This window comes from Choloepus didactylus, chromosome 7, assembly GCF_015220235.1.
Source record: "Choloepus didactylus isolate mChoDid1 chromosome 7, mChoDid1.pri, whole genome shotgun sequence".
NCBI lineage: Eukaryota > Metazoa > Chordata > Mammalia > Pilosa > Megalonychidae > Choloepus > Choloepus didactylus.
The window spans coordinates 6442484-6514572 of record NC_051313.1 but is presented as its reverse complement, the minus strand read 5'-3'; the positions used below and the strand labels follow the sequence as shown (position 1 = coordinate 6514572).

General features: G+C 37.5%; 1 protein-coding gene across 1 annotated transcript; it reads right to left on the bottom strand.

Annotated features, from left to right (window-relative positions):
- Positions 1 to 36899: 36899 nt before the first annotated feature.
- On the bottom strand, positions 36900 to 52424 carry LOC119539718 (serine/arginine-rich splicing factor 9-like). The gene is made up of 2 exons (XM_037843436.1): positions 52306 to 52424; positions 36900 to 38189 (listed from the first exon to the last, which is right to left on the bottom strand). Exons 1-2 carry the CDS (start codon positions 52422 to 52424, stop codon positions 37412 to 37414), a joined length of 897 nt encoding a protein of 298 aa, XP_037699364.1. The 3' UTR covers positions 36900 to 37411.
- Positions 52425 to 72089: the final 19665 nt, after the last annotated feature.

Sequence of the window (72089 nt, the reverse complement as noted above, 5' to 3'; positions counted from 1 at the left end):
GGTAGAAAGGGAATATTAAAATCTCCTTATTATAGTCCTACCTAATTCTATCCATTTTTACTTCATATTTTCAGTAGATATTTATTGGGCTCAGGATGATATATTGTTGGGCATGTCTTTGTATCTGCCCATTCTCCTTTCTTTCTCCCTGCCTCATTTTTACCTGGCCTTCTGCCCCTTCCAGTTAATCTACAAGCTTTTATAGGAAGCTTGCACCAACCCTGGCTCTAGAAATTGGGCACAAATCACATCTCTCAGCCATAGTAGTTGGTTGATACACAGATACGTTGTCAAATTGGCCATGCAATGCAAAGAGTATGGAGTGTGATAGATTGAACTATGTATCCCAGGGTGGGGGAAAACTGTTCTTAATCTTAATCTCATTTCCATGGGTGTGGACCTTGGCACACAGCAGTCTACATGACTTGGGCAGCTGTTTGACCTATTGTCTTTGTAAGCCAGTAAAGAGAAAAAGGGTAAATTAGTTGATCTTAAAATATATCTTTAAAATGTGAAATGGAAAGCAGGCAGGAGGTGACATGCTCTTGGTCTCACAAAAGAACAAAATGTAATTGTTCAAATGTTATTCTAGTCCTTCCTGCACCACCCCTCAGGTTACGGTGACCTCCCGTGTTTATGCTCCCCCTACCCTTAGGAATGTCTTTGTCTTAAACCCTTATAAATGGCTTGCTGTCCTCTTTGAATTGCATGGCTGACTTCCCTGTGAAAGTGGTACCCACCCAGCAAGAGAAAAGCCGTTTGAATTCTGCCTCTCTGTGAGTAAGCCCCAAATAAAGTTCATGTTTCAGAAAATGCTAGGTGCCTTCTTTGGTCTTCTGACCGGCAAAGCTCCCTCAGGCTGTGACAATTGGTGAGCCAGCCTGGAGACCAAAGGGGCCGCTACTTTGGCAGGCTTGAAACTGGGGAAGGGAGAGATCCTGGGGCAGGGGGTACCGGGTGGCCTGGGACTTCGATGTGGGGAGGAGTAGCTACCCTCCTGGATGAATGGGACCCACCGAGGGACTATGGAGCTGTGTGCACCTCCCCATTGGGACTATTAGATATCCTCCAGTAGGCCACAGGAGTCTTGGGAATCCAGAAAGAGAAAAAGGGCTTCCAGATTGCATCTGCAGTGGACTGGCCACTGTTAGAGGCTGTATGCACCACTGCTGAGGAAGCTCCAGTAGCAAAGGCAGCCATACGCTGCCTGAAGGATGAACTAAAACTGGAAAAGTATATGAGGCTGGTGCAAGCCGAGCTGAGGGATGCTTTGAATGAAAGATTAAAGTGAGTAGATGAAAATTTAGCCATGCTTGTGTGCCATTAAGCTAAAGTGAAAGGGCACAAGCTGCACAAAATGCAAGTCAGATGCATTCTATCCTCACCCGACTGGGATCCTAAGGTTTGGAACTCTGTGGATTTCTTTTCAGAAGAAGAGTCACAGTCAGAATGGGAGGTGGAAGAGGAGCATAAGCTTGTCCATCCTTTGGGGAAAAATCAAATCAGAATGGCTGGTAGGCTCTATAGAAGGAGGGGAAGGAGAGGCAGAACAGACCCCTGATGAGCCCAAGGTGCTTGTCACTTCATGGGAATTCTCCCCAGCAGAACTAAGGGATATTGGGGATCAATATCAGCAAAAGCCTAGACAGCCATTAGCAAACTGGTTGCTATGGCTATGGGATGATTGTGCAGACAGCACTCTGTTTCCACCCACCCCTCCCTATGCCAGTGCTTTTACTCACTTGGAACTAACGTAGAGACTCATTTGCTTTTTCAGTGGCTAGTCAAACAATGTAAAATTATGTGGCTGCAGGAAGGGGACTTACCCACACCCCACTACAGTGGAATAGCATAGAGGAGCTTCAGAATATACTTCGGGGATTAGGCATGAAACATCTGATTTATGCTAATGAAACTGGAGGACAAGATGATGTCACTTTCACTCAAGGTTTGTGTGGAATAATTCTGCACACAGCCCCTAATCAATGGTATGGATCTTTAATGTCCCTCCTTCAGCCCCTAATAGGAAAGCCTCTTGTGGAAACTACCCAAGAGATCGTGGAGTTGGGAGAAGTGGGCCATCTGTGGAAAACCAAGGCCAGGGTTAGAGCAAAGAAGTGAGTCCCCAGAGGGCATGACAGGCCAAATATAGTGTCACATAAGCAAATGTGGGCAGATCTCATAGCAGCCAGAACAGAAAGAGAGGAAATTGATGGGCAATCAAATGCTGTGCTAGTTGAACTGTGGAGTAAATTGTCCAAAGAGCAGAGGTTTACTAAGCAGGAAATTAAACCCTCAGGAAGAAAGCTGCACTAGGCTATCAGGCATGTGGTACATGAACAGAACTTTCTGTTCCACCAGCAGAGGAATTTGGGGAGACCCCATTTCCCCTGGATTAGGGGTGGGGCCAGGATCCCCAAATAAGAGCAATTTGTGGGAGCACTGGGGATCAGAGGCCGCATATTGAATGAACTACTTTTTGGTCTCCCACTAATGAGCATAGAGTTTTAGCCCTAGTTGGCACAGGGGTGGAAGGTACCCTAATATATGGGAGGAAACCATGAAGTTGAGGCCCAATACTAATCATTGCTGGTTATGGAGGCCAAGGGGTTAAAGCAACTCAAAAACAGGCTTTAATGCAAATTGGCTGGCTACCTCCCCAAACTTACACAGTATATATATATATCCCCTATTCCAGAATATATACTGGGGATTGATATTCTGCAGAATATCACCCTGCAGACCACCCTAGGGAAATTCCACCTCCAGGGTCAAGTTGTAAAAGCAGTCCTGAGAGGACACACCAAATGGTCACAGGTAAAGTTGCCTCCACCTAGGTGCACAGTTTGCTATTCGTCAGGACAAGTTACCTGGAGGGCACCAGGAAATTACAGCTACGATAAAGGAGTTAGAAAGGGTGGGTATTGTTATTCCCACCCATAGCCCCTTCAACAGTCTGGTCTGGCCAGTAAAGAAGTCTGATGGCTCTTGGAGAATGACTATTGATTATAGAGAGCTAAATAAGGTAACCACTCCTTTGTTTGCAGTGGTGCCAAGTATTACCACATTGCTCCAGGATATTGGTACAAAATTAGGCTTCGTTCATTTTTTGCTAGATCTCACAAATGCCTTATTTAGCATTCCTCTAGTTTCTTCCAGCCAACCTGTGTTCACCTTCACATGGGAAGAAAAACAGTGGACATTCAGAGTGTTTCCACAAGGGTATATTAGCCTCTCTATTTGCCACAGCCTAGTGGCTAGAGATTTAACAAAATAGATGCCTCCTGATGCTGTCACTATGTTCCATTCTATTGACGATATAATGCTAACTAGCAATTCTCTTCCAGACCTGGAAGAGGCTGCTAAAACAGTGGTGATCCAACTTGAGAGTGGAGGGTGGGTGATAAACTGAGAAAAAATGCAAGGACCTGGGTATTCTATCAAATTTTTGGGTGTTGTCTGGTTGGGTAAGATAGGAACTATTCCTTCTGCTGTTATTGATAAAGTGCAGAATTACCCTACCCCATGTACCCCCAAACAATTAATGATTATTGGAGGCCTTTTATACCTCATGTGGCACAAATTCTTAAAACTTTGTATTTGTTAGTTCAAAAGGGAAAAACATGAGAGTGGGACATTCCCTACAGGCTGCTTTTGAGACATCAAAGCATACCATGGCACAGGCACAAGCTTTTAGGAGGTTGGACCATGATTTGCCTTGCAAATTGGATGTGGCCAGTACAGATATTGGCTTTGGGTGGGGTGTGTGACAAAGGCAACAGGCTAAATGTGTACCTATTGGATTTTGGTTACACTTATGGAAAGGAGAAGAGTGTCAATATAGTCCTTTAGGGAAGCAATTGTGTGCTGCTTATCATGCCCTATTACAAGTAGAAGGGTTAACTCAAAAATGTCCAGTGACTTTATGAACAGCCATGCCTGTACTGGGGTGGATCTGTGACACCATAAGCAAGCTGCATTCTGGGATCACTCAGTTGAACACATTAACAAAGTGGAAAGCTTACCTCCTACAATGCAGTGTTTTCAAAAAAGCCTTTAAATGCAGAAATGCATGAAATCCTGGGACCAGTCTCCTATACAGAAGAACAGTTTACCCTGCTACCTACCAGCCTTCCTGAGATAATTCCTCCTCTTTTGCCCACCATTGATCGACAAGGAAGTCTACCTGACTCTGCTTGGTATACAAATGGGTCAGCACATGGGCAGCTGGCTAATTGGATAGCAGTGGCTGTCCACCAAGCACTGACACCATCTGGTGGGAAACAGGAACTCTGCAAAGCAGCCAATGGGCTGAGTTACAGGCAGTATGGATGGTGATTGTCCATGAGCTGGGGATGTTTTAACTATTTGTATAGATATTTGGGCTGCTTACTAGGCCTGACAGTATGGATGGCTATGTGGAAGCAAAAACAATGGACAGTGTTTAGTCACCTGTTTTGGGTGAAGGAAATGTGGGAAGACATCTGAACAGCCTGCCAAAGGTGTTAGGTAACTGTTTTCCATGTGTCAGCCCATAACGCTAACTCTTTGCCCAGCAACATCAAACAGATGCCCTGATGAAAATCCACAGCTTGGCACCAGCAACACATGAGGCAGCTGAATGGCTACATCAGAAAACTGGGCAGTGAGGGTACCTAACCCTGTGGAAATTGGCACAGCAGTTCCAATTGCCCATTACTTGGCAGGAACTAAAAAAGTAGTAGACACCTGTCCTTCCTGTTTGATGTAGAATGCTTCCTCACCAACTTGGACATATCAGCTGGGATCAACTTCCTGTTACCTGGTGATAAGTAGACTATATCAGGCCACTTCCCCTATCTGAAGGTGCAAGGTATGCTTTTACAGCCATAGACATGACTACAGGACTTTTATTAGCTTTCCCAGTAGGAAAAACCACTGAAATAGCTACCATACATAGGTTAGAAAAGTTAAGTGCCTTTTTTGGGGTCCCCATACATGTAGACAATGATGGGGGTCCCCCTTTACCAGGCAATTAACCCAATCTGGGCTACAGAACATGATGCCCTTTGGATGTTTCACTTACCCTATAACCCCACAGCAGCAGGGTTAATTGAAAGAACGGTCTTTTAAAGGAACACTTAAAGGATGATAAAAACTCCTTACAGCAATGGACTTGACTGCATCCAGCTCTGGTTAGCATTAACTCCAGACCCAGAGCGGCTGCTCCTGCTCCTGTGGAAATGGTAACCATGCGGCCCATGCAGGCCTTATGAATTCAAATAAGGGGCCAGCTGCTCTCAAGTCACAGTGAGGCCACAATAATAACATGCTCTTGCCTGTGCCACAAAAACTAGATAGAAATTGGGGAGAATAAGGTCGACTGGCCCTGGTCCTGGCCTATGCAGCCTAAGCCCATGGGGGGTTGGGGTTGCCCAAAATTTAAATATTCAAATGTGATTTATTCAAAAAATGCCTAAAGTGGTGTATACTTTTACTCCTGGCCCCCCATGCCCCAGGGAACTATATGTATTACTTTGTGGACTCTCATTATGCCCAGGTTAACTTCAGATCTAACCCTTGAAAGCCTTATACAACCTCAGAGGGAAAAGGTGTGGTATCTCAAACCCCCACACAATGCTCCTTTGCCTGGAACACTATTGTCTATGGACAGGAATGTAGCTTGTGTATTGTTAGATCACCAAGATTTACCCCTTATTGAACCCCATAAATATCTTTCTTTTCACCCATAGCACTGTAGGAAATAAATTTCTATGGTGGGCTTCTGCTGTAACCTCAGCCCACAGTAGGTACCAGTGATGGGTATGTGCTGAGTTGCCATCATCAGGTACGACCACCCTCCTGTGGACTATCACCCCAGCCAGCTGAACCACCTGGGATGCCATGCTAGGGGTGGCAGAATACCTACCAATGGCAGGGATGGAAGGATATTTTTCTCATTCTCCACACAAACCCAGTAATTGAGAAATGGGTAAAAGTAGATATTGAGTTAAGTAAACATCCTGGTAGTTTCCTCCCCCCTTACCTATTTTAGCCCCAGGCAGTACTTGTGCTCTAATTAATATTCAATGTTGTATGTATGTGCCTGGTAGTTCAAAACAATGTAACCCACACTCTTGCCATTACTACTATGTTGTTTATTGTATTGTTGTGAATTATGGATGTAAAGTCTGTCCTATGGTCAATGCAAACTGTTGAGCAGAGGTGGATTGTGGCAGCCCCTGGCCTGAATAAAACAGGCCTGTGGACCTTGGCACACAGCAGTCTGTGTGACCTGGGCAGCTAATGTATAACCTATTGTCTTTGTAAGCCAGTAAAGAGAAAAAGGGTAAATTGACCTTAAAATGTATCTTTAAAATGTGAAATGGAAAGCAGGCAGGAGGTGACAGTCTCTTGGTCCCACAAAAGAGCAAATGTAATTATTCAAATGTTATTCTAGTCCTTCCTGCACCACCACTCAGGTCACAGTGACCTGTTCCCACATTTATGCTTCCCCCACCCTTAGGAATGTCTTTGTCTTAAACCCTTATAAATGGCTTTCTGTCCTCTTTGAATCACATGGCCAACTTCCTTATGAAAGTGGTACCACCCTGATGAGAGAAAAGCCATTTGAATTCTGCCTTCCTGTGAGTAAGCCCCAAATAAAGTTCATGTTTCAGAAAATGCTGGGTATCTTCTTTGGTCTTTTGACTGGCAAAGCCCCCTTGGGCTGTGACAGTCATGATTTTTCTTACTGGAGGCTTTATAATAGGGAAAGCCAAAGCAAGGAGTTGAACACCAGAATCCAGGTAAGAGAAAGGAGAGGTCTTTGCAAGAGACAGCAATGCCAAGGAGCCCAAGGATTGCTGCCTGCCAGAGAGCTGTTTACCTGGGAGGAAATGAACCTTCTAGCCTCCAAACCTATGAGACAATAAATCCCCTTTGTAAGACTGGGCTTCTGGAAAGAAGCTTACTCTTTGGAGAGCCATTGCAAAGGGCATCTCTGTCCCTGGACGAAGGTGAAAAGGTATGCACTTCCAAGAATTATTGAGTCACCCTGCAAGCAGCTTGAAGATGAAATTGAAACAGCAGACACAGGAGCACGGACATGGTAAGGGGGATGGGTCCTTGGTAACATTGTTGAGCACAGATAAAGGAAGTCACTGTGAATTCCAGCTGACATCAAGTTGTGTGGGCCAGTAAGTTCCCTTGACAAAACAGGAAGTTGGAGGTTAGATTTCCAGCATCTTGCACATATTATACAAACAGAGAAACCTTCACTCCAGCCATGGGGTAAGAATCATCCATATTTTCACTGCCATTTTGACCACAGAGTTAAGCAAAGAGGGATCCATCAATGCACTCCAAATTTCTTAGTGCTTTGATTAGACATAATGGTCAAGGAAAGTCTTTTCCCAGAAAAATTTGAAAGGGATTTGGTAGGGGAGTGAATAAGATTTTCCTCTTTAATTTCACAGCATAAAGCACATGATCCTAGAGTTCTTGTTAGATATGGAGAAATATTCTTGGAGAGGATGAAGCCAACACTTGGGAAAAAGCAGAGACCGTTTGAAATAGAATGGGGATGGCATGAGAGAAACTTACCAAGAATCTTTGCCTTTCCTAAGGTTGATTTTGCAACTATCTTTTCATTTCTGTGAGTCAGATCCTTTGAATATTTGGGATATAAATTCATTGAAACTATTTTTTTCTTGCAAATGAAGAGGAAAGCACTCCATATAATTCTGCAAATTTTTTTTTTTTTTGCATTGCATGTGCATAAAGGTAATGTGTCTGATTTCAACTATAATCTCTTAGTAGACATTATGGTTTTGCCTCATTAAAAAAAAGGATTGTTCAAGTCTATTTTTAGTATTACCATAATTCTTATAATAAATATTTAGATGTTCCCAAATATTTGATATCAGATTCAGGATGTGTTGAATATTTTTGACTATAAATATGTCTATTTATTTCTGCATGTTACATTTGCAGTACTAATATTACAAGGTCAAAGGCTATTTAAAGACATTTATGGATACTACCAAGTTGCTTCAAAGATTTTTCCTAAATCAAAACAAATGAACAATTCATGAGAGGGCCAGTTTCTGAAAACCTTTAACAATACTGGATAGTATATATTTTCTTTCTTATGATATGTAATGTGTGAGCCAGTGTATCTCCCTTAAATTTGTAGAGATTTTGATATGCATATTGACCATTTCCAATTATTAGGAAATTGTCTTCTCTTTACCAATTCTAAATGGATTATTGAGTCTTCTGTATGTTCCAGAAATATTTAATGTTTTCTTCTGATTTTTCACATATTTTACATTAAGTCTTCTGCACTAGATAAATTTTACATATATACATAAGTATTTTGACATTGTCATTAATAGTTTCTGGTTTTCTCTTATCTTGGAATGATGTAAAACATCCCCGATTTATGTGTATATTCTACTGTATTTATTTCTGGATTTTTTTTTTTTTAAGAAAATCAGGCCAATACATTATTGGCTGGCCCCTTTTTCATTTGCTTCATTATTTTTTGATTTTTAAGTTTGCTTTTAAATTATTTACTTTTTAATTTAGATATATAAATTACTTGTGTTTCCAAAACAAAATATCAACAAGATATATTTAAAAATATAGCCATTCTCCCTGATGTCTCCATCTGATTGCCATCCCTTTATCATATATTTTCTGGTATAATATAAAATGTATAGGGTGGTATGTAATGTACACAGATCTCAAATATATTGCCTCACATAGACTTACATATGTAAACTTGTGTATCTGCAGCATGTACCAAGATATTCTTTCTAGTGGTTTTAAGTGTTTAAAAATATAATTTAAGAGGTACATTTAATGGGTTCAAAATATGAAATAAGCAATTTCTCTGAATATTTTATTGATAACATAAAATTAAATATTTAGATATTTAATGCATTTTAAATATGATAGGAAATAATTCTGTGACTATTTTCTTTCTAACAGCTAGTCAAATGTCCCCCACATTTTTAAACAATAATCTATTACTCTATCATTTGTTGTGAAATTCCCTTTTGGTAATTTGTTGAATATCAACATATTGTTGTATTTCTTCTAGGTTTTTTATATCTTCCTTTGGATTTATTTGCCCCCTGCTGTGTCAGAATAACTCATATCTTTTCTATTACAATACATTACTATTAAGTATTAATATGTTGTATGCAATTGTTATTTCTTCAAAATTGTTTTATGCATTTTTATCCATTGATAACCATGATTTCCTAAATAAGTATCTTAAAGGTATTATTCAATGAAATTTCTTTTAATACATAATCTTTAAAACGTTGAGAAATTTATAAAAAATAAACATCCACATTCATATCCCTTTAATTAATCAAAATGATAATGTTTTGGCACATTTTCTTTTGAATTTTTATTCAAATATAACAAATAATATTTCTGGTTAAATTCTCTTATGTCGTTTTCGTCATAAATAACCACTGTTCTGATTATGATTTGTTTCATTAGGATAAATATTTGTATAGCCTTATTTACTGATATAAATGCATGTATCCCTAAGCAAATATGATAATTTTGCATGTTTATAAACTTTAAACTTGCCTGTACAAATCATTCAGCAACTTGCTTTTTTTTTATGTTTACCTTTTTTTTTTAGTTCAGTTTTATTGAGATATAGTGACATACCATACAATCATCCATGGTGTACAATCAACTGTTCACAGTACAATCACACAGTTGTGCATTCATCACCTCAATCTATTTTGAACATTTTCCTTACACCACAAAAAATAAGAATAAGAATAAAAAATAAAAGTAAAAAAAGGACACTCAAATCATCCCCCCATCCCACCCTATTTTTCATTTAGTTTTTGTCCCCATTTTTCTACTCATCCATCCATATACTGGATAAAGGGTGTGTTATCCACAGGGTTTTCATGATCACACCATCACCCCTTTTAATCTATATTGCTATACAATCATCTTCTAGAGTCAAGGCTATTGGGTTAGAGTTTGGTAGTTTCAGGTATTTACTTCTAGCTATTTCAATACATTAAAACCTAAAAAGTGTTATCTATATAGTGCATGAGAATGTCCATCAGAGTGACCTCTTGATTCCATTTGAAATCCCTCAGCCACTGAAGCTTTATTTCATTTCATTTTGCATCTCCTTTTTGGTCAAGATGCTCTCAATCTCATGATGCTGAGTCCAGATTCATCCCCAGGAGTCATATCCTATGTTGCCAGGGAGATTTACACCCCTGGGAGTCAGGTCCCACATGGGGGGAGGGCAGTGAGATCACCTGCCAAGATGGCTTAGTTATCAAGAGAGAGGGCCACATCTGAGCAACAAAGAGGCACTCAGGGGGAGACACTTAGGCACAATGATAAGCAGGTGTAGCCTCTCTTTGCAAAAACAAGATTCATGGGGCAAGCCCCAAGACAGAGGGCTCAGCATATCAAGCCATCAGTCCCAATGTGAGAACATCAGCAACAATCCAGGTGAGGAAGTCCAACACCTCTGCATCCTCCCGCAGCTCCTCAGGGGGCACCAAATATATATTTTTATTCTCCACCCAAATTACTTTGGAATGTGTTGCTATTTCACTCTAACCTATACAGGCCTATCATATCTCATTTCCTATTCAAAGTTCCATGTCATTGTGGTGTTGGAACAAACTGACTAAGAAGTTACATTGTTTAGTGCGGTCGCGTCTACTGCTTCGGGGGGGGGGGGGCGACCGGTTGCTGAACCCTCGGCTCTTGGTGCTGCTCTGAGGGTACCGGCGGCGGGGGCTCTTTCCCGGAGGCGAGGGCGAGGCGGGGGACTTGGCCAGGTCCCCGGCGGTGGCGTGCAAGGTGTGGAGGGCGGCGAGAAGGGAAAGACAAGACACTCTTCCTCCAGTAGGGGTAGAACAAAAGAGGCCTTATTCAGGGGTGAGCACAGGTTATATAGGCTGGCATAGAGGGCGGGGGTTGTTACAAGCCAATGCTGAGGGGATAAAGGCTAGGATTGGTTCTGAGAGGGTGCGGAGGTTAGGATTGGTTCTAAGAGGGCGCGGAGGTTGTTTGAAAAGGGGCGGGAGTTGCTCTGGCAACGGTGTCTGGCAACAGTGTATGCGCACTGGTGGTGGCGGGAGTTGCTCTGGCAACGGGGGGTGTGCGGGCAAGATAAGGGGGTGGGGAAAAGGCGATTCCCTCCGGCAAGCCTCCCCTAACGGTGGTATTTTGGGTGAGGAAATGGGGCCTGCCTCCGGCCTCACTTTCTCAGGCCTGGGGGGCTGCGGAGGGCGCTGTCGCCCGTGCCCACCACCCTCCCCAGGGGCGGATCCGGTCCCCTGGCCCAGGCCCGCCAAGTTGAAGCACGTAATCAGTATCCCGCAGTTTAGAAAATATAGATCCTACACCAAATAAATATCTCTTCCCTTGGTCTCACATGAAGTTGAAGTTTTAACACACAGTTTCAACCATTACCCTTTGGCCCAATTTGCCCTAGTCTTAACAAGATCTGCTTCATTCATACCTCTAATTGAGGTCTGGACTCTTTTTTCACATCCTCTCCAGCAGTTGTAATTTCCTGTTTTTTGGATAGTGGCCATTCTGGGAGGTGTGAGATGACATCTCATTGTGGTTTCTACTTGCATTTCCCTAATAGCCAGTGAAGTTGAGCATTTTTTCATATTCTCTTGAGCCATTTGTATTTCCTCTTCAGAAAAGTGTCTGTTCATGTCTTTTGCCCATTTTTTAATTGGGTTGTTTGTCTTTCTGTTTCTGAGTTGAATGATTGCTTTATATTTTCAGGATATTCAACCCTTATCTGATATGTGGTTTCCAAATATTGTCTCCCATTGTGTAGGCTGCCTTTTTACTTTTTTAACAAAGTCCTTCCATGTAGAAACATGTTTGATTTTGAGGAGATCTCATTTGTCTATTTATTCTTTGGTTGCTTGCGCTTTGGTTGTAAGGTCTAGGAAACCACCTCCTATCTCAAGATCTTTAAAATATCACCCTACATTTTCTTCTAACAGTCTTATGGTCTTAGCGTTTATGTTTAGGTCTTTGATCAAACTGGAATTAATTTTTGTATAAGGTGTGAGGTAGGAGTCCTCTTTCATTCTTTTGGAAATGGATATCCAGTTCTCCAAACACCATTTATTGAAGAGGCTGCTCTGTCCCATTTGTTTTGGCTTGACTGCCTTATCAAAGATCAATTGTCAGTAGATGCGAGAGTCTATTTCTGAACACTCAATTCAAATCCATTGGTCAGTGTCTCTGTCCTTATGCCAGTACTATGCTGTTTTGAGCACTGTACCTTTGTAATAGTCTTCAAAGTCAGGTAGCATGAGGTGTCCCACTTCATTCCTCTTTCTCAAGATATTTTTGGCTATTTGGGGCACCTTGCCCTTTCAAATACATTTGGTTATTGGTTTTTCTATTTCTGCAATGAAGTTGTTGGGATTTTAATTGGTATTGCATTGAATCTATAAATCAGTTTAGATAGAGTTTACATCTTAATTATATCTAGTCTTGCAATCCATGAACATGGTATGTTCTTCCATTTTTTTAGGTCCTGTTTGATTTCTTTTAGCAGTTTCTTATAGTTTTATTTGTATTGGTCTTTTGCGGCCTTCATTAAGTTTATTCCTAAATATTTGATTCTTTTGGTTGCTATTGTAAACGGAATTTTTCTTTTTAATTTCTTCCTCTTGTTGCATATTACTTGTGTATAAGAACACTCCAGATTGTTGCATGTTGATCTTGTAGCCTGCCAATTTGCTGTATTCACTGATTATCTCTAATTCCTTTGCTGTAGATTTTTCTGGATGTTCTACATATAGAATCATGTTCTCTGCAAACAGTGAAAATTTTTCTTCCTCCTCTCCAATTTGGATGCCTTTTATTTCTTTTTCTTGCCTAATTGCTCTAACTATAACTTCCAGCACAATTTTGAATAACAGTGGTGACAGTGGGCATCTCTGTCTTGTTCCTGATCTTAGAGGGAAAGCTTTCAGTGTCTCCATATTGAGCATGATGTTAGCTGTGGGTTTTTCATATACTGCCTTTATCGTATTGAGAAAATTCCCTTCTATTCCTATCCTTTGAAGTGTTTTCATCAAGAAAGGATGTTGAATTTTGTTAAATGCTTCTACATCAACCAAGATGATGATGTGGTTCTTTCGCTTTGATTTATTGGTGTGGTGTATTATATTAATTGCTATTCTTGTGTTGAACCAGCCTTGCATACCTGGAATAAACCCCACTTGATCATGGTGTATAATTCTTTTAATGTACTGCTGGATTTGATTTGCAAGTATTTTGTTGAGGATTTTTGCATCTATGTTCATTAAAGAGATTGGTCTATAATTTTCTTTTTTTGTGGTATATTTGTCTGATTTTGGTATTAGGTTGATATTGTTTTCATAGAATGAGTTGGGTAGCTTTCCCTCCTTTCCAAATTTTTGAAGAGTTTGAGCAGGACTGGTGCTAATTCTTTCTTGAATGCTTGGTAGAATTCACATGAGAAGCCATCTGGTCCTGGATTTTTCTTTTTTGGGAGCTTTTTGATGACTGACTCAATGTCTTTGCTTGTGGTTGGTTTCTTGAAGTCCTCTATTTCTTTTCAGGTCAATATTTGTTGTTTATGCTTTTCTAGGAAGTTGTCCGTTTTGTGTAAGTTGTCCAGTTTATTAGCATATAGTTGCTCATAGTATCTTCTCATTACCTCCTTTATTTCTGCAGGGTCAGTAGTTATGTCTTCTTTCCCATTTCTGATAGCATTTATTTTCATCTGCTCTCTTTCTTTTGTTGTTAGCCTAGCTAGGGGCCCATCAATTTTGTTAATTTTCTAAAAGTACCAGCTTCTGGTTTTGTTGAGTCTGCCTATTATTTTCCTGTTCTCAGTTTCATTTATTTCTGCTCTGATCTTTGTTATTTCTTTCCTTCTGTTTGCTTCGGGGTTAATTTGCTGTTCTTTCTCTAGCTCCTCCAGATGGACAGTTAATTCCTCAATTTTTGCTCTCTCTTCTCTTTTAATATAGGCATTTAGGGCAAAAAATTCCATCTCAGCACCACCTTTGCTGAATCCCATAAGTTTTGATATGTTGTATTTTGATTGTCATTTACCTTGAGATATTTACTATTTTCTCTTGTAATTTCTTCCTTTACCTACTGGTTTTCAAGAATATGTTGTTTAGTCTCCACATATATGTGAATTTTACAATCTTCTTCCTGCTATTTATTTTCAACTTCATTCCATTATGATCTGATATACTCTTTTTTATAACACAATATTTTTAAATTTGTTGAGACTTGCTTTGTGACCCAGCATGTGGTCTACCCTAGAGAATATTCCATGAGCACTTGAGAAAAACATGTATCCTATTGTTGTGGGTGTAGTGTTCTGTAAATATCTGTCAAGTGTAGTTCATTTATCATACAATTCACTATCTCCATTTCCTTATTGATCCTCTGTCTAAATGTTCTATCCATTGATGAGAGTGTTGTATTGAAGTCTCCAACTATTATTGTGGAGATATCTTCTTATCCTTTCAGGGTTCTTGGTGTTTGCTTTATGAATTTTGGGGCACTCTATCTTTGTGCTTGTTTTCTTGATGAATTGACCCTTTTATTAATATATAGTGTCCTTCTTTGTATTTTTTAATTGTTTTACTTTTAAAGCCTACTTTGATATTAATACAGCTACTCCTGCTTTTTTCTGGTTGCTGTTTGCATGAAATATCTTTTTTCCAACCTTTCACTTTCAGCCTATATTTGTCCTTGTCTAAGGTGAGTTTCTTCTAGACAGCATATAGATGAGTCCTGTTTTTTAATCCATTCTGCCAGTCTGTGTCTGTTTATTGGGGAGTTTAATCCATTAACATTTAGTGTCATTACTGTAAGGGCATTACTTTCTTCTATCATTTTGTCTTTTGGATTTATATGCCATGTCTTATTTTTTTCCTCTCTTTTTACCCTTCTTGATAATCTTCATTTCTACACTCTTCTCCAAACCTCTTTCTCCTGTCTTTTCCTATCAGCCTGTAGCACTCCCTGTAGTATTTCTTGTAATGCCAGTCTTTTATTCACAAACTCTTTCAGTGTCTGCTTGAATATGTTTTAATCTCTCCCTCATTTTTTAAGGACATTTTTGCCAGATATATAATTCTTGCTTGGCAGTTCTTCTCTTTCAGTATCTTAAATATATCATACCACTGTCTTCTCATCTCCATGGTTTCTGTGGAGAAATCTGTACATAGTCTTATCAAGCTTCCCTTGTATGTGATAGATTGCTTTTCTCTTGCTGCTTTCAGAATTCTCTGTCTTTGACATTGGACAGTCTGATCAGTATCTTGGAGTACGTCTACTGGGGTCTATTCTGTTTGGGGTGCACTGTACTTCTTGAATCTCTAATTTTCTGTCTTTCATAAGAGTTGGGAAATTTTCAGTCAATATTTCTTCTACTATTCTTTCTGCCCTTTTCCCCCTCTCTTCTTCCTCTGGGACACCCATAACACATATATTTGCGTGTTTCATGTTGTCACTCAGCTCCCTAAAACCCTGCTCATATTTTTCCATTCTTTTCACCATCTGTTATTTCATGTGTGTGAACTCAGGTGTCTGGTCTTCCAGTTCACTGATCCTTTCTTCTGCCTGTTCAAATCTACTGTTGTATCCCTCCATTCTCTTTTTCATCTCCTCCATTATGTCCTTCATTCCTATAAGATCTGCCATTTGCTTTTTCAAGTTTATGAATTCTTTCTTATGGTCATTCAGTGTTCTCCTTTTTTTCTTCATCTCTTTTGCTGTGTCTTCCCTCAGTTCAATGACTTGATTTTTTAATTGATTTAGCTTGTTTGAACATCTCCAATTAGTTCTTCCTTCAGTTTGTTGAATTGATTTTGCAATAACTGCTTCAACCCCTGTGTCTCTAGTTTGTTCCTTTGGCTCATCCATATTTTTGTGTTTCTTAGTATGGCTCATTATCTTAAGCTGTCTAGGCATCTGACTTTCTTGATTAGTTTATTCTGGAGCTTGTTTTCACTCTTTAACTTAGGGTTTTCTTCTTGGTTGGCTTTGTTCTCTAAACTTTGGTGCTCAGTTCAGCCTATTCTAGACCTTTAACTTAGATTCTGTTTAGTTGATCAGAGTTTTTCACCTCTCATTTTTCTGTTTCTTGCCCTGCCTCTATGTAGCCTTTTTGTGTGAGAGCCTCCTCAGATATGGTCAACCCCTGTCAGGGTTTTGCAGTCCAAAGAGGCCCAGGTCTCATTAGGAGGGTATGGGGTTTCCTTGAGAATGAAACCTTCCTGTGAGGCCTTTAGACTCTGTGCTTCTCCTATGCTCTCCAGTAGGTGGTGCTTGCCAGACTGCAGTTCCCCCGCCAATGTAAGGAGTTGGGGAGCCTTTGGTTCTCCTGGTGACCCTGACCCTGTCAGGGGCATGGCTGACTGAAGCTGGTTTCTGAATTCTGGTCCCTGGGATCTAAGTCCCCAAAAGGAGGGCTACTACTGGAGCTGGGCCACACCCCCCTTTTCTTTGGAAGTTATGGTGTTTAGCAAATTTTCTCCACCACTAGACTTATTGCTTTGTCTCTTAGAGCTATCTTACTCCACTCTTGCCTGGGCCCAAATTGCAAGTCTTTGAGTCTTTCTGTAATGGGTTTCTTAGAATAATTTTGTTACAAAAAGAGAAAAAGATTTAAAAAAGAAAAGAAAAGAAAAAGAAAAAGAAGGGCTTATTATGGGCTATTTAGGCCTTGAAGCTCTAATGGGCTATTGAAATGCTAACAGACAAGGAGTTGAGAGCAATTAAGGAACAATCAAGCAAGCAGAGAAACCAGCTTTTCAGGCAAGGACCCTCACCCCCTGTATTTGCATATGTGCCTGATTCTATTCAAGCCTGGCCCTTCTCTGTATTATGTTGCTCGAACTCCAAAAAGTCTCTGTTTTTATGTTTTGTTTTTTTTCTGTTTTGGGAAGCCCTATCTCCTCTCCACTGGGCTGACTGCTCCCAGATTCTCTGGTGTCTGGTCTCAATTTATCTATGGTTGGAGTTTTTGTTCTCCCTCCTGATTCTCAGCACAGATGGTCACTCCTCCCACAGGATTGTGCCTGGCAGGGATGGGTATGGGTCCCCTGGCCCCAAGAACTTACAGATTTTGCTGATCTCAGCTGTTCCATTCATTCGTGAGTGTTGTATGAAGTATGTCCAACCTCAAGTTCTTCTTCAGTTTCTGGTTCATGGAGCTCCTGGCTTTCTACCAACTGCCCCGGAAGAGTAACTAAAACCCACAGCTCACCACTCCACCATTGTGCCCCACCTCAGCAACTTGCTTTTTAAAATATTTTTGATTTTTTTTCCATTTTGGTACATAAATCTCTTTTTGATTCATTTTAAACAGTACTTGAATTCATTTTAACCAGTAAATTGAATTTTTGATATTAAAATACCACAATTCATATGCCCATTTCTTGTTGATGAGCATTTAGTCTGCTTTTCTTTTTTAGGTTTTTTTTTTTTTTTCCTATTTTAAGCAATGTTAATTTAATAGGATGCATCAACTTTATTTTGTTCAGGGATTATTTCTCCAAATCTGTTTTACGATTTACATGACAAAGAGAAAGGAATTTCTTTTGTGTTTTCTATCCTTCTCAACACTTGATACTGATACTTAAAACTTTCTATTTTGCATTTTCCCAAGTATCAGTGAATATCAGTATAAACATATTTTCTTTACCATATTTTAACTTTCTCTCTGCATGAAAACCTGTTTCATATATATTGCCCATTTTTCAATTGGGTTGCTTGTCTTTTAGATTTGTTAGAGAAAATAGTTATTAAGTTGTTGCAGCTCTTTCTCACATAGATTTTCAGGAATTCTTTATAATTATTTCATGATAGTAATTCAATAGTTGTAATATCTTCTAATTGGTTTATCTTTGAACTTTATTTGTAGTGTCCTTTGTTGATAGAAATTATATTTATTTTATTATAATTTCTAAAGATAAAATACACAAAATAATCTCTTACTATGAAGTATGAAGGAATAAAACAAACTTAGCCTTTAAGATGCTTTCTAACAAAGACATTGTATAGAATTTGAAATTACAGGAATGGAATACAGTTCTTCATGACAAGTTAGAATAAATAAATTAAGGCTACTGCTGCAAAGAGAATAACTTTAAAACTTTATAAGTAGCACTTTTATAGTCAAATGATAGAAGTCAGTTTTATAATAATATATCAAAGAAAAATGTTAAAATAGAGACAGCAGTTATAAACCTGACATAAATTCTATTCTTGATATTAAATCTAGTATCTTCCAAAGGTTCTCAGTTTTAAATTACATCAAATAATCTATAAATGACAGAATATATCCGACTGCCTTGGAGACCCATCCCCTCTGCACACACAGACAGGTGTCAAATATTTATCCTCTTTGTTTTTTCCCAGTAACTGCTAATCACTCATTTCTCTCAAAATTTATCTGTAGTAGTCAACATTATCAAAATTGTTATGTTTTCTTTGTTCTTTGATGTCTTGTCAAAGAAATATTTTCCATACTTCAGTTCATAAATGAATTATCCTGATTGAGGAAAAATGTGAGAAATATGGATGCTGAATCTAAACTTTTTGTTTTTCCTATGACCAGCCAACTGCTCAAGCATCATGTACCCAGTACTTATGTGCTGTCGTCACTGATCTATAAGGCTATGCTTGTCATACACCGGATGCTCTACCAGTACTAGTTAACTTTGAGGAGAAATTGTCATGCTAAACATTTCTTCCAATCTCTGAATTTAGTCAGTCTCTACTAATTTAGATTTTATGTTGGTCAGTACTCTTTTTGTAATTGTCTTCATAAAATCATTGCACATCATTGGACTCCACTAGTTCTAACAGAATGCTTTTATATTCTCTTGGGTTTCCTAAATAGATGACTATGCAAGTAATTACCAAAAAAAATGGTTTTATTATTTCTTTCACCCCAATTTATCTTTGTACATTTTCCTGACTTGTCTAGGAATTGTTATAAAATGATGAATAATTATATGTATAGCATACACAATTCTCTTATCCTAAATTTTAATGGAATGCTTTCATCCTCATAATTAACATTGTATTTACTATAGAATTTGTTAGATGGCCTTTATAAGATTAAAAAGAAATCACTGTATTCCTTGTTTGTAAATTTAAAATTATGTATTTTAATCAAGAATGAAATTGTATCTTTTGAGATGATCATCAGATTCTTTTCCTTTACTTTCCCAGTATTGTGTATTTTTTCAAAGATGTTCTAATGTTGAACATCCACATATTACTGGGGGGAACTGTTCTTTTTCCTGATATATTGTGTTTATGCAGTATAGAATTTCATTTATTAATACTAATTTCAGATTTTTCACCTTTTTGTAAGTTTGACTGGCATATGACTTTATGTTCCCTCATCTAGTTTTAGTTACCAGGTTATGCTAACATTATAAAATAGATTATTTTTCTTATTTCCTAAAATTGGATTGGAAGAAAAACAGCATACTTGTTCCTGGAATTTTTAAGAAGGACGGTCTGAAGTTTTTATGCATGAAATTTTTGAGTACGGATTCAGTGATCGTAATATAATTGCCTAGTAAAGTTTCAAATTTTTAAGTTTGCTTTCATCTTTATCCAATGATTTATTTTGATAGGTATTTTTAAATTTCCAAACATATGTGGTTTTCATTGGTTATGTTTGTATTGTCACTTCTTACTTAATTTTGTTGTTGTCATGAAGCATATTGGTATGACAGTGACATTTTGAAATTTGTGTGTGTGTGACTTACTATTTGGTTCACATGCACTTCAAAAGAATGTGTACTTTCTCTGTACTGAAAGGAGAGTATTCTTATCTCTTTGATTTCTCTGTTTCTAGGAGACTGTGTTAAACTGCACTCTTATTTATTGGTATCCCTTGTTTTCAATCAGTTTATTTTTAGCTATAAATCTAAGAAACAGCATTGGGCTGATTTTTTAAAACCAGTATGATGTTCCAAGGATTTAATGCAAGAGTTTAGTCAGTTTATATCACTGACATATTTTGATACACTTATACCTTGCTATTTTGTGTTTAAATCCATTATCCTGTTTTCTTGCTTTTCTTCTTTCCCTACATTTCACAGGGTTGATTAAATATCCTTTTTCTTTTCTTCAAATACTTTGTAAACCAAGCTTTATTTCTACTCCTTTTATGTTACCTTTAATTATACACTTGATTCTAATTTAAAAAGTCAGCTGTTTGTAGGGAATTTCATATGCTTAAAAAGTGTGCTGGTTTGTATATATTATGTCCCCCAGAAAAAGCCATATTCCTTTGATCTTGTGTGGGCAGATGTATTAGTGTTGATTAGATTGTAATTCTTTGATTGTTTCCATGAAGATGTGTCCCACCCAACTGTAGGTGATAACTCTGATTAGATAATTTCCATGGAGATATAACCCCACCCATTCAGCATGGGCCTTGATTAGTTTTCTAGAGCACTATGTAAGCTCAGACAGGAGTGAGCTTGCTACAGCCAAGAGAGATGCTTTGAAGAATGCACAGGAGCTGAGAGAGGAACTGCAGTTTATAGAGACATTTTGGAGATGGCCTTTGAAAGCAGACTTTTCCTCCAGAGGATTTAAGAGAGGACAAAATCCTAAGAGCAACTGAGTGACATTTTTGAGGACTGAAGCCTAGGGAGGAACATCCTGGGAGAAAGCCATTTTGAAACCAGAACTCCAGAGCAGACACCAGCCACATGACTTCCCAGCTAACAGGGTTTTTTGGACACCATTGGTCAACCTCCAGTGAAGGTACCCAATTGTTGATGCGTTACCTTGGACACTTATGGCCTTAAGACCGTTACTGTGTAACTAAATAAACCCCATTTTGTAAAAGCCAATCCATTTCTGGTATTTTGCATTCTGGCAGCATTAGCAAACTGGAACAAAAACGTTTTCCATCTTATTATTGTTTTTTATATTTTATCCTTTTTTTTGTAAAAATACATAATATTTATTTATTATTAAACAATTTAACACTCAGTAGTTAAACTTATGAAAACATTTCATCAATACCTGTGCTAATACTTTGATTGAAAGCCACACCCTCTGTCTGTCTTATTTGTTTCCTCATTGATGCACATCCTTTTTTGATGGTTTCAATGAGGGTCTCTGGTCAACTTTTATTTTGTCAAAGAATGTTTTCCATTGCCCTGATTTTTGAATGGAAGTTTAGATATACATTTTTGGCTGGTGACTGTAAACTGAGTCATTTTCTTCAGCCTATGAAAATATTATTCCAAAATATTATGGATGCTAAATATAAATGTCATTATTTGAAGGCAGTTTTTTTCTGAAATTTGTAGATAGTATTCCAGTTTGCTAATGCTGCCTTTATGAAAAATACCAGAAATGGATTGGCTTTTTTAAAGGGGATTTATTTGGTTACAAAGTTACAGTCTTAAGGCCATAAAAATATCCAAGCTATGGTGTCAACCATAGGGTACCTTCACTGAAGGAAGGCCAGTAGCATCTAGAAACCCTCTGTTAGCTGGGAAGACACATGGTTGGCATCTGCTTGCTCCCAGGTTGCACATCAAAATAGCATTCTCTGAAATGTCAGCTTCAGCTTTCAATGGTCTTCAAATGTGTCTCTCAGCTGTAGCACTAAGTTCCTTCTGTTTGTCAGCTCTTTTATATGGCTTCAGTGATTTAATTAAAACTCACTCTGAATGGGTGGGGTTAACACCTCCATGGAAATTATCCAATTAAAGATCTTGTTGATTGAGTCACATTTCCATGGAAACACTCAATCAATAGGTTCCAACCTAATCAACACTAATAAATCTGCCCCCACAAGATTACATCAAAGAACATGTCATTTTGGGGGACATAATACATCCAAACCAGCACAGATAGTCTGCTGTTGATGTAATAGCAGTTCATCATAATCATCTTAAGGGCAGATTTATTTTTATTTGTCAAATGGATAATTTACTGTGTTGATCATCCATGTATTAATGTAATTCTTCTCTTTTGGAGAATTCTCAACACTTATTTCACCATATATTCCTTATAAACCATTCCCTCTATTGCCTTATTCTAGCTCATTGATTAAGACAAATGTGGTTACTAATCAATCTAGTTCTCATGTCTCTTAAATCCTTTTTCAAATTTTTGCCTTGCCTGCCTTTAGTTAAATTAGTAAACCTTCTGAGTTTAATAGTTTATCATTCATTTGTGTCTAATAACTGATTCCCAGCTTCTCTATTTTCTTTCAATGACTATATTTTCCAATTCATAATTTCTAATGACTTCTTTATTATATCCATTTTAGGTTGCTTCATTTTTGGATGTGTTTGTTTCATGTTCAGTTATTTTTATTTAATGAAATTTAAGACACTTATCTTTTTATAAACTGTCAAAATTTTTGTAAAATGAACTTGATCTAGTACACACAAATCTTTTATTCTTTTGACTATCCTCCTCAGCCTTATATTTCTTTGCGTGTGTGGCAATTCTGGTTTGTAGGTAAACAAGGGAAAATTTTATCAAATGTTTCTCTCTTAGGAAAATAAGAGTGTTATGGACTATTTAATCAATCTTATGAAATGCAGGGAAAGAAAAAAAGGAAGCAAGAAATTGGGATAGTGGATAGAAAACACTGACCATTATGCATCTGCTATTCTTTGCTTCCTTCTCTTCCTCTCCTGCCTGTTCCCTCAGTGATAAATTCTCCTTCTCCACTGGTTTCGGGATACTGGGGCTATGAAACAACCAAATATAGGACCACAGCCTTCCTGATTTCTCTCTGAGAGGCACGGCTTTTCCAGCCTCCATGGCCTGTAGCTCCCGATGAGGGCCCCAGGCCTGGCAGCCGTGTGCAGTTCCTGGGGGGCTGCTTCTCCTGGTGGAAACCCTATCTGTGTCCCAGCCCCAGTGAGTCAACCAAGCCCTGTCTCTTCTCCTCACTGGGTGGGGGTGGAACCACTGGCCACAGAGCCCCAGACGACTACAGTTTCCGTCCTGGTTGGTGCTTTGTGTTTCTGGTCCATCTCTGGCCCACAGATGCATATTATTGGTTGTTTACCTTTATTTATTGGTTGACTGGCCTGGGGGAGGGGTGTGATTTTTGGAGTGACTTTTAGTTTTCTCCTTAGGTTTTTAAACCATTGTTATACAGCTAGACTAAAGGGGATTTTTGAAGAGCAAATTCACTGCATCATTTAAAAATATATTTTTTCAATTTAAAAAAAAATACTTTTTGTTTGGAACAGTGTGAAATGTTTATATTCAGTTTAAAAAATGGTTGAACCTAAATCACTCATACAGGAAAAAGATATCTCTTCATTTTATCTGCTCTTGGTTTGTGCACTTCTGTAGAGAAATACAGTTTCTATAGGTAGGTTTTTAATAGTTCAGTTGCATATTTTTGTTAAAATGTATTTAGGGCAATTTATAGAGTGTTTCACTATTCTGTGTCTACACAGTTTTTCTATATTATTCTCCTATGGCCTAATTGCATACTGAAAATTAGAGAATTTTACTTTCTATTTTACCTAACAGAAACTAGCTGGTATTAAACTAACCAACTTATAATTTTGTTTGTTATGTTTTTATTATTAGTTTTCTTTTTTTATGTACTCTTATATATTTTTGTAAGCCTGGTTTTTCTCATACTGTTATCTGCTTATATCTAAAATATGATCTTTTAATTATTTATAGTCTTTTTTTAACTTTGATAAATATGAGTTATTTTTTTGTTTTAATAATGTGTTTTTATCTCTTTGAAGTTTCATACTGATAAGTTTATGGACTCTATAAACTAATTTTTGAATCAGTATTAGAAAAAGTGTGGCTACAGAGAAAAAAATCTGAGATTATTCAAAACTGTTGTATCAGACCTTGCTTAAAGGGCAGTAGAACTTTCTACCATTTATAAACCATACACACACACATATAATTTTTTTTAGAACAAATGTAGACAGATTTTACAGCAGGTGGTAATTTTATACATGTTTTTAATCTGAATAATATAATAACATTTTTAGAAGGGTGTCTTCAGGTAGCTTTTTAAGATAAGAACATTTCATAGGTCAGTTGATCCTTAGAGATGACTTACTCCAATCCCTTCATAATATATATATATATATATCTCAAGCTGAGCCCAGGGAAGGTAAGGGTAAGAGTTTTATTTAAAGCATTCAAAAAGATTATTCTACAGTTTTCAAGTTTTCACATTTAGGAGTTTATTACTTTGAGCCGACAATCCAAGGATTCAGAATCTAGTTACTGATTATCTTTGGTTTTTTTAGATACTGAAAAAATACATTATTTGGTTTCTATATACAATCATAAAGTCTTCACAGATGTGGCCCATCACAATATAGAAGTCATGAATTTCATTTATGTGTACCTGGACAGCTCTGGGTTATGCCACATCTACCATTCTAAAGCCCTCTCTCCCTTCCCTATGCTCTGAGCAGGAGATCTGGTGTCAGCAACTTTAGGGTAAAGTACAGGGTTTTGCTCCCAAGTTTCTTGAATATAGGCAGGAATGAATTTTCAAAATCTAATTGTAGAATACTTTATTAATGTATTCATTTTTTTATTGAGATTGTTCACCAAAAATAAAATTATCCAAAGATCCAAAGTATACAATCAATTGCCCATGGTACCCTCGTGCAGCTGTGCATTCATTTCCACAATTGATTTTTTTTCCAATTTTTAGAACATTTTCATTACTTCAGAAAAGAAATAAAGGCAAAAAAAGGAAACTCAAATCCTCCATACCACTAACCACCCCCTTCCATTATTGATTCATAGTTTTGGTATACTATATTTGTTACTGTTGATGAAATGATGTTAAAATACTACTAACAGTAGTATATAGTGTGCAATAGGTATATTTTTTCCTACATGCCCCTCTATTATTAACTTCTATTTATAGTGTCATACATTTGCTTTAGTTCATGAAAGACATTTCTAAAATTTGTACATTTAATTGTGGACATTGTCCACCACAAGATTCATTGTTTTATACATTCCCATCTTTTAACCTCCAACTTTCCTCTGGTGACATGCATGACTCTCAGCTTACCCTTTCCACCACCTTCACACAACTTTCAGCACTGTTAGTTATTCTCACAACATGCTAACATCACCTCTGCCCACTTCCAAATGTTTAAGTTCACCCTAGTTGAACATTCTGCTCAAAATAAGCAGCAGCTCCCCATTCTTTAGCCTTGTTCTATATCCTGGTAACCTATATTTCATGTCTATGAGTTTACATATTATAACTAGTTCATATCAGTGAGACCCTGCAATATTTGTCCTTATGTGTCTGTCTTAGTTCACTCAATATAGTTCCCTCAAAGTTTCTTTATCAACATATTTTTTAAGACAGTTTTGTTCACACACCATACATTCCATCCTAAGTAAGCAATTGTTGGTTCCCTATATAGTCATGTATTTATGTATTCACCACCATCACCACTATCTATATAAGGACATCTCCATTTCTTCCACAAAGAAGGAGGAAGAGTCAAAGAAGGTAGAGAGACAAAAGAAAAAGAAAAAAAAATGACAGTTAGAAAGTGACAAAAGGAAAGATAACATTAAACCAAAAGAGAATAAAGAGACAACATCACCAATGCCAAGAATCCCATAACCCTCCCCTGTGTCCTGCCCATATGCATTTAGCTTTGGTATATTGCCTTTGTTACATTAAAAGAAGCGTAATTCAATGTTTCTGTTAATTTTAGTCTCTAGTTTGCATTGATTGTATTCTTCCCCCAATCCCACCCCATTTTCAGCACCTTGCAGTGTTGGCATTCATTTGTTCCCCCTCATGTAAAAACATATTTTTACCTTTTATCACAATCATTGAGCACCCTAGGTTTCAATGAGTTATACAGTACCAGTTTTATCTTTCTTCATTCATTTTGGTGTCCCACATGCTCCTAACCTTCCTCTTTCAACCATACTCACAGTCATCTTTGTTCAGTGTACCTACGTTGCTGTATTACTATCTTCCAAAATTATTTTCCAAACCTCTCACTCTTGTCTTTTTCTTTCTGTTTGTAGTGCTCCCTTTAGTATTTCCTGTCATTGTTGGTTTGTCAGAGAATATTTTAAGCTCTCCCTCATATTTGAAGGACAGTTTTGCTGGATACAGGATTCTTGATGGTGGTTTTTCTCTTTCAGTATCTTAAATATATCATACCACTTTCTTCTTGCCTCCATGGTTTCTATTGAAAAATCCACAAATAGTCTTATCAAGCTTCCTTTGTATGTGATGGATCGCTTTTCTCTTACTGCTTTCAGGATTCTCTCTTTATCTTTATGTTTAATAATCTGATTATTACGTGTCTTGGCATAGGCCTATTCAGATCTATTCTGTTTGGGATATGCCGCACTTCTTGGGTCTGTAATTTTATGTCTTTCGTAGGAGATGGGAAATTTTCACTGATTATTTCCTCTATTATTGCTTCTGCCCCTTTTCCCTTCTCTTCTCCTTCTGGGACACCCATGACATATACATTCCTGCATTTCATGTTGTCATTCAATTCCTGGACATGTTGCTCATATTTTTCCATTCTTTTCTCTATGTGTTCTTTTAAGAGTAGGCTTTCAGGTGACTTTTTCTCCAGTTCCTGAGTGTTTTCTTCTGCCTCTTCAGATCTGCTGTTGTATGTCTCCATTGTGCCTTTCATTTCTTGTGTTGTGCCTTTCATTTCCATAGATTCTGCCAGTTTTTTTTTTTTTGAACTTTCGATTTCTATCTTATATTCACCCAGTGTTTTCATTATACCCTTCATTTCTTTTTCCATATCTTCCCTAAACTTTTTGAATTGATTTAGCATTAGTTGTTTCAATTCCTGTATCTCATTTAAAGTGTAAGTTTGTTCCTTTGACTGGGCCATAACTTAATTTTTCTTAGTGTAGGTTGTAGCTTTCTGTTGTCTAGTTATCTGGGTTCCTTGCTTACTCCAATCAGGTTTCCCCAGACCAGAACAGGCTCAGCTTTCAGAAGGAGGCAATTGTATCAGGTCTCCTTGATGGTGTGTCTTAGAAGATTGGTACAGCCTTTGAGGCCTGAACCCACTGTGCTTTTCTGCCCAACAGGTGATGCCTGTCAACCTGTCACTCCAGACTGGTGTAAGGAGGTGTGGCCTGTGGCTATTTTCCCCAGGCTCTGGATGGAAGGTGGGTAGTAGAGCTTGGCATGACCTCTTTCATCTTAGGGAAGATACATCCCCTGGGGAGGTATAATTTGCATTTGAATAGTCTCTCTGACCCTGATATCTCCACCCTTGTCTATGTCAGAGTGCTGGGAAATGAAAATGACTGAGGCTTTCTCCACTGAGTTGAAAAAGGTACAAAAAGCCCCCCTTCAGGGCCAGTTCACAGTCACACTCAGTTTCACCCATTGGCCAGAGAAAGCACCTGGTCCTCTGGGCTCCCCCTCCTTCCCAGAGAGGTCCTCTCGCTCTCCAATGTCAGTCATCACCAAAAGCCTCTGTCTGCTTGTTGAAAATTCATAGCTTGTGTTGAGCAGTCAACATTTGTTAATTAAAACCCCAGTTGGAGCTAGTCTGAGATATATTCGCTTGTTCAGAGAGTGCTGCCATCTATCACAGCGAGACTTTGCAGTTTGGGCTGCCATCAGGGGAGGGGGCTCCCGGCTCACATCCATAGTTTTTACTTACAGATTTTATGCTATGATCTCGGGCATTCCTCCCAATTCAGGTTGGTGTATAATGTGTGGAGTCATGCAGCCCAGCAGTTATTCCAGATTATTTAACAGTTTTTCCTGACTGTTTATTAGTTGTTCCAGGGAACTAGCTTCCACTCCTCTCTATGCCACCATCTTCTTCCGACTCCCAATGTACTCATTTTTCATAGATTTCTCTGAGGAACTGAAGTAGTGTTTCAAAATCAAAGTCATTGCATAAGAAAAAACAAAACAAAACAAAACAAAAAGCCCAGCATCATGAACTTTCCATGCCATTGTCAAGGCTGTGTGGAGCCCTCTGGGCTTGTAGGGGCCAGAAAAGGAATCCCTCAGTGACCTGGACACCTTGACTTCTGCTCTCCTGCTGCTTCCTGGTTCTGTGCAAGCGGAGTCAGCTTTTGCCATGTTTGTAGAAAGATGCTGGTAGTTACCTTTGAGGTAGGAGTTTATAACCACTTCATAAAAATTTTGAAAATATTGGAATTTCTACTCTGAGTTGGCAACAAAACAGAGCAACATGGAGGGAATACTGAACTGAGAGTTAGAGGGACTGAATTCTCAGCCACTCATTCATGACCACCTTGTACAAGCTGTTAAACCTCAGGTATAAAATACGTTACAGTGCTTGGGAAAGATCGCAGATTCCTAAAAACACTGAGATTCACTAAGTCAGCCTTTATTTACCTTCTTGGGAAAGGCAACCCCTTTATTTTGGCCACAAACCACTGTAGTATTAAACTTTCATACTATTATATCTTAAAATATGAAACCACCACTGCTGAAAAATAATAGACTTTGAATAGTTTCAAGGAAACTTTGGATACAGTTCAGATTTGCTTTCAAAATATAGGTAGATAGACTAGTGTAGGAAAAGCATAAAGGGCATTTTTTAAAGTAAACAAAATGCTGAGCTTAGAATTTGGACTCATGATTTCAAGATTTGTATTTTGGATAGGGTAAATTTAAAATAAAATCTACCCTTATTAAATTCTAGCTCATTCATGCCATTTAAATACAGATTTTGCCATCATAATTACATTTCCTTTGGAAATATAATAAATTTGGACTGATACTGGGGAAAAATCTCTCATTTTCCCTAAACATATGTTTTATAGGGTTGAATACAAAGTGGTCTCTATATGGTGTAGGGTGCTTTGAAAAGCTTTGGGAACTCCTTTGAGTGTTTTCAATGGGACAGTCAAGCAGACTCTTAGAATCATAAGAGAAACAAAGACTCTAATTGTCCCTGCAAACAGAGGTACACATGGCCACAAGACCCCCTGAAAATAATATCCTGCTTTGTTGTTTGAGACCTCCCTCATACGCTGCGAGCTCCGTCATCTGATCCCCAGAACACTGAATGAGTTAGACATGCCATTTGGCTCCTGATTTAGGCCAATTACTTGCACTCCAAAGAGGGCACAGATCAAGTCCTGATCATGAGAGGGCCCCGGCCACACAATAAACAGAACGCGTCCTTAGTTTGCTGAACAGAGGGTCTTGTTAAAAGATGAAAACTGGTGGTGAATAGGGAGCTTAGAAAAATATCTAGCCATGTTTCCTCGCCCTGGTGTTTTCTGCAGTTTCTATTGTATCCTGTTTTCTGCAGAGAAAAGTGACCTCTCTACCCTCTAAATATAAGATAGAACTTCTCTCCCTCTTCTCTGGTGGATGAGTAGTTCCCTTTCATCTTGGAAGGTCACAGGGTATCGGTTACAGAAGGGCACCACTTCGCCTTGAGTGTCCTCTCTGTTTGAAGTGATTTGTCTGTTTGCTTTATAAATGGCGGCCTGTCCCCAAACACATGGGACATTAATTATTCATCTTTCTGTCTCTAAACCACCGATGTTTTCACATGAAAATAAGCTAAATGTTCAACAAGATTGAAATGTTGACGAATGTATATTTTAGGGATTCAGCAGTGTATTAAGGTTATTTATAATGATAGAACATATATAGTGGATAAGAAAGTCTTACCAATTAAACAGTATGATTAAAATCAATATTTAGATGAAAATAGTGTATGCCTGATGTGTGTTTAACATTTTGAGAGGATATTTCTAAAGCATTATTTAGCCTTTAGTGAACATTCTCAAATACAATACAATAATCAAGCAACATGTGGAGAATGATACAAGATTACCTTAGACTTGTTAATATGGAGACTCTGACCTCAGATTTGTATCTTAAATTTCCCAGTGTTAGTAAAGTAGGGATACTCTATGTCTCCGTGGAGGCAGATAAAACTGTGGAAGGTTATATCTGACATTCGAATTCAGGAAAGTTGTGGATAGTTGAGTCTGTTAGATTTCAGAATCATAACTCTATGATGGGATCATTGGAGGAGGTAATTTTAGGAAAAACAAACCTAGTGATTTATTATTTGTACCTGGTAAGCTTATAAGTAATACTTTTAGGGGATGCCTTTAGGAAACTAAAGATCTATTAGGAAATAAAATACAGAGGCTTATGATGAGTTTAGATATTAATGGTTGATTATCTTTTTGGCCAATTGGCAAGGAAACCTGGGAATTCTTTGTCAATAACATTAAGATTTTGCAGCAGTGGGAACAGATTCATATTGAAAAACATCACCCCCAAAAGTGAACTGTTCCTGGTAGTCAGATGCAAATGAAAATTTAGTCTATGATCAATGGTAATTTCCATAATCTGAAAACACATACACAGTCCTCTGCGGCACTCATCACTATTTACAGAGTCTGCATCTGCTTGCAATGAAATGAATCATTATAGATTTAGTGACATGAAATATGCAAACATAATTTTATTGCAAATATAAATATAATTCATAAGTCGAACTTGACATTAGGAATTGAAGGGGTTCTTTTTATAAATTTCTACCTTTGAGTAAATATCGCCTCTGATTTTAAGAATGAAAACAATATGAGCTCCCAAAGGAAGAAACTCACGTAAACCCTCCCTCCTCCTCTATGATCTTCCCAGCAAATGTTTTTTTGCCTACAGATTTTCATCAGAGATCCTTTCTTGGGCTGTAGTGCAGAGAAACTAGCCAACTTCAAGCTGATCTTCTTTATTGATTCATGCTTCCCATGACCAATATATCATTTTGTTCCCCTAGCTCTTTGCAAGTCTAGCAGGGTGATTTTGCCATCAGAACTAAGGGAGGAACTAAGAGTGAAGGACACTGGGCATTGAGCCAGAATACCTTACTCTGGTTTTATCTTCCAACATTTAAATTCTTGGAGGCTCAGTTCTTCACCTCTGTAACAGAGAGATAATGACAAATATGTGCAGACAAAGGAGGATAAGCACCTTCTTTGAAATGTGTTATTATTGTTTCTGTAAAATGATAATTTGATTGGCTTGAGAGGCCAGGAGAACAGTGGCAGAGGCTGTCTCAGGAGGCACCCAGGTGTTCTGTGGTCCCCAGCTGAGCCCGCTCCGCTCCTGGAGCCACTGGCTGCCTTCTGGGATCTCTCCCACCCAGCCGCCCTGCAAACTACGGACCCGAGGACAGCTCTCCAGGGCGGGCCCCCACCTGCCCACCTCTCCAGACGACAAAGGCGGTTCATGCGCTGGGTTCAGAGAGAATATGTATATTCCTGATTTGCAGAAATGGGAATTATTTTCTATCAATATTAAAATAATAATCATTCCCTACAATCCACAAAGCCAATTAGCAATTGCACTTATTTTGGCCACAGGGAAAAATCAATATTTTACCAGTACAGATTCATTTAAAATGGGGTCATTTTTCTCACTGATTCTTAAAACTAACGTATTTTTTAAAAACTTTCAACCACTGTTTATTAAATAAAACCATAGCACCTTTAGAAGTGAATGGTGTCTGGAAAATCATTACATTGTGCCTTATACTTAACGGCACCTGAAGATCAAGGCCTCAAATTATTGTGTACGTCTTGTAGGACATGCACTGTTATCATTGCTTGAAGTTTTAAAGTCATGAAAATGGTGTGGTTTCCTCAACAAATACTGGTTACATGACTTAATAATTCTTTAACATAATTTCTTAAGCACCCTTTTAGGGCAATCCAGGTAAAAAGAAACTAAATATCAAGAGGACTCAATTTTTTTTCTCTTAAGGAATATAAGGGAAAAATAAGCTATAAAGTCTTTATTATTATGTACCTGGAGCTGTGAATGATACAGAAAATCACAACTTCTAATTCAGTGAAAATAACATCATATTTGACAAACACCCCCCCCCAATTTTTATTTTCCCCAACAGTTTTTAAAAGGGCTTTAATTAAAAGCAATTGTGGTTTAGGCCAATCATAAAACAGGTTGGTTCTTACTAAAATTAGGCTCTGTATTCACTCTCATGAATAATTTAAACTAGAAAGTAAAAGTTGATAGTTTAGAAGATCTAGCTTCTCCATGGAATTTAAATCAGCCAATTAAAATCTTCCGAACATGCACCTAAGTTGTAGAAAATGAGAGTATAAAATTTACCTGGCAAAGCATAAGGGGAAGGAGTGAAATTACAGCAAGACTTCAAGAATTAATACTTCAGCCAAAATAAAGAAGCAAAGTGGAAATGAGTCATGATGGATGTGGAAAAGAAAAGTCAGTAGAAGGGCACAAATATGGAATATGTAATGATGAATATTAAAATTAACAAAGGGATGGAACTATGGCAATTGGGGACAATCTTCCAAATTGATGATAAATAAATACCAGTGAGCCCTGAATTAATTGTTCCATGTTTATGCTTTTTTCTTAGAGTGCTTTTTTCCCTCTAAGTTTCTGCCACCCGACACCAACTGTCCTGCTGATTATCAATTGGCAATGTCCCCAGCAATAAAACCCCAAGGATCTGAAGCATTCCATCCTTAGAATAAAGTTACTGACCTTTAGGACACAAGGTTGTTTGCAGCAGCTTGCAAATCCTGCCTTTTTTTTTTCTCCAAAGGAATTTTCCTGGGATCCTGTACTTGAGAGAAAGAAGTTAAACATTCTCTTGTTTTCAGTCCAAAGGTTTGTTTCTTTATTTAGGAGCTTTCAAAGGTTTCCACTCCCCCAGGGATATTCTATTTCAACTTTCCAAATGAATCCTATAGAATTCGGGGTAATGGGCTTGGAAGAGAGAGAGAAAGGAGTGGGGAGAAAAAGGGAAACCCATTCAGTTTAAATAGTCTTTTGGAGATTTGTTTCTAAAAATTCAGTCCCCAATATAGTCAGTCAGCAGACTTTTTTTTTAGCTCTTTTGGGTTTCAGTATGAGGAATAAACACATGTGACTTCTCAATTGCTTAGTGGTCCTCTGAGAATTGGATACCACATAGAGAAGGCAACATTAAGAAATAACAGCTAACTTCAAATATGTTTATTCTCAGGGTAGTTGCAGAATTTACTTTCATGGAGCTTCTGAATTACTAACATATCCCTGGTGTAGCTGAATTCCAAATTTAAAATGACAATTTCAGGAAATAATTGGAAAGAAGTACAGTGTGTGTTTGTGTGTGTGTGTGTGTGTGTGTGTGTGTGTGTGTTGCATATTTTTATTCCATTTTAAATAACTGAAATTAGAATTAACCAGTAATACAGACAAGTTTAGAAGTCTGAAATAGAAGATGAGCATGCAAACATAAACCCCTACTGATCCCTACCCCACCCCACAAAGGAAGAGAAAATTTCCCACTTTTGCACTGTTGCCGAATATGTGTATATTCTGGAAAAAATATACAATTATTTTCATGTTCCTCCCAAACCAAACAAGAGCAGCAAAGCAAAAGGGAACTCTAAATCAATCTCATTTATATATCTTACTGCAAATAAAATTCTAAATAACGTAAATGAAAGCCAGCCGGGCAGTGCATTCCTATCCACCCCAAGAGCTCTTGCACCTTGCTTTTTAATGGCCAAAAATAACAGGGAAGGAGATTCCACCTTAGTCCTTGGCTGTTGTAATCACAACAATCCCAATTCAAGGAACAAGTTGTCAAGGGATCTTTGAGTCTGTGTGCCAGTCCCTGCAATGATACACGTGGCTGGAGGAGCAAAACCAGTAGGATCTAGTACGAGTGACATCTTTACAGGATCCGAGGGAAAAATACAGGTCAACTGAATCCCAGTTTTAACTCGTTTGTTTGGATTTACCTATTTATTCAGAACAACAGGCATCTCTTTCTTGGTCTCCTCTTTTGAAGTCAGATCTAAGTTTCAAACCAGCACCTCCCACAAGTAAGCCAATGTGACCCGCAGGATATTTCCAAAATGCTGCACACTTCTGTGCCCTCACCAAGACAGGTGGAGTGTAGACATCTGGGCTTTCACCCCAGGGCAGTTTAGCTCCAACTTCTCGTCTTTTAACACTAGGCATAAGGCCTTCCTCAGGCTGGGGAAGATAGGGACACAAGGAGTGGCAGTCTGCCAGCCTTACCTACCCCCTCCTTTTCTATTGCGTGCAGAGGTGTCCACAGGCCTCCATTCTGTCCTGGGGGGAGTTAGGTCTAAAAGAGGGCCAGACTAGATCTTGAACCGGAAACTTACCAGGGATCCCTCCCCTGGGGGTAGCACACCTTGTCTCTTGTCTCAGCCAGGAAGTGGGGCCCGAGTACTGCCATCCACTGTGCACACCCTAGCAGCTGGCGTCCCATGGAGACAGGCCACGATGGGATCTCGTCCCTTGCACTTTGGGATCATTTGTACTTTGTAAGTAATTAATAGTGTTATTTGCTGAAAGTTGCTGTTGTGCAGAGCCAGGGTTCCCACAGCTCACCTTCTAGCCACTCTGTCCATATGTGCCCTTATTGGTGAGGCATCAATTATTTCCATTCACGTGAAGACCAACCTAGCAGGATCCAAATCAGCATAATGATTTATTTTGTACTTGGGGAAATAGTGCAATAAAAAGAATAAAGTAAGAAGCATAAAATTTGGAAGAGAATAGATGTACACTCATGATATAAGTCTACTTAGAAAACAAATGTGAATGAGGTGAATCAACATAGCAACTATGAGAAATAATAGCATGGTTTCCAGATACAAGTGGATACAGTAAAATCAATTAATCATTATTTAATATTTCTTGAAAATAGTGTTGCCAGATAAAATACTGTATACTCAATTAAACTTGAATTTCAGATAACTATTGAATATATTTTTAGTATAAAGAAGGCCAAATATTGCATGGGATGTACTTATACTAAAATGTTTAGTCATTGATGCTAACTCTGGCAACCTTAACTGTGAAAGGTATGCAATTTATGTGTTTATATATTTATATAAATTTAAATATTTAAAAATTTATAAAAATTTATAAAAATATTTAAAAATTTATAAAAATTTATATATTTATATATACACACACACACACACACACACACACAGATATATATATGCATGCTAAAATTAATACTCACGTCGCTTAACAAATAGAACATTACCGAATATTTTAAATTTTACTCTGAGCCTCCTCCACCACTCAATTACCAATATCCTGAACTAATTATTTCCCTGCTTTTAAACATAAGCTTACCAATCTCAAATGTATTGCTACACTATGCATTATTCACTTTTGCCTGTTTTTAAAAGATTATAGGAACAGTTTCCTATAGTCTCTACTTTTCCCTAACTTATTTTTGACAAGAGCAATTTTGCATTATTCATGCATACTGAAGCATGCCACTATAATTCATGATCTAACACACCAATATATCTTTTGAATGTATCACAAATTATTAAGACAGTCTAGTGTTTATGACAACACTATATAATTTATAATAAATGAATTTAATAATGTCCATATATTTAAACTATTACAATATACTCTAAAATTATATATTCAAGATATATATATACATAAATGTTCACATATTTAAGCTATTACCATACACTCTAAATATTACATATTCAAGATATATATATATATGTATATATAATTCAAGGTATATACACATACACACATGTGGGGGCACAGACATTTCAAGATACATACACCCAAAATATACTTTGAAATTGTAGACTCATTAAGATGTGCACATTTTTAACTTTCTTAGGTAATGAACTGCTTTTCTTCAAATCTGATTGCACAGTTTACACTCTGAATGTTGGCTGATGTTAGCGGCTGTCAGGCCACACCTTCACTAGCCCCTTCCTTCATCCAACAATATTGATGTCTTCTACGTACCAGGCACTATTCTTGGCACTGAATTATTTAAATAAACTTTTCATTTTGAAATAATTATTGATTTTCAGAATAATTGCAAAAAAGAATTCCTGGCTTTCCCCTCATCTATATTTCCATAGAAAGCACATATATTTCAGTATGGGCCAATGATGTAGATATGAAATAGTATCTCACTTAATTTTGAATTTCTCTGAATACTATTATGTTAAGATATTTTTCATATCTTTATGGGTCATTTGTGTTTCCTTTTTTTGTTATAGCTCTATTCATGCATTTTGAGGCTTTATTTTTTTGATTGGGTTGTCTTTTTATTTTTTGTTTTTGTTTGTATTTTTTGTTTATGACAATTATATATAGGAAGCAAATCATTCATCAGATAACTTTTGCAATATCTTTTCCTGCTGTGCTTGCCACCAGTTCTTTTTTTTTTTTTTTTTTTGATTTCCATTATTAACTTAGTAGAGCCAGTAGGGCAGAAACCTTGGCTATAACATTCTTTTTTGTTTTCAAACAGGTAATATCTCTTTGCCAAAGTTGGATGAGCAAGAGCCCTCCCCACATGGCTGAGTAACTATTCTAGGAAAGGAGTACCCAGTATACAACTGGGTACTTTTTAGTAACTGACTCTTCTGAAGACACACTTAGGAAAGATCTGGCCAAAGCAAGGCAATGAGTTTCTAGTGTTAATGGAAATAAAAGGCATTGTCAGCTTCTCAGGAAATGGGAAGTATTCACTTATAGACCTATTTGCTATGAAAGACTATCTCCCTTCTCTCTCCCCCAAAGATTATCTATCAAACTGCATTTCATGATAAAACAGAATTTAGAGATTTTTCTAACCAAACTGCCGAAGTCAGTTTTGGCTAGGAATTTTCCAATGATGTTTGTGCAGCTACCCATCAAAAGATTATTTTCTTCTCATTCCTTTCCTCTGTATGCTATGTTACCTTAATGTCAGCTTAATTTACAAGCTTGGCCTTGAATAAGAGAACCTTGAACCTGCCCTTGGGATTGAAGTTCTCAAACCACCATCAGACCAAGTATCTTTCTCCCAGAATAAAGTTATCCACTTCTGCTCCACACTAACTGGGTATGAGTTTCTACTACAACTTCATTTTTTTTTTTAAATCATTGTGTCTGTTTGGTGAAATCTGTGAACTTAATCAAGGACAACCACACATATCAGTTACTAAACGTTTAAAATATATTTCTAAACAGAATGGGACGACTCAGTCACAGTTTCTGCTAATCTCCATAGCAGAGCAACCCACAAAGACACAGACAGCACTGATTTTTTTCCCATAATCAGGGCTGAAAAATATACAACTTGTTTCTGAACCAAAACCACAATTTTAGCAGTTTAACATGTTTCACTGCTACCATGGCCCTGGTAGAAATTATGTAGGTATTTTTCCTTTAAAAAAAAAATTAAAAAAAATTTCCTAAAACACTAAATTATCAATCTGGAATGTAGATTCTGAGCACAAAGGAGCTCAGTTCACACTAAAAAATAAAGAAAAAATTTCCATCACTGTCTCAGTGGGGCCTGAAAGGGGAGAAGTAGTGTGGGGAACCCCTGCTTTGGTATGGAGAGTCACGGCCCCTTGACCCAGATCGAGATCTGGAGTACCCATAGCTGGTGCCTCTCTCAGGATAAACTCGGATGTAGGAAGTTTCACCCTCATGAGAGCGGAATTTGGTGTCATCCAGTTTATGCAGGGCATATTCCATGTCTTCTTTTCTGAGACATTCAACCATCCCCATTCCATCCTTCTGCGCATCTGCGTAACAAACATCCCCAGCCTCTCGCATGTGATCCTTCAGGTCCTGCCAGCTGCCTGATGGAGGAAGTCCTGAAACAATAACTCGGAAATCCGAGCTTCTCGTAGGAGGCCCATTCCTCCCACCAGGGGGCCACCCACCCCGACCTCCGCGAGTCCTGGGGAACTCCACACGAAGCCAACACTGGCCATAATCGTAACCATTCCTTCCATAAGCTGCATCTTCAGCATCTCGGGGGTCCTCCAAACGCACGAAGGCGAAGGGCACGCGGTAGTGCCGGTTCTTGAGCTCGATCTCGCGGATGCAGCCGTACTTGTAGAACAAGTCCTCCAGGTCCTTCTCGCGCACGTCAGTCGGAAGGTTTCCCACGTGGATGCGCCCGTCGCCCTCGCCGCCGCGCCCGCCCGCCCGGCCCGACAGCCGCACCTCCCGGCGCCGCGGGTCCGCCGCAGCCCACGTGGCCGCCCGGGTGCCCCGCAGCGCCGCCGCGGACTCAGAGGCGCTCAGTCGCACTGCATTGTCGCCGCCAGTTCTTTAAAATATCTTGGGATTAAGGGGGCAGGGCAAGATGCGGAGTGGTGAGGCACGGAATTCAGTCTCTCCTCTAGACCAGCTGGTGATTACCCAAGAACTATATGAAAGAGTGTTTGGGGTGTCTCCAGTGACCAAGTTACACATCGGACCCAAGTTTGGAATTGGAGGAAAAGCTGAGATCTCAGCGAATATTGTAAGTTCCCCAGACTGGGAGTCTGGCTCCCCTCCTGACCTAGACCCCACAGACTGTCTTGCAGCTGGGTCCCTGAAAAGGGAAAAGCAAAAAACAAAAAACAGCAATCTGCTGAGGGCAAGAAGGGGGGATCAACCCAGCCTCAACTGCAGAATTAATTAACAAATTAATTAATTTTTGGAGCTGGGGTTGCCAAAGAAGGGCTGGGCTCCAAAAGGGGGGGGTACATAAAAGTGGGCACCCATTCCCAGGCTCCAAGAAAGCCTTTTTCCCCCCTTACATTTTGTCCCTTCCCCCTTCTCACTGACTCCTTACCTTTTTGCACTTCAATAGCCCTTGGCAGGGGCAGAATTGAAGCTGTTGGAGAATAATTATCAGACAATAGCCCAAAGTACATTTTTAAATGCTCTCTTCTGACACTGGCAAAATGTCCAGGCTGGGGAAAAGCTTTTAAAAGGGACTCCTTTTTTTTTCTTTTTTCTGGTTTTTCTTTTCTATTTTTTTTTACTCTGAAAGTAACATATGTGGTTATTTTCTATCAGAAAGTCTTAGTTGAAGGACTAGGCTAGTCTTGCGGGAAGACAGAGTACCCAGAACTTCTTTGAATTCCAGATTCACTTCTGAAGAAGGTCTCCATCCCCATCTTTAATTGGCAACTCAGGCTGACCAAGGAATTAAGTTAGAGGTGCCCAAAAGAGGAGAGGGGAGAAGGGAATAGTGCCCCTGGGCAACAACTGGAGTTCCTAGGATTGGGAGAGTAGAGGGAGATCCAGCTTAACTGGCAGTCCTCCTTCTGGGAACTCAGACCCCAGAGTCTGGAATTCAGATTCCAGCTTCAGTCAGCCACATCCCCAACAGGATCAGAGTTACCAGGAGAACTAAAGACTCCTACCTCCTTACACTGGTGGGGGAGCTGTGGGCTGGCAAGTGGCACCTGCCAGACATGACAGAAAAAGCATGGATGCTAGAGGCCTCACAAGAGGGTCTTCTTCTCAGGAAAACTCCATATCCTCCTCATGAGGCCTGGGCCTCTGTAGACTGGGAAAATCTGACTGGGGTCGACCATATCTGAGGAAACCATCTCACAAAAAGGCTACATAGAGGCAGAACAAGAAACAGAAAAGCAAAAGGTGAAAAATTCTGATCAACTAAATAGATCCCAAGTTAGAGGTCTAGAATAAGTTGAACTAAACAACAGAGGTCAGTGAACAAAGCCAACCACAAGAAAACCCTAGGTTAAAGAGGGAAAATGAGCTCCAGAATAAACTAATCAAGAAAATCAGATGCCTAAACAACTTAAGATAACAAGCCATAGTAGGAACATGAAAGTATGGATCAGCCAAAGGAACAAGCTAATAGTTCAACCAAGATATAGGAGTTCAGGCAACTAATGCTAAATCAATTCAATGAACTGAAGGAAGATATGGTGAAAGAGCTGAAGGATATAAAGACTTCTCTGGATGACCATAAAGAAGAATTCATAAACTTGGAAAAACAAATGGCAGAACTTAGGGGAATAAAGGCCACAATGGAGGAGATGAAAAACACAATGGAGGGACACAACAGTAGATTTGAACAGGCAAAAGAAAGGATCAGTGAACTGGAAGATAAGATGTTTGAATTCATACACACAAAAGAACAGATGGTAAAAAAAATGGAAAAATATGAGCAAGGTCTTAGGGAACTGAGTGAAAACATGAAATTCACAAACATACATGTTATGGGTATCCCAGAAGAAGAGAGGGGAAAAGGGACAAAAAGAATAATAGAAGAAATATTCACTGAAAATTTCCCAACTCTTATGAAAGACAGAAAATTAGAGATTCAAGAAGTACAGCATACCCCAAACATAATAGATCCCATTAGACCTACTCTAAGATGCTTACTTATCAGGTTGTCCAATGGCAAAGAAAAGAGAGAATTCTGAAAGCAGCAAGAGAAAAGCAATCCATTGCATATGAGGGAAGCTCCGTAAGACTATGTACAGATTTCTCCACAGAAACCATGGAGGCAAGAAGACAGTGGCCTGATATATTTAAGATACTGAAAGAGAAAAACTGCCAACCAAGAATTATATATCCAGCAAAACTGTCTTTCAAAAATGAAGGAGAGATTAAAATATTTTCAGACAAACAGACACTGAGAGAGTTTGTGAATAAGAGACCAGCACTACAAGAAATACTAAAGGGAGTGCTACAGGCTGATAGGAAAAGATAGGAGACAGAGAGTTGGAGATGAGTGCAGAAATGAATATTATCAACAAAAGTAAAAGGAGAGAGAAGAAAAAATAAGATATTACATATAAAACCCAAAAGACAAAATGGTAGAAGAAAGTACTGCCTTTACAGTAATAACATTAAATGTTAATGGATTAAACTCCCCAATAAAAAGACACAGACTGGCATAATGAATTAAAAAACAAGACCCATCTCTATGCTGTTTAGAAGAAACTCACCTTAGACACAAGGGCAAAAATAGACTGAAAGTGAAAGGCTGGAAATTTTATGCAAACGACAATGAGAAAAACGTGGGAGTAGCTATATTAATAGACAAATTAGACTTCAAAAGTAAAACAATTAAAAGAGACAAAGAAGGACACTATATATTAATGAAAGGGTCCATTCTTCAAGAAAACGTAACAATCATAAATGTTTATGCACCAAGCCAGAATGCCCCAAAATTCTTGAGGCAAACACTGAGATCACTGAAAGGAGAAGTAGATACCTCTACAATAGTAGTTGGAGACTTCAATACACCGCTCTCATCAAAGGATAGAACATCTAGACAGAGGATTAATAAAGAAATGGAGGTGTTGAATTGTACAATAAATGAACTAGACTTGACAGACATTTGTAGAACACTACATCCAACAACAGCAGGATACAATTTTTTCTCAAGTGCTCATGGAACATTCTCTAGAATAGTCCACATGTTGAGTCACAAAGCAAGTCTCAACAAATTTGAAAATATTGATATTATACAAAACAATTTCTCAGACCACAATGGAATGAAATCGGAAATAAGTAATAGGCAGAGGGTCATAAAATTCACAAATATATGGAGAGTAAACATCACCCTCTTAGAAAGCCAGTGGGTAAAGGAAGAAATTACAAGTGAAAATAGTAAATAACTTGAGACAAATGACAATGAAAACACAACATATCAAAACTTATGGAATGCAGCAAAGGTGGTGCTGAGAGGGAAATTTATTCCCTAAATGCCAATATTAAAAAAGAAGAGAGCAAAAATTGAAGAATTAACTGTTCACTTGGAGGAATTAGAGAATGAACAGCAAACTAACCTCTAACATCAAAGCAAACAGAAGGGAAGAAATAACAAAGCTTAGAGCAGAAAAAAATGAAATTTAGAACAGGAAAGCAATAGAGAGAATCAACAAAACCAGGAGTTGGTTCTTTGAGAAAATCAAAAAGACTTATGGACTTCTGGATATGCTAACAAAAAAAAAGAGTGGATGCAAAGAAATAAAATCATATATGAGAAAGGAAACATAACTACTGATCCTGCAGAAATTAAGGAGTTAATGAGAAGGTACTATAAGCAACTATATGCTAATAAACTAGAAAACTTAGATGAAATGGACAACTTCCTAGAAAAGCATAAGCAACCCACATTGACTCAAGAAGAAATAGATGACCTCAACAAACCAATCACAAGTGAAGAGATTGAGTCAGTCATCAAAAAGTTCCCACAAAGGAAAAGCCCAGGAGCAGATGGCTTCACATGTGAATTCTACCAAGCATTCAAGAAAGAATTAGTACCAATCCTGCTCAAGCTCTTCAAAAAATTGAAGAAGAGGAAAGCTACCTAACTCAGTCTATGAAGCCAACATCACCCTAATAACAAAATCAGACAAAGATACTACAAAGAAAGAAAATTATAGATCAATCTCTCTATTGAACATACATGCAAAAATCTTCAACAAAATACTTACAAATTGAATCCAGCAGCACATTAAAAGAATAATATACCACGACCAGGTGGGATTTATTCCAGGTATGCAGGGCTGTTTCAACACAAGAAAATCAATTAATGTAATACACCACATCAATAAATCAAAGCAGAAGAACCACATGATCATCTCGATTGATGCAGAAAAGACATTTGAAAAAATTCAACATCATTTCCTGCATAGGAATAGAAGGGAACTTTCTCAACACAATAAAGGCAATATATGAAAAACTCACAGATAACATCATACTCAATGGGGAGAGACTGAAAGTTTTTCCTGTAAGATCAGGAACAAGACAGGGATGCCCACTGTCACCATTGTTATTCAATATTGTGCTGGAAGTGCTAGCTAGAGCAATTAGGCAATAAAAAGAAATAAAAGGCATCCAAATTGGAGAGGAACAGGTAAAACATTCACTGTTTGCAGATGACATGATTGTTTATGTAGAAAATCCAGAAAAATCTACAGCAAAGCTACTAGAACTAGTCAATGAATACAGCAAAGTGGCAGGCTACAAGATCAACATGAAAAAAATATCTGTGGTGTTCCTATGCACAAGGAATGTGCAACAAGAGGAGGAAATCAAGAAAAAAAAAATCCATTTACAGTAGCAACCGAAAGAATCAAGTGTTAAGGAATAAACTTAAAGTAGGCCAAAAAAGACCTATACAAAGAAAACTACAAGAAACTGCTAAAAGAAATTGAACAGGACCTAAAACAATGGAAGAACATACCATGTTCATGGATTGGAAGACTAAATATAGTTAAGATGGCAATTTTACCTAAACTGATTTAGATTCAAAGCAGTACCAATTAAAATCCCAGCAGCTTACTTTGCAGAAATAGAAAAACCAATAACTGAATTTATTTGGAAGGGTAAGGTATCCGAAATAGCCAAAAATGTCTTGAAAAAGGGGAACTAACTGGGAGGTCTCACATTACCAGACTTTGAAACATATTACAAAGCTACAGTGGTCAAAACAGCATGGTACTGGCATAAGGACAGGTATACCAACCAATGGAATCAAATTGACTGTTCAGAAGTAGACCCTCATGTCTATAGACAATTGAACATTGATAAGGCAGTCAAGCCAAAACAACTGGGACAGAGCAGCCTCTTCAATAAATGGTGTTTGGAGAACTGGATATCCATTTCCAAAAGAATGAAAGAGGACTCCTACCTCATACTTTATACAAAAATTAACTCAAAATGGATCAAAGACCTAAACATTAGCTCTAAGACCATAAGACTCTTAGAAGAGAATGTAGGGCAATATCTTAAAGATCTTGAGATAGGAGATAGTTTCCTAGACCTCACACCCAAGGTTTGAGCAACCAAAGGACAAATAGACAAATGACTTTTTTACATCAAAGGGCTTTGTCAGAAAAGTAAAAAGGCAACCTATAAAATGGGAGTTGATATTTGGAAACCAAGTATCAGATAAGGATTTAATACCCCGAATATATTAAGGGATCCTATGACTCATCAACAGAAAGGCAAACAATCCAATTAAAAAATGGGCAAAAGATATGGACAGAGACTTTTCTGAAGAGGAAATACAAATGGCTCAAAAACATATGAAAAAATACTCAACTTTACTGGCTATTAGGGAAATGTGAATCAAAACCACAATGACATAGCATCTCACACCTACCAGAATGGCCACTATCCAAAAAACAGAAAATGACAAGTGCTGGAGAGGATGTGGAGAAAGAGGCCCACTTCTTCATTGCTGGTGGGAATGTAGAATGGTGCAACCACTCTGGAAGACAGTGTGGATGTTCCCCAGGAATCTAAGTATAGATTTGCCATATTACCCAGCTATTCCATTGCTAAGTATATACTCAGAGCAACTGAAAGTTAAGACACAAATGGACATTTGTAAACCAATGCTTACTGCAGCATTATTCATGATCACCAAGAGATGGAAGCAGCCCAAATGTCCATCAATGGATGAGTGAATAAACAAACTGTGGTATATACACATGACAGAATATTATGCAGCTGTAAGACAGAACAAAGACATGGAACATATAATAATGTGGAAGAATCTTAAGGACATTATGTTGAGTGAAGTTAGCCAGAAACAAAGAGAAAAATACTGTATGGTCTCACTAATATGAACTAACATTAGTGAGTAAACTTTGAGAGTTAAAAGCTGACAACACAAGTTACCAGGAGATAGAAAGAGAGTAGAAATCAGGCATTTGATGCTGAAGGACTACAGAATGTTTAGGATTGATTGTATAGATCCAGAAATAGATAGCATAATACTGTGTGATGGTAGCACAATATTGTAAGTGCACTGAACAAAGATGTCTGTGTGTAAAGCTGAAAGAGGTGGGATAGGGAAATGTATGACACCAGAGGTAAAGATAGATGACAAAGACTGGGACTGTATAACTTGGCAAAAACTGGAGTGGCCAATGACTGTTACTAAATGTACAAATACAAAAATGTTTTTACATGTGGGAGAACAAATGAATGTCAGCCATACAGAGTGTTGAAAAAGGGATGGTATTTGGGAAAAAACATAATCAAAGCAAACTGGAGTCTATGGTCAACACTAACATTGTAATACGCTTCCATTAAATGTAACAAAGGCAATATACCAAAGCTAAATGTGTATGAGAGGGGGATATAAGGGAGGGATATGGGATTCTTGGTAGTGGTGGTGTTTTCTGTCCTTACTATTATATTTTATTGTATGACATTATTTTTCTGTTTATCATCTTTTTTATTATTCACTAAAAAAAAAACTTTCTTTTTGTCATAATCAATATGTTTAAGTGCTGATTGTGGTTAGAAATGTACAACTTTATGATACCACCATGAACAACTGATGGTACATTGTGGATAAATATTTGGTATATGCATATAACTCTATAAAATTGTTGGAAAAGTATAAATAGGAATAAAAGTGTTGGAGAAAACATGGAGAGAGGGATGTACCTATCTACTGTTGAAGAGGAGGCAGAATGGTGCAGCCTTTCTGGAGGTCTGGAGGTCAGGTGGTGGTTCCTCTAAAAGCTAAGTATGTGGGGCCATAAGATCCTGCAACCTCATTATGGGGTATGTACTTGGAAGATCTGAGAGCAGAGACATGAATGGACATCTGCACACTGGTATTTACGGAGGCAGTATTCATGATTTGCAATGGGTGGAGGTGGCCTAAGGGTACACTGACTGAGGAACAGAATGGTGAACTGTGGTGTATGTATACAATGTAACACTGAGCAACTACAAGAAAGAGTGAAGTTGTGAAACATGCAATGAGGTGAATGGGTCCTGTACACAGCATTTTGAGTGAAGTACACCAGAAGCAAAGGCAAACACTATAATGCCTCACAAATATGGACTAACTACAATGTGTAAACTCAGAATTAAATCTTAGAACACAGCCTAACAGGAGATTGATTATTGTAATGGTCCCTAGATTATAAGCTCTTTCAGGAGTCAAATCTATTCCTGAACTATAATGGCCATCTCCAAACTGAGATGCTGCTCCCTAGTGTATAATTTGTTTGGTCTCTGGAACATTGGGTATCTGTGTTACACCTGAAACTCAGAGCTAGAGCTCTGCGGATATGAATGTAAGTATCATCACATACAGCAATTGTTAAAAGAAAGAAACAAAAACAAAAACAAAAAAAACTTAATAAAGGCCCAGACTTCAATTAGTGATATGAATGAAGCAGATCTGGTTAAGACTAGGGCAAACCAGGCCAGAGGGTAAAGGTCAAAACTGACTGCGTTTTAAAACTTCAACTTCTATGTGAGAACAAGGGAGGAGATGTCTATTTGGTGCATGATCGATATTTTCTAAAAAATATAACTCTACACTCAGTTTGTTCAGGCACTACAATTGCATCCAACTTTGAATGGGAAGTGAGATATGGTAGGTTAGTATAGGTTAGAGTGAAACAGTGACACATCCCAAAGTAATTCGAGCAGAGAATAAAAATATATTTGCAGGGCCCCTCTGAGGAGCTGGGGAAAATGTGGAGGTGTTGGCCTTCCTCACCTGGACTGATGCTGATGTTGTCACAAACATTGAGGACTGATGGTTTGATGTGACTTGCCCCTATGAAGCTTGTTACTGCAAAGGAGAGGCTAAACTTGCTTATAATTGTGCCTAAGAGTCTCCCCCTGAGTGCCTCTTTGTTGCTCAGATGTGGCCCTCTCTCTCTCTAACTGAGCCATCTCGACAGGTGAACTCGCTGCCCTCCCCCCTACGTGGGACCCGACTCCCAGTGGTGTAAATCTTCCTGGCAATGCAGGATATGACTCCCGGGGATGAATCTGGACCTGGCATCACAGGATTGAGAACATCTTCTTGACCAAAAGGGGGATGTGAAATGAAATGAAATGGAGTTTCGGTGGCTGAGAGATTTCAAATGCAGTCAAGAGGTCATTCTTATGTACTGTACAGATAATACCTTTTAGGTTTTTATGTACTGGAATAGCTAGAAGTAAATACTTGAAACTATCAAACTCCAACCCAGTAGTCTTGACTCTTGAAGACAATTGTTTAACAATGTAGCTTACAAGGGGTGACAGTGTGATTGTGAAAACCCTGTGGATCACACTCCCTTTATCTAGTGTATGGATGGATGAGTAGAAAAATGGGGATAAAAACTAAATGAAAAATGGGGTGGGATGAGAGGGATGATTTGGGTTTTTTTTTTTTTTTTACTTTTATTTTTTATTCTTATTCTGATTCTTTCTGATGTAAGGAAAATGTTCAAAAATGGATTGGGGTGATGATGCATAACTATAAGATGGTACTGTGAACAGTTGATTGTACATCATGGATGATTGTACGGTATGTGAATATATCTGAAGAAAACTGAATTTAATTAAAGAAATGTCTTGGGACTTATTTTATGGCCTAGAATAGGGGCAATTTTCTTGTGTGTGCCATGACACCATAAAGAATGTGTATTATGCAACACATGTGCATGTGCAAGAGAGAGTGAGAGAACAAGAAGGATTGAGAGGGGGGAGGGAGAGAGGCAGGTAAACTGTGCATATCCGTGAGATGTTGGACCACAAGTCCATTTATAGTTCACTATCCAAGAAAGATGATGCAGAACCCCATTATGGTTACCAATTTCTCAACTTATCTTCCTAATTTGTCTCTGTTGAGGACTTTTTATTAGGGGCCTACTGGCTCCTATCTTCTTGGTGAATATATTTGATTTTGTTTCATCCTACTTTTACATTTTATGTCTCCCACATTTCTCACACTTTCCAAGCCCAGGCCCTGTGTTTCTTGCTTTCTATCAGTTTCTTTTAGTTTTTTGTGTTTTTTTTTTAATTTTTTTTTTACTACCTTGGTGCATCTGTAATTCCTCTACTTGGTATAAGATTGATTTTCTATTAATTTACATTTAGCATGAAGATTGTAAGAGTGAATCAATATTTCGACCTTCTTCCCTTCTCCTCAAATCAAAAACATTAGCATTATTTAAATCTGAAGGCCAATTTAATGTGTCTGGGATTACTTTTCATTAAATAAAAGACCCCCCAATTCATACATTTCCCTGCCATATTACACCATCAGTACTGCTTATGTAATACAATCTTCTATATAATCACAAGTTTACCATTTAAAAAATCAGACTTCCTTCTTGTATCTCAGACATCCCTACCTTCCATTATCATTTTCCTTCTTCCTGGCGTGTATTTTAGAACTGTCTTTAATGATGGTAAATTTTTTGTTTGCCTGGAAAATGTCTGTATGTTGCTTTCCTTGGTGGCTGATATTTTAGCTGAGATAACATTTCTCTGCTGACAGTTCTTTTTCTCAACACATTTCTTTTTCTCAACATTTTGAATGTCTCATTCCATTATTGATAATTCTGCTGTCAGTTTCATTGTTCCTTTGTAAGAAATATTTTTTCTTATTCCTTTTTCTTTTAAAATACTTTATCTTTAGTGTTTCGCAGTTTAAGTTTGATGTGCCTAGATGTATAATTCATGTTTACTTTAATTGTGATTTTTGATGAAGCCAAATTCATTTAACCAGCCCCAGGAAATTCAGTCTCAAAATAAATTGCAGATACCTCAAAAGAATATTTAAAACATATGTTATATCTCTGCATGGATATGAGAAGTTTCATACCATTTAACATTTATTTTTATATTTAAGTAGATTTAATTTAATGTTTTTATGCTTTTAGAATAAAATTTACATATGATGATGAATTCCATGAGGACAGATAAGTGGACTCTAGGAGACAGTAATAGAAGGAATTGCATATAGACGGAAGGATTAGATGTCCTTGGCATTCCTCCTTTGGATATTTGAAATTGGACAAGAGATGCAGCTAACGAGCTTATTCATAAAGGCAACTGCCTTTCAGCCTTTGTGGTGTCCGAGCCCTATCAACCTCAGGAAAGGAGCATCTCTCCTTAATCTAACTCAAGTAGGTTTCTGTTAATTGAAAGGTGGATTAATACTGGATAATGTAACACAGGGGATTTCTACCAGAGGATAGATAGGATTATATTCCAGGGTAAATCAGGTTTCTGTCTGCCTTGTGGAGCATGGATTGGAGGAAAACAAGATTGGAGGGTGGTCAGAAGGTTCTTTGTAGGATAAGATGGGGCAAGTGTAGGAAACTGGCATGAGGTTGATGCAAAAGAGGTGGACATGAGCTCTCCTCAGAAGGAAAAGTGATCAAAGTGAGGGTGATTGGCTGTAAAGTCGGGGAGAGAAGGAGTCAAACGTCATGCCAGGTTCCTGGTGATGGCATTTACCAAGAGGGAAATGAGGGGCCAGGAGCATGGAAAGGGGCGAGAGCTGAGACCATGCAGTGTGAACGTCTTGGTTACAGCAGTCATCACATCTAAATACCCATGTCTGGAAAGCAGTTGCCACCCTAGGCTAGAGCTCAGGAGAGGGGTCCAGATGGAAATGCAGATTTTGAATTCATTTGTATATAAATCTTACTGAAACCATGGGAATGGATTAGAGCTCCTAAAAAAATCTTTTGTTGAGTAAGCTAGAGAGGCTCTAGGAAAGAAGCAAGGATGCAAGGGACTGCAGAGCCAAAGGGAATTTAAAGCGTCTGGCAAGAAGAAACTTAGGAGTGTTTTATTTAATCCCAGTGACTGAAACCTTTCAATTCTATGTTATAAATATCATTCGAATTCATCTTTCCTTCTCTCTCTTCTATCCAATTGCCACATTTAAGGAATATAGCATCTTTTCCTTGCTTACTATGATTTTACATTTGTCTGTTTCTCCTAATTTCCTTTATGAAAATTCTTGCAATGGGCTTTAATTTAAATATATAGTCCCTTGTTTTAAATATAGTTTATGAAACATTATGCTTATATATGTATCATATTATTTATATTAAATTTATGAAAACTATGTCTATATAACATACCATATTATTTACATTATATTTATGAATATATATTACATAGACATAATATTTCATATATAATATTTAAATAAAGCCCATTGCAAGAATTTTCATAAGGAAAATTAGATGAAACAGACTAATATGTAATCATAGTAGGCAAGCAAAAGATGTTAAGTATATATTTAGGTGTAGAATTGCTGTTCCTATAATTTACATATATTTAGATTTATTAGATGTCACCAAGCAGTTATCCAAAGTGATTTTATACATTTGTATTTGTTTATAGCTATGTTTATTTTACCCTAACTATTGAATAGCAATTTGGCTTTCAACTCTTTGAGTGTTTTATTCCCCTAACTTTCTTTTATTACAGAGAAATATGTTGATCTAAATTGTGACATTGTTAAATCTAAGGAATCAAATATTCCATTAGTTCTAGTAATGTCTTAGCTATTTCTGCAAAAATTACTTCTCTTTCGCATCTCTACATTATTTGAGTCAGAAACTCATCTATCTTCTTATGCTTTTCCCAATTATCTCCTACCCTCTCACAATACTTCTTTTTTCCTTGTGTCTGTAATTTTAGTACACTTTCAGCTCAAACATTTGGTTCACTTTCTACCTTCATTTGTACCTGTTTTGCTATTTAAACTGCTTATTGAGGTTTTAATTTCAATGAATGTTTTTTTTTCATTTCCTAAAGATTATAAGATTATTTTTATATCACCCTTTGCTATTTTGATACTTCATTTCTTTTTATTCAAAAGTTTAAATTCTATCTTTTATTTCTCTAAACATATTAAATGTTTTTACATAGTTTTTATCTGATGTTATCATTTGCCCTTTGGACAGGGATGATTCCACTTCAAACTCTTGACTGATCTGGTTAATATTTTTGTACCTGTTGTGATTACATACATGGTTCTGGAAGTGTCACCTTTGGCAATAGAGAAAGTCCTGGATTCCAGCCATAGCCCTCCAGTGATGTTTCCATATTTGTTTCCATTAGGTGTCCTGAAACACTTGCAAAAAATAATTTTACTATGTTATTTTCTTATTTTATGGGTTGCGGTACCACTTGGAACCCACACCTGAATAAAAGTATTTACAAATGATTGGGAAATACTGTTGTTTTCAATGCAAAGACACAGAGACGTCTTTATCACTCCCTTTCCTGATGAGTGGGATATTTTTAATCCAGCCCTTCAGTGAAGATGTAGCTGTTCACAAATTCTGGTTTCATGTGAAGGTCTCAATTTCAACTTCTTCCTCAAATGTGCCCAAGACCTCTACTCCTGAACTGTGTGACCCAAAATTCCCATTTGCCTTCCTTGGAGTGATTGGTAAGTATCCTCAGGACAGCCAAAATATTAGCATTTACTAACAGCTCCAATTTTTAGATTTTTTTCTTTCTTTCCAACCTTGGGGATTTTCCTTACCCAACTCTGAGCTCAGTTATGAATTTTTTAAATGATGTATTTTTATGTAGCATTTTAGTTTTAGTTGTTTTGTAATAGGACATTTTCTGGCTCTGGTCCACAGCATATCCAGAAATGGAATACCTATATTAGTCTTAAAGTTTTTTAGATATCAGATTGTTTCTGACTTCCCTTGCAATATTGGGGTTAAAGTGCCAAATAAATATCATACAAGGAGTATTAATTCCTGGTTGAAAGAATGAATAAAATGAGCTGATTTATTCAGGGGACCATATAAAGGTCATAGTAATTTTAGGGAATAAAATGCTGAATGGGATCATCAGAAACTAAAGAACAGGAGGTATATGGGAATTGCACCCCAATAAGTCTCCCATGTAATTTTAAGGAGCTTGGTTTGAATTCTGGAGGAATGCCACTGGAGGGTTGAACTTGGCTCACGTGTGAGAACTAAGTCTGGATATAAACAAATCAAATAAGCAAACAAGAACTTGAGGTTATAATCCAATAGCAATTGATTTTGTTGCTCAAATTATTCCAGCTTTGCCCACTGAGCACTCCTTCAGTTGGCTCCTCCTGTGTACCTTTGACATACACCCATCAAAGTGGGAAGTGGGTTTGTTATTGAACATGTACTGATTTTCTGCCATTAAAACAGCTCCAAGATCATGGTATGTGTTTTCTGCTCCCCTCCTGGAATCAGCCATTTCTCAAAGCAGCTCTGGTTCCTTGCATCGGAGAATGGTATTGGAAACCAAGCCATGCCTGCTACCAGGGCTCACTGTTACTTGGGAGTCATTTCTTTCTGGCCCTATTAACTGACAAAATAAGGTAATGTATGTATGAATGATAACCTGTGTACATACACACATCTATAAATATTTTTATGTGTAACCACCTGTCTGTATATTAAGATAAACATGAGTTCATACAATGTCTCCAACAGTAACACCTTATTAAATGGTCATTCTAGTCTCCTCCCCTTGCTAATCTATAAATTCCCACTCCGATAGTGAGACCATGACTTTCCTTTTCCAAGAATCAGCTGTGAGGTCTAGAGCACAATCAGGCAACAAGAATGGATGGAATCCACATTAATTGACACATTTGTTAAACGGCTTTTGTAATTCAGTACAAGGGTTCAGAATCATCAGACTGTTCACCTTTGGAGAGTCCAAAGAGCACCTTCTTTACCACCGTAGTCTTAATGTTTATCACCAATATCCGGCACATAGATGGTCTCAATAGCATCATGCTGAACAAATTCTGAGTATCATAAATGCAGTTATTTTATGTAATTAAAAAAAAAATTTGCACAAAAGATTTCACCCTGGGCATAAATGGTTAATAAATAAAATAATATAAATAGAACACAGCCAAACAAGAGCAGTAGAACCATGAGGGCTGAGAGAAATTACTTAGGACAATGTGGGTGGAAAATATGACCGAAAGTGTCATATTGCAGCATACGTGTTTACTGTAATGTATAATGTGCTTTCCTCTGTGAATTATTGTCAGAAAGAAAATCAGATAAATCGTCTTCTTATGAAGGCAATGGAGCAAGATGGGGGTACTCACCAGTGCTAAATATGGGAATTCCTGGTGTTAATAAGCTGCCTGGTTTCCACAATAATAAGTAGGAAAACCGATCACTTATAAGGCAATACTTCTTTTTAAATTTTTTAATTAATTCAGTTATAACCATAACTTTATTTGGTTAGTCTGTGAGGAATCTGCTTTCATTTTTACTTTTCTTCTAAGAGCTATTTGTCCCTCACTGAGGGATTTCAAAAGGAAAAAAACTCTGACGTTTGAAGTGTTGTTTAGTAAAGTGGTAAATGTTCTACTTCTTTGATATGTACCCTTTGAATATTAAATAAATATTTCTTGTCCAAATGTTTGAAACCAGAATTATACATTTAGATTTTATTTGTTTCAAAAATGCTGGCAGCGTGTTGTTATTGAAAGAGAGAATGATCAGATAAATCCCACTCTGCCTGCCATATTTTAGGTTTTATCTAATAGATTACTAAACTAAATGAAATTATATTATAGAAAGGATGACTCAGATGTGGTCTTTGGCAGTTTGGGCTGGATAAAATACAGATAAAGGAACACAAAAATTTACAGCAGTGCTCTCTGGAATTGCCTCATTTGTAGGAATAACAGACGCACCTTTGGGAATGGACTGGGTGAAATCTGAAAAATGTTACAACAAAGTATCGTGTACTGGAGGAACAGCAGAAATGTATAAGATGAGGAAACATTGTGAGTTGAAGGCCCAGTTGTAGCACAACAGAAAGTAAGCACAATTTTTCCATAGTCAACCTCATGTTTCTCCCCTTTTCTTGCTTTAGCTCACTGACATTCTCCCCCCAAAATTTATTTTACTTCAAAAAAGAAAAAGAAATTTTACTTTAACTTGCAACTGCCAAGTCAGTAGGTTATGCTCTTCTAAAAATAATTCTCATTGCATCCATCTGCAAACCCTGCATTTCTCTACCTCAGCAATGTTCTTTGCAGTGTTTAAAACTGAAGAACCTAAACATCCAGGTAGCAGTATTGGAAAGGAATATCTAATACCATACGAACTCACAGATGGATCAGGCCGACATTAGGGATCTTCTGTCTAGTACTGGAATTTGTGTCGTATCATTGATGTCATGATTTTATTAATTTAATCAAACTACTTTAAAAATACATAAACATTAATTCATGCAGTTGAAATATTGGTAGGAAAACTGAAAGAATAGCATTTATATTCGTGTTTATTATTTGTTTAGTCCTGTTTTCAACCACTTTAAAATAATAGTAAGAGTAGCACACTTCTGAGTTAGCTCTTACATGCCTGGCACTCTCCCAGGCAGTTTACTTGTATTATCTTGGTTAACCCTCATAAAATCAGGTGACATCAGACTATTATTATCCTCAGTCCCACTTTAAAAACTAAACAAAAAGCACACAGAGGTTCAGTAACTTGCACAGAGTTATAGAGCTAGAAACCTGTGGAGTCAGAAATTACAACTGATCAGTGCAGACACACAGCCCACCTCTCCATTATATTAACCACATTTTTAGGCAAGAGTTATTGGGTGAATTACAAAGTTTTATAATTAAACTAAAGAGGTGTGCCCAAATGTTTTATATGTAGGCAGGCAGAAACTGAAAGCTGATTGGTGCTCACACCATGTATTTGGCACATGGATGTACCTTGACAAAGTCTTCTCAAGCCAGAGCTCACTGTTGGTCACTGTAGCACACAAGATGGGAACCATCCACCAAGCTTGCTGTGTCAATGGGTCGATGTATCATAAAAGGCTAGACAGTATTTCAAAACTAGACAAGGAGTGGCTTTCATATTTGGAGCTCAGGCTGAATTTAGATATGAATATATATATATATATATATATATATATTTATACATGTGATCTTATATTGCAGTGCAATATTGGTGCTTCAGGATTTCCCCAAAAGTGACATTTTTCTTTCTCTCTTTGCTGCACTTTACTTTTTTCACCCACGGGGATGAAAGAAAGCTTAAAACTGGTATTTCTCAGTAGAGGACCATCAAGTTTGAATACTTAAAATGGCATTCTTGCCATAGAAAAAGCAATACACTGCTGGCATCATGTCTTTGAGATTCTGTTGGGATTTGAGGAGTCTACATTACATTTTACCCTAATCATGTGTCGTTTTCACAACTCAGAGACAGAAAGAATGTCCCTTCCTTCTCAGCTATCATCCATCGAGTATTCTTTTTGCATAAAGGCTTAAACCAAAATCATTGAAGGAAAAATAATCTACCAGGATAGTCCTTCTTCTCCCCTCTTAGAACATTAAACAGAAAACGTGAATTCTCAGATTGAATCTGAGGCATATAGCAAGCAAGGGGACAGTTTTAGGAAAATGTTTCTTCTTTACAAAGAGTGGTATATTTAAACAATCATATATAAAATTAGAGGTAGCTCTTCAGACTTGCCTTCAAGTATCCCCAGGCAGTATCATAGATAAGAGAGATGGACTAGCAAGTTCCCTAACTAATTAATTCAATAGTTCCATCTCTGTTGCATTATATTTTTATGTTGCTCTGAGGTAGGGGTTCTACCTTTGTAAATAATCTGACAAAAATAAAAATAAAAAAAAAAGAGAAAGAGATTAGTAAGTGCAAAACATTTCACATATAGACATAGAATGGTTTGATATCCTTTGGGCATGTAAAATGGCTAACATGATTAAATCACATCTGTGTGTCTATCAGCTTAAACTATAAGCTTAGATATTGGCTTTCAGGGAAGAGGAACCCTGAATAGAAGAATCTGGCTCTCTTACTTCCTTCTCAGGACCGCTACCAAAACTCGGAAGATAGTGGCCACTGTGTGTCTCTGGAAGAGTTGTAATGACTTTTTGGCATTTGTTTCAGATTCAAATATGTGATCCAGCTCCACCCAAGAGTAAAAAGGCATTTCCTTTTGCACAAAAACCACACCTGGGGTGTTCTCCCTCCCAGAATGTCCCTGCCCTGCCAGTCGGCTCCGTCCCTGTCCTCATTGACAGGTGCTTCACCTGTCAGAGGTAAAGGCTGATCCTCTCAACTGGAGTCTGGCAAGTGGAAACACGGGTAGTTGTTCTACCATGCTGTAACTTTTGGTCTTGGGAAACTGACAAAGGACTACTCTGATTTCTCTAAAAACCAATGGCTAGGAAAATATGGATGACATGTACACTCCTTTCAGTTACTGTCATATCTGAAAGCCCAGAATCTCCAAAAGTTGGATAGAATGTATCAATTCTTCTTTCTCTATCTTGGCTGGTTGACTAGTGTTCTAATGAGAAAGTGCGCTGGATTCACTGGACTGTTTCTCCTAGAAAGAAGGAAGAAAGGAGGGGAGGGTGGAATAGAGGAAGGAAGGAAGGAGGAAGGGAGGAAAGGAGGAAGAAGGGAGGAAGGAAGGAAACTCCAGACTGCTACTTTTTTCCAGATATGGAATATTTTTTCTTAACAGTTTGCGCATATCCTCCAGGTACTTTCCTATCCAACGCAATGCACTTCTCTTCTTCCCCTTGCTATAAGTAAACCTTCCTCCCAGTCAATGATTGAGCTGCCTCCTCATTTATTTGTGGTTTGTTTTGGTTTTTATATTCTGTTTTTTGTTTTATAAATAAGAAGCCTTTTGACAAACTCATTCAGGTTGGATATTCCAAATGCTTTTCACTAGGATTTCAATAGCTGTATTTCTTTACAGGATAATTTTTAAAAAGTAAAATAAATAAAATGTTCACTTTACCAGCATGTATCAGTTTACTTTACTCTCTGTATAGTGTTTAGAACATTACAGTCAAGGTTAGGGCATCTTTAAACACATAGTAGATGAAATGCAAAGATGACAATATGAGATGGGTTTAATTTGCTGTCACAAAGAGAGTGAAGCTACTTGAAACCTAAAACAATGATGTTTGCAGAGCTATGCAGAGTCAGAAGGGATGAGAACATTCTGAAAAATCTCACTGTGTGAAATCACAGCTACAGAAAATTTAGGTTGTTTTGGAATTGCTTGTATTTATGGAGATTTGGACTAGAGTTCTATAAAATCGTGGATATTTCAACACTTTTTCAATTTTATCTTTAATTCATCAGTTGAGTAGAAACTCCAAGAGGAATAAATCTATTAATCTTTCATAGAGACAGAAGAGAAAGCTGGCATATTGTTCTTGCAGACGGATGGAGGAAGGAAGCAGAGAAAGGAGTAGGGCTGGGGCAGTGAAAACAGTGTGGAGACAGTAGGAAAAATGATTCTTAGAAATGAACTGATGGAAGGGTGAAGAAAGGAATTACTGGCATTCAGAGATCTCTTTCTCTCTCAAAAATCAAAGACAAGAAAGTTCCCAAATTTAAAATTTCACCCCTGAATGGTCTGCTGGGATTCCTACACAGGCCACGAACAGAGCCCTGGGCCCTGGCGAGTTGCACGTCTGCCTGCGTCCCACTGCTGCCTGGCTAACGCCAGTGCTGGGCCTGGAGCCCGTTGCTTCCTAGCAGAAATCAAGTTCCTCACACTATGATGTGGAAATCCAGCTGCCTTACATCCTGTCTGCTTCATTTGAATCTTGTTCTGAGGGTCCCTTACTTTGATGAGCGTCTATGCGCAACTCACAAATGACACTTCTTTCACTCCCTTCCTGTTATGGTACATTTTCCTGTCTTACAACTTCTTCTTTGTGGTTCTTAGCTCACTTGGTGGATTATTCTCCACGGTCAGGAGCCAGCCTTCAATAACCATCAGTTCCCTCTTTGAGCACAATGCCAAAAGGACACACTGCAGGTGCCTAATGAATGCATTCTCATTGAATAAATGCCCTAAAGCATTTCGGAGAAAGCCCTTAAGTCACAGTGAATTCTAGGGTAACCTGGGGACTTTTATAAGGAAAACTGATTAAAGAGAGAGTCAAGCAAGTAAACCATAGGCTAAAAATGCAGAGGAAAATAAAAAGAAACAATGAAAACACCATAGGCACAATAGCAGATGGACAGGCCTTTAAAAGACCAATCACCAGGCATGAGCCTGATGCGATTTCTGAGCTCTTGATTCTGATCTGCCCATGATTGGAGCCCTCTGATAACAGGTGGGTACGACTGGCAGCTACGGGGCTGGTTTCCTGAGTCAACATGGGCCACCAGCATGAAATCCACTCCCAGGGTGCAGGGGACATGGCTCTGCAGGCTTTCCTTGCCCCACCTCAGGCTTTGAGCAGAGCAGTCAGGTGTGTTGTCTTGGCATTTGCCCCCAAACCAGAATATCTGCAGGGGCTTTCAGGGGATGCCTGGACAATCTGTGGATTATGACCAGCTGTGGGCGAGTCAGAGACTGTAAGCCTCTGTCATGAAGGGTTTCTGGGAAGGTGCAATGACAGACGAAGCATGGCCTGGTCATTGTTTGTCCTTAGCCCAGACTAATTACTGAAGGGAACTTGGAGAAATGTCACCCACAAAGGCGTACTTCCTATTTAAGGAGAAAGAACTTGAATGAAACCTATAAATCTTCCCATTTTCCGGCATGTGGTTAAGTTTGGAGCTTTGGCTTTGTGCAGGCCTTTATTTCATTCATTTACACAGCTGGGCATATTGTTTTGGAGATGCAGGGTGTCTTCTGCAAAGACCAAGAAATCTAGGTCTTTAAAAAGCATTAAATTGGATCAGTTTAGAAAATTGTTAAATCCTAACATGATACCCAAATCAACTTAAAAGATTCCAGGGGAGCAGTTGAAGTTTTTATATACATTTCTACTCTAGCATAAAATGAATCAGACACATCAAATGGAAGGTTACATGTGGATTTCTCCTTGTTTGGTTCTCTTCATTTCCTGGGACGATAACGTGTGCATATGTCCTAAAAAAAATCAAATCTCTCTTTTACAAATCATTTCAGCTCTGATATCTGTAACTGTGCAATGAGTGATTCTATCTTTAGAAGTGCTATCTTTTCTTCATCATATGTAGCTTTTGATGTGCCCTTTCTGCTATTCTCTGAATGTTGAGAGTTTTCCCATATCAAAAAAAAAGTCTGTCTAGACCACTGATCAAAAATATCAAAAATCTTTCCCAAACTGAGGGTGAGCAGGCAGAGCTATTTGTCCACAGCGTGTCTTCCTCCAGGTAATTTAGATACTTTCTTTTCTTATATTTAAATGCTCCTTTTATCAAACCTCTTCAATCCATGCCTGGCATGTCAAATGCACTTTAAAAACAGCTGCCTACTGCTGGCTTTGGAGGACAGTTGAGGATTAGGATAGGACGAAAGAGTTAACTCCTTCTGTTTGCACACTGGGAGAGAGTTAATAAGCTGCCAATAACATGGGTTACAGTTGCAAATGCTCAAGTTATAAGTAATCCTAAAGGGAAAGAGGAAAATTGTTCTTGACAAGCTGAAATTACTTTATAAAACCTCTTCTGTGTGAGAAGCCTGAGTTGGTCAAAGTATGGAGCTTATTTCAATATTTAACTCAGTCTGTTTCTAAAGAAAATACCTTGCCCAATATCCATTTTTCTAAAGGGTGCCTTTTAACTGCATCTTTTTGTTTCTTTTTATTGTCGTCATGGAGACAAAGAAGCTATTCACTGCACTGATCAATGCCTGATTCCATCAACATAACATTTTTCCATCAAGTTCCCAGGAGCCTTCCCTCCGCACCTGTCATTTGGATCTAGATAACTAAATCAGGGCAAGCCCAGGATGATAGGGGACGGCTCGCCTCCTTAGCTGGCTTCTGCTGTTTTGCTCTGTCAGGAAGCTCCACAGTGGCGGCCTGGCATCCTGGGAGAGATCCTGGGGTCTGAAATTATTTTGGTGTGTTTTTTTTGCGATTCTCCTCTTGCATCTTGACAGGAATTTTACAGGATGACACGTGTGCCAAATCGATATGTCCCAATCTTCCTATAAATCCATGCTGTGTTGTTGGTTTCATGAAGACTGAGACAACAGCAGGCTTAAACTCGGGGACTGTTCAGAAATGTCCTTCAAATGTGTCTTCTTCAAATGCTACATGTCCGGTAGCCTTTTAATTAATAGTATTAGCAATACAGGATGGCCAGCTTTCCTATAGAAAAGCAGAGTCTGTGGGAATTTCTTTTCCAGCTCCAAAAATGGTGTTTCAATTGGACCTTAGAACTCATTGCAATTTAATACAAAAGAAGAACACTTAAAAAAAAAAAAAAAAAACTAAATATTTGGAAAAATTTTGATGTGGGAGACTAAGTAAGCAAAAATAAAAAATTCTCATTTAGTCATCATAATCTAAATTTTAGAAACCCATCTCAGAGACTCATGAAATTAGCTACAATTATGCATGTGGCTGAAAGCTGCCAGTAGGAAAATGAAGAGAACAGACTATCAGCAGCCAAAAGAGGTGCAATTACAGCACATGCACAAGTGTCCCCGGGAGAGAGAATATGAACAAATAAGAAGGGCTGCTCCAATTCAAACATTATTTTAGCAATATTATATCATTTCAATATGGATCTGACTAAAACTAAAAATCTAACCTCTAAATCCAGAAAAATTCAGGTTTCAGAATTTCTGGTGGCATGTTTCTCTTGACCTCAGAAGACTGTAGATTGGCATTTTCTCCATCAAAAGCCCAAAACAATTTCTGGTTTTAATTTTCAGCTTTCTCTCTTCCTTCCTGCTCTAACTGCCAAACATCTTCAGGCAGTACCAGACGTGTTCTCATGGATCTGCAACCTCATTTCAATGGATGAAAATCTGCATTTGGGGTTATATGGATGCACCTGTTCAAATATTTTGGTCTAAGTTGTATTTCAGCACCCATCCAAATAAAAGGGAAAGAAGCTATTTGAATCCTAACTAGTTTTGTTCCTGATGTCCTGACACAGTCTATCTGCTAGGTCTTTCAACCCATGTATGGGGTAATTAGAAAAGTGTCTGAGAGTATTTTACTTTTAGGTATTCAGTGTTAACTCCAATTTGCTAAGTCCACCATGTTCCCGCAAGCCATTAAAACACCCATCGCTTTAGTTGTCCAGATCTGTCCAGATTCCATAATCCATCATCACAATGCCTTCCTTCCTAATATCCACAAACTCCCATTTGGCAAACGATATACTCTGTTTGGAACCAAATACTGTTTTCTCTTTGCTCGCACCTGAACAGCTGAACTTTGCTGGAGAAACTCACATAAGAGAGGTGACTGGCTTCGCTCTAAACACATGATATCAAACCTCTAACAAGCATTAAACATTATAAGCCTGAAAACCTCTCCCTGAAAGTTTGTTCTCAATGTCCACCTGTGATCTAACTTCTCATACACTCTTTATCCTCACTACTCAGACCAAGAGAATCACTTTTAGCTGATGACTTGTATCATATTTTATGGAGAAAATAGAAACCATTTCTTAAGGACTGCCAGGACTTCTCTACATGAAGTGAACTGTCCCATACACAAGCACACTTGTCCCCCGTTTACCTCTCGATAATATGAACTAGATGTGTTTCTGAGGCTAGTGCTCCACTTACGCCATCCAGGACCTTTTTTTTTCTTTGATTCCCCATATTCTTTTAGACTTTCTCAACCTGACCATTTCTACCCTAAAATTATGTGCATATTCAAAACTTTCTCCTCCTCTCCTCCACCTCTAGCTCCTTTCTCATTCATCCCACATCAAAATGGCTTGTTACATCGATATGACACTGCTCTCTCAACTTCCCTCTCTTTCTCATTGCCTTTCCAAACTTTGATCATCTGGCTCTCATCTTCACCAGGACACTGGAAATGCTCTGGTCCCAATGTTCAAAGGACAGAGCATCGCTAAACCCATGGCCACTTTTCAGGAGTCATCGAGTTTGAAATCACAGGCATTCTTTGCTCTTGATGTTTGCCTCCCTCTTTCTCAAAATAATCTCTCTGAGTATAGCTGATATCACATTTTCCTGGATTTCTTTCTATCTGAGTTGCTCCCCCATTTAGACTCTCCAGACCTTGCATCCTCCTTGCAGACTCTGAGGTTTGCAGTTCGTGGGAGTCTTGCCCCAGGCTTTCTTCACTTCTTTATTTTCTCTTCCAAGGTGATCTCATCCATTCCTACAACTTAGTGTATCTATGGATCATCCAGGTTTATACACCCGGTCAGGGACCTCCCTCCTAAGCTGGAGATTGGGAGCAGACTGCATCGTGCCATCTCCTCTCCTTTGGGAAGCTAAAAGCTACTCAGACTTGAGGTAGTGGAAGCCTTTTAAATGATTTACACCTAAATGACATGAACCAGATTTGTTTAGTGTTCATAAAGTCCATAAAATATGTTAATGATGTCCCTAACGCTTCTTCCACACTAGTTAACTGAAAACTAGTTAATTAGAAACACCAATCTTACATCCAATTTAAATAGTTTCCCTCTCCCCAGGACAGCTTTGAACCATGATTGGAACCTTGGGGACAGGCATGATCTAGCCTTTCAGTCTCCTCTCATTGGCATACCTTTGTTTTCTCCTCTAGCTGGCTCCTCCACGATCAGGACTGAGGGGAGGAAGAGATGGGAGAGAAGGCGTTTCCATTGCTGAGATTCTCTAAGCTTGTCCAGTGACCTCTGGAGGCCCCCAAGTGTTGCTTTCATGACCCAAAAGACAGAATTCCTTTGGTAGGCTTCTGCAAGGATGCTTTGGTGTTGGTGATGCAAAACCTGATTGAACTACTTTCTCCATGATACACCCATAGTCGCTTCTTGCTGGAGTCCCCTCATTCCTTCAGGATGGTAGCTCTTTTTTGTCTCTGGATAGATAGAGAGATAGATGGATGGGGATGGGTATAAACACACACACAGAGAGAGAGAGAGATTTAGCAAAAATACAGAACAGTGCATAAAATATACACCTCAATGATTTACTGCAAAACAGTTCTGTACAAAGCAAAGACAAAGTTTGTTACCACCAACCAGGTCAAAAACTAGAACATTGCCAGCATCAAAAAGCCACTTCATTCCACTTCCAAATTGCTATCTGTTCCATTTGCACAAGGTAGTTATTAATCCGACCATAAGAAAAATCACTCTTTTTCCTGCTCTTTGTATTTTACCATTCAAGCATGTATATCTAAACAGTATAGTTTAGTTTTGTCTGCTTTTTTTGAAACTTATTTAAGTGGAATCATGCAATATGCATTAAATAAACTTTTACATTCTAAAATAGTTTAGATTTACGGAAATGTTGCAGAAGTTCTTAGGAAGTTGTATAGAAAGTTCTCAAACACCCCCACCCTTTTTATCATGATGTTTGGCTTTTACATTGCTATCACACATTTGCCACAAGTAATGGATCAATATTAATATGTTATCTCTAATCAAAGTCCATACTATATTCTTATATCTTTTAATTTTTTTACCTAATGCCTAATTTTTTTTCCATAACAGGATCCCATCCAGGACACCACCTTCTATTAGGTAAGCATGTCTCCTTCAGCTTCTTCAGCTGCGCTTCCCACACTCCTCTGATTTCCGATGACCTTGACAGGGCTGAGTGGTGCTGGTCAGGCATTTGATAGAACATCCCTCAATCTGGGTTTGTCTGATATGTTCCTCGTGATTAGTCTGGGGTTATGAGTTTTGGAGACGAGGGCAGAGAGGGGAAATGCCATTATCCTCACATCATATCGGAGGTACATGACTTATGCCTGATGATGTTAGGCTTGGCTGAGGCAGTGTTTGTCAGGTTTCTCCACTGGAAATGCACTCTTTTTCACCCCCTTTCCAAACTTGTCCTCTTTGGAAGGAAGTCACCATGCACAGCCCACACTTAAGGAGTAGGAAGTTACACTCCAGCTCCTTGAAAGCAGAATATTTTTGTCACTTATTTGAAAACTTTCTACATGAGAGATTTCTTTCCTTCACCCCATTTATTTATTCATTTAAGCATTTATTTATATCAGTATAGACACATGATATTCATTTTATACTTTGGTTTATAGTCCAATACTATGTTGTTTATTTTGTTGCTTAGAACTTTCCAGCTTTGGCCACTGGGAGCCACTGGGAGCTCTTTCAGTTGGCTGTCTAGGACATTCTCACATCATTGTTTTTGTTTTTCGAATACTTCCTTATGTTCTGGTTCTCCAGGCTCAACTTATATATTCCCTGCCCAAGCCCTAGACTATGTCATTTTTCCAAGGAGCTCAGGTTCCTTTTACGGGCAGTATGATTTTTCGTGTCTGCCTGTTTCTGTTCAATATTACATTTGTGAGACTCATAAGTGTTGTGCTGAGCAGTAATTTGTGTATTTTCTTTGCTACATGGTGGGCATCAGCAAACTGCTACTGCCCATGGACCAATTCTGGCCCATCTCAGTCTTGTAAATAAAGTTTTAGTGAAACATGACCACAGCCATTTATTTATAAATTGTCCATGGCTGCTTTCATAGAACAACAGTGTAAATAAGTTAGAGACCTTATTCTTATGTCTCACAAAGCCTAAAATATTTATTATCTGACCCTTTTCAAAACATGCTTACTGTCCCCTGCTCTGTAATATTCCATCACATAAATACATGGTAAATCATTTAGTTTTTCACTGTTACTTGGCAATTGGTTGCTTCTAGTTTGGGTCTCTTATGAATTGTACTGTTGGCAATATTACTATTATTATTATTATATATTTTTTTGTACACACATTTGCATTTTGTTTACATACCTACCTAATGATGGGAATTTTCCGGCTTACAAAGTAGGCCTTTTTTCAGCGTCACTTGATACTTTCAAGGAATTTTTCCAAGGTGTTTTTATCAGTTTAAACCACCTTTCCAAATTGGTTTTGAAACTTCTGTTCAAAATTCTTGTTATTGTTTGGATTTTCAGTAATTTTTAAATTTTAGCAATAAGTATCTAGTGGTAGGTTTTATAGTTTCAATTTGCAAACTATAAATTGATGCATTCTAGCAATGAATTCCAGCAATTTTTCATATGTATATTGGTTATTTGGATATCCACTTTTACTAAATGTTTATTCAAATAACTCATCCATTCCTCATCTAGGTGACATGTATTTTATTAATGATTTGTAGCGATACTGCAAGCACTGCTCTTTCCGATAGAAGGGCCCACCTGACCTGGTGCTACAAAGGAGAAACATGCTAAAGTGATCCATTGCAAGTGTACAAGCAATGAACTGGAGGACTCTTCCCCAAACCAGTTCAAAGTGGGGGTGTGAGTTAGGGCTTTTATAGGTAAAGGAAATGCGGAGGGGTCCAGTACTAAGTAATGGCTGCGTGATTCATTCTTGTCTGGTGAGCAATGATGTTGGAGCTTTCTGAGGAGGGCACAGGCATATTTCTTGTTGTTCCCCCTTCAGCGATTAGATTTAGAGATTGATGTGCAGAGTCTCCATGAATCTTCTTAGCTGCCTTCTCAGGAAAGTTTAACTCTGCTTTTGAGGAGGAAGTCACTGACTCACTGGGCTGTAGGATGTTCTTGATGCTCTTCTGTCATCTTATTCCTGTGACTGAACCGAGATCTGGTTACTGTCCTTCTGGGAGCTATGTACAAAGAGTGGGCTGCTAGGCTCAGCCAGGGAAGGCATGTTTTCCTGCTATCAGTAGGAATTAAAAATTTATATTCTGGAGATAATCGTTTGTTGTTTATATATATTGGGAATACATGTTTTATCTCTCTGTTTTTTTCTTTTTCCTTCTCTCTTGGTGAAGAGAAACTCTTAATTCCATTTCAGCAAATTTTAAACATCTTTTACATTTCTCTTTCTTTACTATTATGTGTCTTTTTTGTTTCCTACTTATGAAATATTTTTCTACCTTGAGATCATGAAAATATCCTATTTATTATTTTCTTAGACTTTATTGTCAGTCCTTGCATAGTTAAATCTATAGTACACAAGTGGAACAAATGGTGTTGAATGGTTTGAAATAGGGGTCATAGATTTACTCCTTTTTGTAAGGAAAATTAAACACCCTAGCACTATTGATTATGTAAAGCCCGTAACTTCACCTTCTCTGTGCTGACACTTTGTATTAAGTCTCAAGTGCATATATATTGTGGGTCCTTTTCTGAGCTTTCTATTTTATTCTGTCACAATATCTATATTTGTGACAAATCTACATTATCTTATTTACTGTATATTTAAAATAAATCTTGATAGCTCATGAAGCAAGTCTGCCAACCAAAGTGATCTACTTAAAGTATGTCTTAACTATACTTGCTCTGTTTAATAACAAAACCAACAATAAAAAATAAATTGGTATTTGTTGTGGAGAGTACTGAAACTGTACATAAGATTCAGGAAAGTTGACATCTTTGCTTCTCTCAATCCATAAACATGGGATAACTCCCAATTATTTAGAACTTCTTTAAATTCTTTTACCCAGAATTAGCCAAACTATAAATTTTGAAGGTCTAGTCTGGAGGACTTCCAGTTCCACCCAAGACTTCTGATACCAGCTGCAGGGCATTCCATTCCCACTCGAGTCAGAGAGAAGAGTCCACAACACATGACCCTCACTTCATATTCTATCTGCAATTTTGGGGTTTCCTAAACCACTCTCAAGTTTGTTAACTCACTAGAAAGATGAAAGGAATTCACTGAAGGCTATTAGGCTCATGCTTACATTTTCTACAGGGAAAGGATACAGATTAAAATCAATCAAAGGAAGAAACATATAAGGCAGAGTCTGGGAAGTTTCCAAATGTGAAGTTTCCATCATCTTCAGGACATTTTAACCTCCCAGCATCGATGTTTGACAATAAACATGGCATTTTGCTAACACAGAAAGCCCACTCATCCCTGGTGAGTTTTTGTTGGGGCTTCACTACATAGGCATCTTTGATTGGTTGGTTGCCAACGTGGTTGATTTCTGCCTTCAGCTGACTGATACCATGTGACTCACATCCCTACACTCAATCACAGCCTTTCAGGCATGGCCAGCCCCCATCTTTGGACTCTGGGTTATGGCCAGCTCCATCCTGAGACACGGTGTGGTTAGCCTCCACCCTAAAGCAGACACCATTATTAAGGTATAATACACTTCCCAGAAACTGAGGACAAAGTCACACCTCTCTTCAGGCAAGACCAAATTCTTTACTATACATCTATCAGCAATATTTTATATTTTTCTGTGAAAAGATTTTGCACAAATTTCATCAAATTTGTTTATATAGATACTTTGTATGCTATTGTAAAATGATAACTTTTTTAAAAAGTCATTTTCTAATATTCTATTGCTGATGCATATGCAAATTTTAAAATATAGATCTTGAATGTAGAAGCATTGGTAAAGTAATTTATTAAATCAAAAAACCTATCTTTGATGTTTGCTCTACAGCTACTTGTCAAATTGTATTTTGAAAGTTATCACCTTTTCATATACATGTTATATTTCACAATAAGGAAATAATTGAAACTCTGGTACTGTGAATGATAACACTTTTGGAAATTCCCTATATAACTACTTGCTAAATTGTACTTTGAAACTTATCACCTTTTTGCATATATGTTATATTTCACAATAAGGAAATAATTGAAACTATGCAACTATAACACATAATATTCTTTGAAATTTGCTCTCTCACTACTTGTTAAATTGCACTTGGAAAGTTATCACTTCTACGTATATACATTATATTCCACAATAAAAAGTATGATAAGAAAAAACATATATGTAAATCCTTTGGATTATCTATTTATCCAGTTATATCCTCTTCAGGTAATTATATTTGAATTTTGTTTCATTTCCAATCTTAATCTCTTCCATTTCTTTATCTTGCCTTATTGCACTAGCCCAGTTAATAGAAGGGGCAGCAGTAGTCCTTGTCTTTCTCTGATCTCTAAGGAATGTTTTCAATATTTCACTATATGGTGTGATATTCCCTAGAGATTATGTTTACTCACTTTATCAAATTAAGTATGATACTTCCAAACTCAAACTAGTTAGCAGGTTTTAATTAATGGGTTTTGAATGACATCAAATGATTTTTCTGCTACTGAAGTCAATTTTAATTATTCTTTATTGTTAGTGCAGCAAATGATTTTTTTTAAACACTAAATCAATCTTGCCCTCCTAGTTAAACCCTTCTAGGTCATGCTATATTTAGGCATTGTAAATAAATTATGAATAAATTTGTAATGAAATTAGATTGCAATTTTTTTAGGGTACTAACTTGTTTCAGTAAATGAGTTCAGTCTGCATTTGTCCTTTTTCTTAACATTCTTATCAGGTTGTAGTATCAACATTATGATGGCCTTTTAAAGTGAATTGCTCAGTTGCCTCTTTTTTTCAAATATGGATTTAATTTCCTTTATAAATATAAGACTTCAGATTCTCCATTTCATTGGTATGTGTTCGGTAGGTGTTTCTTTAAAAAGTATTTTGCCTATATTATTAAGCTTTTCTAATTTATTGGTACTAAAGTCTTTAGTATATCATTTAATGGAGCTTCTTTAATGTATTAGGATCTAAAGTTATGTCCTTTACTCATTGTTGTCATTTGATAATTTCCTTCTCTTCTGTTTTTTTTTTAAAGGTCTTGTCTGAAGTTTATCAATTTTTCTAGTCTTATGAAAGAACCAACATTTGACTTTTCTGGATTCTTTGTATTATATATATGTTTTCTGTTATTTATGGTTTCTATATTATGGTTTCCTTGGTTTTATTTTTTTTCCTGTTTCATAATTTACAGAAATGGATGATGAGCTTAATTGATTTTCAGCCATTTTCTTTATTAACACATATTTAAAAGCTAAAGTCTCTCTCTAGACATAGTTTTAAATGTATTAGAATTGTACATTTATTACATGTGACTGCTGACTACAATCTCAAATTATGAAATATCTCTCTACGTCTCTACTTGCCTTAACCTCTTCAAGTCTGCTGTGTCTGATGTTAATATAGCTGCAGCAGCTGGCTTCATTTAGTAATTTCATGGTGTAGATATTATATATGGGCAATGAGAAGATACAGGGCACTATGATATCGCAAATTCTAGATGACACAGGGAAAACCATCTGAAGGTCTCTCCCATTGTACCCCGCTCTGTTGTCCCAGGATGGATGTTTGTGATTCTGCAGCTCAGTAAGCAGCCCTCTGGAGAGACATGCTGGTCTACTTTTGATCCACATAGTTCTGTGGCAGGCAGGTATCATTTAGTGTCCTCTTACACTTGACTTGTGGGGCAATACTGGGGAAGAAAAAACATCAAAATCCATTTCAGTAACTTGACAAATTACAGCATAGATTAATTAGCTTTTGCAACTAATGCTTATTCTGGATGAAGTGAAGGGAAAAGTCAAAGGTAGCCACCCATGGGTCAACCCCAGACAGAGTGTTTAGCACGTCTTCTGAACTGTCACTAGGGTGTGAAGATGCTGAACCTTGCTTGTCTTCAGTTTAGGAACTTTAGGCAAAGTCTCCATAGAGTATGAAAGACTATACAAAATCCTGCTATGTAAATAATATATTTATGATTTATTAATTTACAGATTTTTTTTTTATACACCATCAAATTCTGTCCCTGTTCCCATTGATTGTTAGGGCATTTGCTAGATATATAAGTGTGTACTTTTTAATGTATATTCTTTAATTTTTGTTGCATTCCTCACTCCCATAATTCAATGTTTCTTCAGTCTTTCTTATCAAATTAAATAATAGCAATATTCAACCATTTGGTTAAGCCAAAATTCTGTTACTCTTCATTTATGCATCTTTTTTTCCCATATCTCATATCCAATATATTAGCAGTTTCTGTTGGCTCAACCTCCAAAATATATCTTCTGTATCTCTACTTTTTCTTATGTCATCTTCCCCAAGCCCATACTATTTCCATTCTTGTTTACTTCAAAAACCACCTAATTGCTCTCCTAGCTTTAACCTCTGCCAATTGCCAATGTATTCTTCACCCAGTAGCAGAATGAACATTATAAAATATGAATGATATTAATACATATTTAGCTTAAAATTATTTAATTGCTTCTCATTCCACGTAGATAATACTCAAACTTCAGCTTGTAAAATCATGAATTATTTCACTCTCATACTTTTCTAACCTCATTGTTAAATGTGAAAAAAAAGTTATGTCTTTATTTTTCAGAGAAAAGAAAACATGAAAAGCAGATTTTATAATGCTTCATTGCCCTGTTCCGAATTTTCAGTATATATGCTATGGCTCATGTGTATAAGGATTTGCCAGTATTAAAGCATGCTATATACTTTTATATTGAGAAAATTAGCTGTTTCTAGCAATGGAATCATTGGGTTGCCACATTCCTGATCTTTGAAGCAATTCTGTTGACTCCAGTATTCCACTCAGATACTTCAGGATGGTGGGGATGGTGGTGACTGAAGTTATAGTTCTGGAAGCAAATGTGTACTAAGACCACAACATAAAAGTTAATTTAAATGTAATGATTTTCCCTGAGAGGAAAGGTGCCATAAATTTTAGCATGTCTTTGGCAAATTTGAATGGCAACTAAATTCTAATTTGTCCCCAATGGGATCTTCTAATAAAATCATCCAAGCACTGAATTTAATTATATGGTAATTAATAAGGTAAGCCAACTGCTGGTTAAATGGCATTATTCTTAAATTGACATATAAAGGAAAATGACAAAGCATTTTATCTGAAAGCATTAAACAACTTTGTAAACTATATACAATAATCCACCTGCTTATTTTATCCACCTGAGTATCACATACAAATATTTCCCTGTATTACCATTATCCAAGTGTCCTAATTGATATTTGTCACCTTTATCTTCCAAATAACATAAAATGGTATGTTACATTTGTGTAATGTAATAAAGAGAAAATTTATCCTGGCTAACTTCCAATTAAAGAGGATAATATTGCCTCAGTAAAGCTACTGATGATTTTCAAGTATGTATTACAGAATCATTTATATGATTTCTGACTTTCCTACGCAAACTCATCTCTTGGGGACATACACACCTAATTATGATTCTTATGAAGACACTATATTCCTAATACATTTTGGCACTAACTTTTGCATCTGTTTGGTTTTTAATCTAAATATATCCATTACAGACACTGAACGTGTATCATTTGGCAAGCATTTTTTTAAAAAATTTTAAGGAGTAACTTATTTAATTTTTAAACATCCCTGTGATGTAATATGTATTGTTATCCCCATTTTACAGATGAAGAAGGTGAGTGGTAGAATCAACATTTAGTGTCAGCAGCCTGGCTTCAGATTCTCTGGTCTTAACAAGCACACTAGTGCTGCTACTCAATATATGTGCATTTGGTAGGTTATAATGTACACGTGCATTTGTTAATGTGTGTATATGTATACCTGTGCTTCTCTCTGCATATATCTATGTATGCTATACTGCATACATGTGTACTTGTGTCTGTATGCATGCATTTTTTTCCAAATGACTTTATCCATTTCTTATACTTCTAGGATGTTTGTCTGGATTGCACTAAAATGTAAATTGATCTATATTTTTCTTTTGAATAAATTAGTATCAATCTACTATAGTTTTATTGTTTGTAGTCTTTAATACAAATAATACGTTCTGAACTGTATTTTAAACATTTCTCTATCATCTGAATTTTGCTCAGGTACTAGTACTAAAGAAATATTTTGTAATAAAAGATTATTTGGATAATAATATGTTTCTTATGTGGGGAAAAGGAAAAGGGTATTTAAATGAACAAAGTTGTCCTTTTTGCACTTTTAGCAAGATTATTTTCCTCAATTTTAAATTATGCTTTTCTGGACTTATAATTATATTCCAAATTTCTTGAGGAATCTGAATAGTAGTTAGTAAAAATTGCCTTATATGTATTATTTTCAAAAAATAAATAATACATTATATAAATACAAATCAAAGTTTCAATTGAAGAATAATAAAAAGTAAAATTTACATTTCCCTTTCATTTGAAAAAAAGAAATTAACTAAATATATCAACTCAAATTATGTGAACAGAATGCTGAAATACATTTTCAGCAATGGATTTTAGCTCATCAGAGGAAGAGGTAAGAAAGGACTGTAAATGCCAACACCTGGGTGGATTCAGGAGAGAAAGTGGTAACAAAGGCAAAAAAAAAGAATGAAAGAAAAAAAAGAGAAACCACTCTCATACTGTCCATAACAAGGCAGAAAACTTTGTCATAATGTTTAACTAATCATCCTTTATTAAATGTTGAATTAAATAATAGGAAGTACAAAAGTTTTCCATTCTTTCCTTTCCTTTCTCTTCCTTTTTCAGGAATTGCAGATTTCTTCCTATCGTTCCATTGCCACATCTTTGCAAGTAGCAGAACCAGCATGATTCAGTACAACATGAGAAGAAAGTTTACAAACTTTCTCTATAGGTCTTGACAGATTTTTTTATCACGTGGATGGGTGCATCTTATGCCTCCTAAGAACAGATGCAGTGATGTAAAATGTACCTGATA

Coding starts and splice junctions, on each gene's coding strand:
- LOC119539718 (XM_037843436.1), bottom strand. CDS start 52,424: ATGATGCTATTGAGACCATCTATGTGCCGGATATTGGTGATAAACATT. Junction 38,190..52,305: donor TCTGATGATTCTGAACCCTT/GTACTGAATTAC, acceptor GATATTTTAAAG/AACTGGCGGCGACAATGCAG.